The sequence below is a fragment of the Melanotaenia boesemani genome, chromosome 12 (assembly GCF_017639745.1).
Source record: "Melanotaenia boesemani isolate fMelBoe1 chromosome 12, fMelBoe1.pri, whole genome shotgun sequence".
Lineage (NCBI taxonomy): Eukaryota > Metazoa > Chordata > Actinopteri > Atheriniformes > Melanotaeniidae > Melanotaenia > Melanotaenia boesemani.
Window position 1 is genome coordinate 17,587,109 of NC_055693.1, and position 60,986 is coordinate 17,648,094.

At 38.2% G+C, this 60,986-nt stretch overlaps 6 protein-coding genes across 7 annotated transcripts; 4 read left to right on the forward strand and 2 right to left on the reverse strand.

Moving 5' to 3' along the window:
* Positions 1–8,814: 8,814 nt before the first annotated feature.
* LOC121650626 (zinc finger MYM-type protein 1-like) lies at positions 8,815–12,161 on the reverse strand. Its single transcript, XM_042002195.1, has 2 exons — positions 11,270–12,161; positions 8,815–9,621 (listed from the first exon to the last, which is right to left on the reverse strand). Exons 1-2 carry the CDS (start codon positions 11,303–11,305, stop codon positions 8,815–8,817), a joined length of 843 nt encoding a protein of 280 aa, XP_041858129.1. The 5' UTR covers positions 11,306–12,161.
* A 4,841-nt stretch (positions 12,162–17,002) lies between these two features.
* On the forward strand, positions 17,003–26,391 carry chn1 (chimerin 1). The gene is made up of 7 exons (XM_042002718.1): positions 17,003–17,688; positions 18,821–18,905; positions 21,575–21,748; positions 22,637–22,714; positions 23,391–23,528; positions 25,227–25,332; positions 25,569–26,391. The coding sequence occupies exons 1-7, from the start codon at positions 17,437–17,439 to the stop codon at positions 25,738–25,740; spliced, it is 1,005 nt and encodes a 334-aa protein (XP_041858652.1). The 5' UTR covers positions 17,003–17,436; the 3' UTR covers positions 25,741–26,391.
* A 3,762-nt stretch (positions 26,392–30,153) lies between these two features.
* LOC121650410 (acetylcholine receptor subunit alpha-like) lies at positions 30,154–38,590 on the forward strand. The gene is made up of 9 exons (XM_042001906.1): positions 30,154–30,321; positions 31,285–31,427; positions 31,507–31,551; positions 33,718–33,827; positions 34,240–34,435; positions 35,044–35,281; positions 37,436–37,659; positions 37,869–38,105; positions 38,212–38,590. The coding sequence occupies exons 1-9, from the start codon at positions 30,237–30,239 to the stop codon at positions 38,338–38,340; spliced, it is 1,407 nt and encodes a 468-aa protein (XP_041857840.1). The 5' UTR covers positions 30,154–30,236; the 3' UTR covers positions 38,341–38,590.
* A 2,376-nt stretch (positions 38,591–40,966) lies between these two features.
* Positions 40,967–51,023, forward strand: gpr155a (G protein-coupled receptor 155a). The gene is made up of 16 exons (XM_042001492.1): positions 40,967–41,178; positions 41,386–41,876; positions 42,197–42,596; positions 42,936–43,104; positions 43,225–43,380; positions 44,011–44,094; positions 44,204–44,324; positions 44,411–44,495; positions 44,794–44,884; positions 44,969–45,170; positions 45,773–45,862; positions 46,110–46,240; positions 46,607–46,702; positions 46,786–46,847; positions 46,971–47,108; positions 47,333–51,023. Exons 2-16 carry the CDS (start codon positions 41,432–41,434, stop codon positions 47,526–47,528), a joined length of 2,466 nt encoding a protein of 821 aa, XP_041857426.1. The 5' UTR covers positions 40,967–41,178; positions 41,386–41,431; the 3' UTR covers positions 47,529–51,023.
* Positions 50,815–53,778, reverse strand: scrn3 (secernin 3). Of its 2 annotated transcripts, none has more exons than XM_042001494.1 (8): positions 53,721–53,778; positions 53,388–53,559; positions 53,108–53,289; positions 52,750–52,949; positions 52,083–52,295; positions 51,832–51,994; positions 51,563–51,743; positions 50,815–51,452 (listed from the first exon to the last, which is right to left on the reverse strand). In XM_042001494.1, the coding sequence occupies exons 2-8, from the start codon at positions 53,541–53,543 to the stop codon at positions 51,291–51,293; spliced, it is 1,257 nt and encodes a 418-aa protein (XP_041857428.1). In that variant the 5' UTR covers positions 53,544–53,559; positions 53,721–53,778; the 3' UTR covers positions 50,815–51,290. The 2 variants fall into 2 exon arrangements, with proteins under 2 accessions (XP_041857428.1, XP_041857427.1); XM_042001493.1 differs by having other exon boundaries at positions 53,688–53,771.
* Positions 53,779–54,139: 361 nt separating this feature from the next.
* On the forward strand, positions 54,140–60,736 carry cir1 (corepressor interacting with RBPJ, CIR1). Its single transcript, XM_042002437.1, has 10 exons — positions 54,140–54,327; positions 55,121–55,215; positions 55,414–55,487; positions 55,621–55,634; positions 55,930–55,982; positions 56,072–56,120; positions 57,433–57,553; positions 58,793–58,899; positions 59,201–59,286; positions 59,616–60,736. The coding sequence occupies exons 1-10, from the start codon at positions 54,256–54,258 to the stop codon at positions 60,295–60,297; spliced, it is 1,353 nt and encodes a 450-aa protein (XP_041858371.1). The 5' UTR covers positions 54,140–54,255; the 3' UTR covers positions 60,298–60,736.
* The last annotated feature ends 250 nt before the right edge of the window (positions 60,737–60,986 follow it).

Sequence of the window (60,986 nt, forward strand, 5' to 3'; positions counted from 1 at the left end):
TTCACCAGCTCATCCGGGGGGATCCCGAGGCATTCCCAGGCCAGCCGAGAGATGTCCATCCAGCATGTCCTGGGTCTTTCCCGGGGTCTCCTTCTGGTGGGACGTGCCCAGAACACCTCACCAGGGAGGCGTCCAGGAGGCATCTTGACCAGATGCCCGAGCCACCTCATCTGGCTCCTCTCAATGCGGAGGAGCAGCAACTCTACTCTTAGCCCCTCCTGGATCACTGAGCTTCTCACCCTTTCTCTAAGGAGAGCCCAGCAACCCTGTGGAAAAAACTCATTTCAGCTGCTTGTATTTGCGTTCTTATTCTTTCAGTCACTACCCACAGCTTGTGACCATAGGTGAGAGTAGGAACGTAGATCGACCATCGAGAGCTTTGCCTTTTGCCTCAGCTCTCTCTTCACCACGACAGACCGATGCAGCGTCCACATCACTGCAGATGCTGCACCGATCAACCTGTCAATCTCCTGCTCCATCCTTCCCTCACTCGTGAACAAGACCCTGTGATACGTGAACTCCTCCACTTGGGGCAGGACCTCATTGCCAACCCAGAGAAAGCACTCTGCCCTTTTCTCATCCCAGTCGCTTCGCATTCGGCTGCAAATCGCTCCAGTGAGAGCTGAAGATCGCAGCCCAATGAAGCCAACAGAACCACATCATCTGCAAAGAGGAGAGACCCGATCCTGAGGCCATCGGACCGGATCCCCTCAATGCCCTGGCTGTGCCTACAAATTCTGTCCATAAAAGTTATGAACAGAATCGATGACAAAGGGCAGCTTTGGCGGAGTCCAACCCTCACCGGAAATGATTCTGATTTACTGCCGGCAATGTGGACCAAGCTCTGACACCGGTTAAAAAACAGGGACTGAACAGCACGTACTCCCGGAGTACCCTCCACAGGAGTCCCCTGGGGACATGGTTGAACGCCTTCTCCAAGTCCAAAAAGCACAAGTAGACTGGTTGAGAAAACTCCTATGCCTCCTCCAAGACCCTGAAGAGGGTGTAGAGCTGGTCCACGACCAGGACGAGAATCGCACTGCTCCTCTTCAATCCGAGGTTCGACTATCTGAAGGATCCTCCTCTCCAGCTCCCCTGAATAGACCTTACCATGGAGGCTGAGGAGTGTGATCCCCTGTAGTTGGAGCACACCCTCCGGTCCCCCTTTTTGAAGAGGGGAGGGCAGAGGGCTGAAGAGCCTCTGCAGCACTACAGCATCCAGAGCCCTAAGGAACTCTGGGCAGACCTCATCCACCCCTGGAGCCTTGCCACTGAGGAGCTTTTTAACCACCTCAGCGACCTCAGCCCCAGAGATGGGAGAGCCAACACCAGGCTACCCAGACTCTGCTTCCTCATCTGTAGACGTGTTGGTGGGATTGAGAAGTTCTTCGAAGTATTCCCTACCCAGCATGGTAGTTTTTAGTGAAGGCGATAACTGTGAGCCCATCCACATAGCACCAAATTGCAGTAAAACAGCAAGGTATTTTAGCAATCCATCCTTTTATCCCCTTGAAACAAGGGATTAGCCTCCATGAAACCATTCATGTCTGAAACCAGGTACCAAGGTGGATAGGTTTGAAACCTCTACCATCTGTGTTCCGTCAGGACAGCGTAACCGCACCACTAGAGGATATGACGTTAATGTGATGAACACGTGCCAAACACAACAATAATGGCGGTGGTGACCAGCTGTGTTGTGGTGCTGCTCCAGGCTTGTGTACAGCTTTAGTACCAAAATGTGCTGCACAGTATTGCGCTACTGTACCATCAACAGTGGGAGCAAGCGGATATGTCTTTATCTGCGTATGTGCTACGTCTTGTTCTAGCTCTGGAGTGTTACCCTTCAATCATCATAGTGCCCCCCACAGCCTTGTAGTATGTACTACAATGGTTTTGTGGGGATGGTGAAGCCTTTCTCCTAGTTTTTGCCACCATTTTCACACCTAAACCAGCTTCGGCGTCGTGTGGACATAGTCTGTGTAACTTCATTACAAATATTGGTTTGTGTATGTTGTGCACTGACCAAAATGTGTCCCAGTGTTACTGTTAAACAACAGTCATAAGAATTTACTGTACCAGTTACCACTGAACTCTTTTTATAAAACATATGTACTGTGATGAGATGCTGAAATTTCTATATATGTATCAATATCTTGGCAACATAAAACTGATTGTTGGGAAAAAGTAAACAAGTGAATTCTTAAAGTATTTAAGGAAATGCATTAAGTTTATAATGTTTTTTTTCAACAAATACAAATATTAATATTAGTACTATAATATTAATATAATATAATAAACATATTAAAACATCACTCAGTATTAACAAAACAGAAATCAAATCCTTAGTAGTGACAAACATCAGTCAGCTTCTAATGGCTGTAGTCCAATAAAAAGGTGCCGTTACCAGCTTTTCTGAAGTATACAAGAAACAAACAAAAAAAGAGAAAGAAATCAAATACATTACAAATATATTACATATAACATTGCATTTTGAACAAATACAGGGATTATCTCTGCCCACTAGTGGAGAGTCCAGAATTCTCTCCCACGATTTGACGTCAGTTTAGACCCTGTCTGGCAGCAGCCTGCACAATTTCTGCAGTTGTCCTCATCTTCATTCTTCTTCTGCTTTTTTCCCTCCCTCCCTGTTCCTTTTTCTTCTCTAGTTTGTTTCTTTCTCTAATGCTGCTTAGCACTGCCCTTGTTATTTACGGTGGTATTGCTTCATTTTCTGTGTCAAGTGACGGATGGGTAAGCTCTGTGAAAACGGACCAAATTATGTGAGTAACCAACGCAGGAGACAGACAAAACTGTCTATCCATCTGCATATCCGTCTTCTGCGTCGAGCATAAATGAGCCTTTAAATGGGGCACGCTGCTCTTTTAACACAGCGCTGTAAACATAAGTCATAACTCTCATCCAAACATTTGTCAACTTTGAAAAACAGCCATCGACTTTGTGCGCCGTTTCGACTAATCGATTAGTTGTGAACGTCCTTATTCCAGCCTGTCAGCAGCTGTCCCTGTTATCCTGATACTGCTGCTGTGTAAACATGCAGCTCTGGCAGACGTAAGCCTGACAGATATTGATCCAAACATGAGCTGATATTTTCATTCTTTTATTACATTTATGTCTCATTGCAAATAATCTCAATGCCTTCCTATATTGGGTCAAATCTAAAATTACACTTCTACACCATCTCTGGTCAAAGAAGCAATAAAGAGGAATTATGGTGATTTAAAAGTATAATCATTCTATCTACTTGATAAGCCAGCCTGTCCAGAGAAAGCCAGCATTGTGTGCTACAGCTGACAGTGCAGTCACATGATGGAGTGCCCACTGTAGCAGTGTTTTATTTGTCTTTATATAAGATATTTATTTTTAGCCTCTTGAATTTCTGCATTTCTCATTTGATCCAATTATAACCAGTTCAGAGCTTCCAGACTGAGTAACTAAGATTTGGATCAGTGTCAGATCAGATTGTGCCTGACATTAGAGGTCAGAGTGAGCTGGGAGACAAGGATCTGATGATCTAAATAAAAACTATTTTCCATATCACTGCCTCCAGGTTATTCAAATCAGGGTAAGGACAGCTGTTTTTGTGCCATGTTTTATGTAGCAAAACAAAGAGTTTGTACTGTGACACTATGTTTCCAAAAAGAGTCAAATGTCAGTATTTTAGTTTATTCAAAATTATATGCAAAACATTTGAATTCCATATCTAATTCAAAATAGCATATAATAGTCATCACTGTAATGGATTGAAAAACTGAAGAGACCAAATGCTCCAATTTTGAAAATGAAATATTTTTCTTTTCTTGATGCAGGATTTCAGTTGCTAAACATTTGTCAGATATTTAATTTCACAAAGTGCGTAATGTTTTCATTTGGTGACAGTTCAGGAGTGCATACAGTTTGGATTCTCTTGGATGAGGTTTGTGCTGGATGTAGTTTAGCATTGTCTTTCAGAATTAAATAATGGCATTGTCTGAGTGGCATCATATTTACTCCAAAACCTAAAGATTCTTCAGCATTTGGTGCCTTCACAGCTTGTGTACTTGGCATTTTTTCACAAAAATCTTATTCTTTGTTTGAGGGTGTAACAAAGCCAATGGGTTGGCCGAATACGTCTCATAGGGATGTTACCAAGTCCAGGAAGAAGAGGCTGAACTTATAATTAGCTTTTATAAGCAGCTTCTTCGATGTTGTTTTTTCTTCTTACATTTTTTCTTAAAGCTTTTTTTTATTTTCTGTGTCTTCTGTGGGGTTTTAACTTTGTATTTGGACCACAGTTACTTGTAATAATCTCTTGACTGCTGCAGCGCTTTTGGAATATAATTGGAGTTGTCGTGGGAAATGATGTAACAAGGGCAGCTGTTAGTTAATTATTTATTTATTTTCAACTGAAAGAACTTGTGTTCAAAGATCTGATGGTGCAGACTGGTCAAAGGTGTTGCCCTGGGGAGAAATAGGAAAATGCATCCCTCTAAAAACATACAACGTGCAGACAGCAGACAAGGCAGTGTGTTGACAATGAGCAGATTGTCCTTGCTCAGCACTGCAGGATGAGATTACGTAGAAACTATTTTGCATGGTTTAGGGCAATCTTTGGACATGAACAACCTTTATAGCAAATATCTTTCTTTTCAAGTGTGGGTTATGTTGTCCCACAGTAGAGGGGACACACAATAAGTATTGGGTAACACAGTGGAGGTAGTTCAGGGTGTGTGTGTGTTGGGGGCAACAAAGAGCAACTCTGTTAGAAAATCCTGGCAGTTTGCATTCATTACCACACTGCTTGTGTAATGTCCTCTTCAGGATGTTGTGTAACGTGAAGTTCCTTTTTCAGAGTTCAAATAAAGCAACACCACCACTGTTCAAAGACCCTTTCTCTCTCATTCACACTCTCTTTGGGAAGATGTAATGTTCTCTTTCTGTCTTTGATATGCTAACAAGAAGACAGCACACCACAGACAGCAGCTGTCCATCAGTTGCTCAGTTCTGAGTAATTTTGAATGATTTTTTTATTCATGGCTTGCTGATTTGGAAACTGCCTCAAGCCAAAATGCCTTGTTGTTGACAGAAATAAATTCATATACTTTCATTTCCATCAGCTGGCTTGTTTATGCAGCAATCAGCGTCATTCATTTTCTCATTGCCAGTTTCAGTGATACCACAACACTGCAGTAAAGAAAATATGCTTCCTTTATTCATAGTTCAGCTTTGCTACCACAGTTGATGCTATTTTTTCCTAATACAGGATTATTTCAGTTAATGACACATTGGGTTGTACAACTTTTCATAAAGTGTGAAAAAAGTATAAAACAATAATAAACACACTACAGTGGCATGCAGATCATTTCAAACCTATAAACCTTTTTTGCTTGTTTCTTAGTCTGGAGCACTGAGATGTGTGTTATGGCCATGCCAAGAAGCAAATACATCAGCAATGATCTTAGATAAGCGACTGCTGTAGCCCATCAATCTGAGAAGGGTTCATTTGCAAACATCTTTGTACATTGAGAACTATTTACAAGTGGTAAACATTCAAGTTACAGTATTAACCAATCCCAGAAGTGGATGTCCCAGCAAGTTCATTCTAATGTCACACGTGATGGTCAGAGAAGCTCAGAGACAAAACCAAACACATTATCAGCACAAAAAACCTCATACTAACTTCTAAGCTTGGTGATGGAGAGCTGATGGTTTAGACTTGCTGTTTTTTCTCGGCTGTGCAGCCGTATAAACTGGACACGTTGCAGTCATTAGGCCCTTTCACATATGAAGCCAAGATTGATGTATCTTTGATGAGCATCTGTGGTGTGGGGAGTCTAAATTAATCCATGGCTGGCAAGAGAGGTAGTATCAGACATAAAATGGATTTCTTTTTTTTTTCTTTGCATACATCAAACCAGTATTGTGAAACGTTTCACTCTAACCAATGGTGGTATTGTAACTCAGCTGATTCCATGACATTAACTTGATGTTTGTGATGGTACAGTGATATGGACTTGAATGTTTTCCAAAGTGGAGAGCCCTGCAAGAGCTAAAGAGGCTACATTTTGACTCAGAGCTAGCTCTTCTTCTCCTTTTCATTCACAGACAAGGTGAGTTGGGGGTGGGGGAAGAGGTGGAGGGAGGCGTGGCTCATGACACACTTTGTTTTGGTCTACAGGCAGTGCACAACAACAAAACGAACAATTTTGCTGTTTGTCCCTTTAAAAAAGATGTGCAATAAAAATTCTTTAAGTTAATGATGAAAACAGCTCTTTCAGTCCACATTTCCTGGCATCAAAATTAAAAACTGAGAAACAATGACAGGAAGTGTAATCATCACAAACCCTCTTGTTTTAACATGAAGCACTTACGCTGTGACTGAAAGTGCAATATGTTTTGAACATTGTGTTATAATCAGCACAATAATCAAATCCTTCGTACACAAGCACCTCTGAAATATCTATTAACGTTGTCGACTTTAGGGACTGGTCTTTTAAATTCATCTGCTTGGACAACCAGTGGCGGATGGAAGACATCTACTGGCTCAGAAATGTTCTCATGGGAACCCAACACACAAAACAGATGTTGTTCTTCTAAAGAAAGAAAAACCTGGTAAGATGCAATATGGAGCACACTCTACAGGTTTGTGCCCTCCAGGTGGAGCAGACAGTCAGCAGATTACTGATCAGAAAGTCCAGGCCTGATGCCAAATGTGAGTCTGGACCACCTGGCCCTAAACACCAGGAAAAAAACAAAGTGTCAGATGTTGACCCAGTAACAACAACACTCATCTCCATGTGAGCAAGATGTAAAGGAAATGCAAAGACTGTTGCCTAAAGTAAATATATGATTAGAACCAAATATATTATTTTCCTCTTGACACACTAAAACACTGTGATCAAATTCGTGTCTACACCACACTGAACTGTGGAAACATATCTGGATTTAGTATCAGTGAGAAGCTGAGATGTAGATTCAACAGATAGATACACACAGATGTGTTTTTGAGGTAAAGATTTATGTTGACCTGTCAAAAAGAAAGCCTTCCAGTCCAAACTCACCAAAACATATCCACAACCACTTCATGGATTCCAACCTCTTTTTTTTGTCTGTTTTTACAGCCCATCAGATGTTTCTTGAGAGATTTCTTGGTACTTTCCTGAAGGGATTTATGTAAATTGTCAATATAAAGAAGACAAGGGTGCATATTTGATATATATAAAGATTGCAATTTTCTTTGGATAATTCCTAAATATTTAATATGTATTATTTTAAATGAGTTTTCATTGACATTAAATGAATAATACATTACATTGTTGGAGAGTATATTTAACACAAATAACATCATAACCAGAGGACACTTAATAGGACAGAATATAGAAGACAAATTAACAAATAATAAATACTCAAGTTAAGACAAAGTTTGTTTACAAATCACATTTAAACACAGCCTCAGTTGCTCAGAGCTGTACAACATACAATTATCATTCAGTAAAACAGCAATATTAACTAAATAAATAATAAAGCATCATTAAAAAAACAAAAACATAAGTGAAAATAATCAAATAACAAAGTGAAAATTGAACAACAAAGACTGAAACAGCTTACTTAACAAGAACAAAACTTTAGTAGTATTTTAACACAAGGGTTTGAAATCCAGAAAAGCACAAAATGGATCATTAATTCATAGCCCATATAAGAGTTTTAAAGTATTAAAGCACCGAAGATCTATGACGATAGACGTGGTATTAGACATGATACAAGTTTGTTTTAGGAAGGGGATATTTAGTAAAAAGACTAAATATTTACAGATAAATATTCCAAACAGAGAATTTTTTTTCAGCTGATTTAAGTCAATAAACTTAAAACTATAACTAGTGCCAAATTAATATTGTTGCTGTAAGGAAAACAACTAGATATTTACAGAGCTGTGATATAAATGATTGTGTCTGCACCATTTTCTACGTCTAGATAAAATGTGAATATTTTGTGAACTAGGGATATACGGAATACTGAAGTGCTTGAATCTTGAAAGGAGATCCTTTTCAAGTGTTGAAGTACTCATTCAACCCTTGTGCAAGCAGAAAGTAACAGAATGCCTTTACTTATATACAGGGGCGGAGCCAGACCTGTAAAACACCCGGGGCTTAGACCAGAATGGCCGAAGGGGTTAGGGTAAAAAAAAACAGACTGAAAAAAGTACAGTTGCAGAGTACAATTTTAGATTTATTGCCAGCACAATCTACTCTAGAAAAAAAATATCACATTTGTATCACATAAATAATAATAATAATAATAACAATAAGAAGGAGAATGATAATCAATACAAAAGATGCTGAACATTTTTCAAAATGTATGTAACTTTTAACATTTACACAGTAAGTACTTCAATCCAGGATAAAACCACTGAACTGGCATTAAACAACAATGCAGAACTACAAAAAAAGCAAACAAACAAACAAAATAGGGCTGTATCAGGGCAAATTTTGCACTACACCAGGACTAAATCAAGATTCATCCATACTGCACCAGGACTAACTCAGGATTTATGCAGCACTACACTACATCAGGACTAAACCAGGATTTATCCATACTACACCATGACTAAACCAGTACAAAATTTCCTATAAAACAGAACAAAAACCAGGTCCAAAACCCAGACTGATACAGGATTAAACCAGATATAAACCAGAACCAAAACAGTTTAAAATCAGGACAATTGAGGACTAAACCAAGACAAAACCAGAATAAAAACAATACAATAGTAGCACTGAACATCATCATAGATCTTGACCTGCACTACACTGACAAAACCATTTACTTTGGCAATATAAGACTGTATCTTCGAGGCTTGAGTGTTGCGAACCTATCAATGACATTTTCAGGTTCAATGTTATTAAGGTATTCCTTTTCAATAGATAATATGGCCAAATCATTCAGCCTCTCTTGTCCCATGGTTCTCCTTAGCCATGTGTGGAGACGACGCAGGGCACTAAAAGAACGCTCACAGCTGCAGCTACTGACAGGAATGGTTAACGCAATTCTAAAGATGGCCTTCAGAGTTGGAAACATGTCCTCATCCAGCAAGTGGAAGGCTGTTGTAATGTTGTGAATGTCCTCTTTTTCCATTTTTCTTTTTATGAAGTTTTTTGCCACAAGGAGTTCTTCGGGCTTTATGGTCACATGGTAGTGGGCTGCAATGGGTTTTAAGGCATCTTCAGAGAGGAATGTTGGGGAAGATGGATTGCAGGCCTGAATCCCCTCCATTATTTTCTGTCCTGCCCCTGAAAATCTGTCTGCTAGTTCCTTCAACATTCGGTCAAGACAAGGAAAGAATATCTCACACCTAAACTCTGCTGAGCTTGTGAGACTTGGTGTTGCGCCACAGCTGGACTCCACCACAAAGCCATCGAGTCTCCTCTGCTTGTGCCGCGGTCCCTGAGGAATCTGGATGTTGCAGTCCCTGCAAACATCCATGGCCTTCTTGAATATTTCCTCAGCAGCAGCCTCTGTGCGCAGATTTGTGAGTGTATCAACTACTGACATCTTGTACTCCACAGCTTTGCCCATGTCTAGCCTTTCTCCCTGCAGGTAGCGGTGCAGGCCTTCAGTGACGCCAAGTACCTGTGAGAACATAATCAACATATACACAGTCTTGGGCTTTGACAGTTTGGACAAGATCCCTTTTGCAATAGGGGTATTTGTGGCCTCGAGAGTCGCTAAAACAGCAGAAATGTTGTTAAGAAGGGCTGTAACTGATTTTACTTGGCAGGCCCATCTTGTGTTAGAAAGCTGAACAAGCTCAGAAGGAACCAGTCCAAGGTCCTTTTGCAATTCTTTAAACCTTGTGTGGTTTACCAGAGAGGTGTTGAAAAATGTGTACACATTTTCCAAAAGTCCAAAGAAGTCAGAAGCAGCAGGGATAGCTTTACATGTATGGCAAAGGACAAGGTTAAGCTCATGTGCATAGCAGTGAATGTATACTGCTTCAGGGTGTCGCTGTCTAAAACGGGCCTGCACACCGCCCACCGCGCCACTCATGACAGATGCCCCGTCATAAGATTGAGCAACACAAAGTAAGTCATTGAGTGTGTAATACTGCAATAGCTCCTCAATTGTGTCTGTAATGCACTGTGCATCAAACCTTTCAAGTTTCCGTAAACCAAGAAAACACTCTTTGATATGGCCTTCACCTGACACAAAGCGTACACAAACAGCTAGCTGTTCTGTGTGCCCATCTCTAGCCTCATCAGCCATAACAGAATATATCTTTGCTTCCTTCATCTCTTTAACTATGTTTCCTGTTATTTCATGTGAAATACTAGTGATCATCTCATCTTGTGCAAAATGAGAAAGATAAGTGGTATGTGAGGGAGGTGTGTGATTTTGCAAAAAAGGATCAAATTTTTTTAGGAGCTTCATGCACTCAAGGAAGTTTCCCTGATTATGGCTGGACTCCTGCTCAACATGGCCACGGAATGGTATTCCTTGTTTGCCAAGGAAGCTTGTTACAGCTAAGATCCTGTGGAGGTACTGGCGTCTGTCTGAGATCTCTGCTGCATTTGCTGATCTAAGCTGCTCAAGCACATCACCTTGTTTTTTGGTGGTTTTGAAGCTATGCCAGCATATCATTGATGATGCATGGGTGGAACTTGTTTCGTGCTCCCTAAATGTATCCAAAGCCCTTTTCCAGTTAGAGAACCCTGAACGACTGAGGCCATCTTTTTTTATAGTGTTCTGCTTCCCAAAAAGACGACATGAAAAGCAGAAAGCCAAGTTCCTTGCTACAGAATACTCTAGCCATTTAAATTGTTGGAACCAATTGCTATTAAAAGCTCTCTGTTGGCCTCCAAACTGGCTGAGTGGATACTGTTGGAGTAGAGTTTGTCTTGGACCACTTTCTGCAGTTCCTAAGTCATTTCCTGCTATTCCACCTGCTGCTCCTTGCAGTAATTCCTGTTCTTCCCTTGTCTCATTTTGTACCCTTTCAGCTGTCCCTGGATAACTTCCTGTCATTCGACCTGCTGCTTCTTGCTGTAATGCTGCTGTGTTTTGGTGTTCTCTCTCTCCCCTGACTTCTCCTGACCTATCTAAATGATCAGAAAGAGAGTCATTAGATACGTATCTCTATATTGATCTCTCTAATTACTAGTTGGTATTAAACCATAAATCTAGAATTAGCGTAAAATTATAAATCTAAAAGGACACACTAGTCTAACGTGCTAATGAGATTTTGGCAAAGAACTGTCTCGACTAACATTGTCTTTCTCACCTGGATCTTGTTCCGTCTCTGTGCTGCTGTTCTCATTCTGCTCACTCTCTTTGTCTCCCTCTATGTTCCTCTCTCTTTGTGCTAGCAGTCAAACCAAACATCAAGAACATCAATATAAATCTACTGTTGTAATGAAATTTCACTTATTTCACCTACTACTACAAATATAACGAACTACACATAAAGCTTGATTAATATAATAACATTTACCTGTGTTTTTTCTTTGAAAGAAAACCCTGATGTCCATGGTTGGTTGTTTTCATATCAGTACAGAACTAAAACAGATTTAGATGGTACTTAATTTAGCCATGGCAGGTAGCAACTAAAAATATACAATCTATTTAGTAACACGACAATGATTTTATTAGTATATTAATTGTTTATTAACTCCAATTTCATAGACAACACACATGTAAGCTAGAAAACACAGCATCGTTGATGATTAGCCCCGGCAGAGCTAGCAAAGACTTATACAAGTAACGTAATACGTGTCAGGTAAGGTGAGCAGCGTGACATCAATCTCAACACAACTTTGTGATTCCTCATCATATTTGCGTAATACCCACCCGCTGTACTGTAGTAGTACTTTGGAAGTAGAGCGCTCCTCTATCCGACTCATTCAGCAGGTCACCGGTTTGTTTGTTTAAGCAGCGTCTCTGCCCTACGTGCGCGCGCCGTGCACAAACACTCAAGTGGCGCGCCCGGATTCGGATCATACCAAAATTAGGGGTTAGTTAGGGGTAAGGGGTAAGTTACAACTGTGCACTGTGTGCGTTGTGTCGAGTATGGTGTGTAGTTGGTTTTGTTTTATGCAGTTTGTAAGGCATCTAACTAAAAAAAAAATATCCGGGGCTTTTGAAAAAACTACCCGGGCTTAAGCCCCCAAAGCCACCCCCCCGCTCCGCCAATGCTTATATAACATGACTCAGGATATGATATGAAAACATAACACTGGCCATGAATAGTCCACACTGCTTTTAGGGTTTCTTTTATTTGTAAAGTATGTGTTCATCTCTGCATCATGTAATTTCTGTGTGATGAAAATTGAAAGGATTCCTGTTACTGATAAAAAGCTAAGTTAACTGCGCTGATCATAACACTCTGTCCTACAAGAAGCTGCAGCCTTTGTCTCTCCAGAGATGTGGAGGCGTGAGGTACAGTTACATAAGGATGAAAACACATATAGCTACGGCATCTATGAGCGTGTCCTGCTCTGCACTCAGTTATTTATCACAACACCCACACATACATACAATATACAGTATAAAGCAGTGCAGTCTGCGGATAGTTTGATTTTTACCTTTTACTTGTTAGTACTGCTGAATAATACGTAAAACGGTTACAACTTAATTAAAATGTGTCTTTTTTTTAAAGAAAAAAATGTTTTCAAAAACTTCAACTAAAATCCTTTGTTGATAGAAAAGAAAATTAACTTAAGCTTGACTTTTATCTGTTGAGGCATGGACTAACTCATCCTGTCCCATTTTCCTCTCTCTGTTGCCAAAATAACTCATGAACACTGAGCCATTCATCATGCTTTGAACACATATTTGCATTAGTTTTGGGGGAAATAGTTCTCAGCAGAGCCACACAACAGGATAAAGAACCATTCGGTCCTTTCATTTATTTTTGTCAATCCATCTTATACCCAGTCATTCTTTATAAAAGAGGATGATTCCTGGCTTTGTGGTGTCTGAACAGCTTCTCATGACCAGCTTGGTCTTCCACTGCCTTATAGGGAAACCACAAAAACTGACTGATTCAACACTTTGCATCATACTGCAAACATAAATTCATTGCATCAATCAGATTGGTTACAAGAACAATCCTTATAATAATTTATTTTTGGTGTATGCATTTCAACATGCAGCAGCAACATCTATAGTTTCATGCTGCTGAGACTGTAATCTCACACTGTATTGTGCAGATGCATTGTAAAGAGTCTGTCCTACGAATGTAGTGACCTTGCAGTGTGGATTGCAAAATGCGATAGCAGCCCACCATAAATCACTGTCAAAGCGCAGACTGCTCCAGCCGCATCCAGGTAATCTATTTGTTCTGCTCAAATATGGTGTCATTTGTTCCAGGTTTCCTGCAGGAGCAGCAAAAGAGGATTCTTTTGTGCAGGATCTTATGCATATGTGCTATTTTCTGTCTGGTGACAGTTTAACCAAGCAGACTCTTTCTGTACCTGAGACGTATATTGACAACATTTCTAATACTATGAGGAACAAAATCAACAAAGAAATATGTGATGTTCCAAAGACAGTTAATATTTCAATAAAAAATACAGCTTTTTTTTTATAACATTAATGAAAGCAAAAGGTACATTTCATGGTCAGTTATTTTGTAAAAATATTTTTAAGGTCTTGTTGGAGGGATTTTCATCCTCTTCAAAAGCAACCACTTCAGTCACATTCTCGGGTTTTTTAGTCTGCAGTGTTCTATTCACATATTTTAACATTATTTAAGTTGAAAAACAACCACACAATGGCAGACCCCTCAGTATGCACCTAATGAGGTAGTCTGTTGTAGAATTTTACGGTGTTGAGGATCATTATTCCATTGAAGCCATCCTATTTTCATCTACAAATTTTTAGTGGAATGCTTGCCTCCTGAATTCACTGGTATTTATTTAGATCTATTCTTCCCTCTACCAGTGAAATATTTCCCAACTCAAAGCATGATCAATACAGTTTTTTGCGAAAAGTTTTGTCCTACATTCTTATTTCTTTAAGCATGTGTTTTTACATTTCAGCAAAATGGGTGTAATTAGCAATATTTTAACTTTACCTGTCCATAGATTTTGTGTTTGCAAATGATTTCCTTTGATCACTTTTTCATGTACACGGTGCACTGCTAATCCAAAGTTTGCAAAATCTTCTTGATGATGTTTTACAGTCAGACATGGGTTTCATCGTATTGACAGTTCTCCCAGAATGTTTTTTTTTTTTTGTTTTAAATTTTAACTACATAATGAACTGAGGACACACTGGACTAAGCTTTCCCATTTTCTTAAAAATATCCTGTTTTGTGTGCATGAATTATTTAAATTTTTAGTTACAAAGAGCTGCTTAGAGGAAGAGTTGCTTTGGGGCAAGGTTTTAAAATTTATTTTATCAGATGTTTCCTTTAAAAAAATGAAATAAAAAAAAAAGCCATGACACTAACAAACATTATTGTCTGACACCTTGGTAATAGTTACCATGGACCTCATTCTGCATGTCTTGGGGTGCCTAATTTTTTGCATGACACCCCTTTCTTTCCTATTCTAAATTGTGCACATGAGAAAATACAGTGAAATGATCTTCTGCTTCTTATTGTCTGATGTTTCAATGTCTCCGCAAAGCACTTTGAATCACACTATTGTTGAATTGTGCTATAAAAATAAGCTTGCCTTGCGTTTTAGAGATCTTCTCATTTCACATTTCAAAGTGACAAAAATTTTAACTTGGAGGCCCAAACGTTTGATGCTGCTTTATACATGAAAGCATTTAAAAGGGTTAAAAAACACTTACATTTCAATTTAGTCCAAACTTACATAACAAGATTAAAGTTTTGATGTGTTTCTGTGAGAGCTTTTGGTGTGCAGACATCTCCACTTTGAAATTGTGTTTTTGTTTAATCTCTCAGACTTGTCATCAGGCTGTAGTTCATGTAACATTACACAACTGATCTACAGCTTTGCTCGAGGATGGGGTTTGTAGAGCAGCAGCCTTTTAAATCAGTTAAACGCCTTTTAGTGTGTTTGTCTTGTCATCTGCCTTGGCCATGAGTATTGATGGATTATTATGCCTGTTCCTTGTTTAACACAGAAGAAAGAGTTCTATGTGATGTCTGGCGTAGAAACTCTAGCCTTAAGAGTTCACATCTAGATCATGAGAGCGAATGCTTCTGTCCTCCTAATGGGTCTTTATGTCATTTGGGGTCAGTTATGCATTAGAAAAACATTTCCTTATGTAACAGCCCAGAATACGTAACCACAGCTTAATGGATTAGAAAAGATTGGGAGCGAAAGAGGAAATAAAGTTTAAAGAAAAAAAGTTTTGAGATTGTGTTGCATTTTTGGGTCAAACCAGAATTAAACTGTGAACTGGCAAGATTCTGTTTAAATCCTAAATTTAAAGGAGCTCAATGTTTGAATGAGATCGCATGTTAAGACCAAGCACAGATGGACTTTACAGAGATGAAAAAGATACCACATCCTATGCATCCATCCTCAAGGGTCCCATCTCTGGACATGTTTGGAAAACAAGCAAATCAATCAGTGTCAATTACAGCTGTGTTGAAAGTAAACCACATCCTGGGAAGGAGACAGTCGTCCTGCACTCAACAGCAGGCAACACAATTACACTGCAAAACCGCCTGAGATGGTTTCAGGTCTGAGAGGATGAACTGGCTCTTACTGTGTTTTATCTACATCACTTTCAGATACCCTCCTGTGCATAAGACTGCCACTGTGCATGAGAGAGTAGCTACACTGGAAGTACACTGTCCCATCTTTCATGTTTGAAGCCTGTCCCTGTCAGGCACCACAGTTTGTGATGCCATTCTACGTAAGCACAGTGATCTTCAAAGCATCCTTTTCTGCTCCTCTCTGCTGGTTTGGTTTTTTTCTGATTCCCTTTCAGTGAGGTGGGAGCAGCAAGAGCTTTAACAACCATTGATTGCTGAGCCTCCAGTCTGTACATTCACTTCCCCTTCTGCTGTAAAAGGTGAATACTGAGCCTGAATTAGAGTCTAGGACGTGGGAGAATAATCACATTTGCGTTGCAGTGTGAATAACACAAGCAGGCTGCATATCCTTTCTATCCTTTCACTGCCATCATGATGCTATATTTGATACTTCATTTGCATGCAGGCTTACATCAGTGTATACCTCAAGGAAATGAACATTCAGACAAAGACTGCAAAGAAAGAAAAGGATCCCAGCTGCCAGATCGCATCCCTGGTACAGACACATGCTGTTTAATTCTTTATTGTATATTTTATCATAATGTAAAGGGTTAGAATGAGCAGCACACAGTGAATACTGATGTGCCTCACCAAAATATTCAAGATTTGTAATGCTGTGGCATTAACGTTATACTGCACTGACACCTATGTGGGGGTGTTAACATTGTTATTGCTCATGCATACACCTCATGGTGCAGGAAACACACTATTAAAAGAGTGCAAGCAGAACACTGGTGTATAAAACGGGTTAATTTTTATTTTTATTTTATTTTATTTTATTTGTTTTATTCTTTATCAATTTCATAGTCTGGCTCATTTGAATCCAAAAGAGCAGAGCTGGTTGTATTTGTATAACTTCCTATGACGACATGCATTCATGAAAGTCCTGTTTAGTTTAGGTTTGATGTTTGTCTCTTTTGTGTTGTTTGTCTATTTGTGGCCCCAGTCGTGACCAGTTACTGTGGCAACGTGATTTTGAAAATAGCTCCCCTCTCTAACGGCCCACTGCTGTCGCAAGTTCTCCAGGCAGAAGCCCACTCTGGATGCATGACTCATTCATTGCTCATTACCATCCCACTCTCATTTTATCCAACCCAGGCTCCCCTGCTTGGATATCTGACGGCTATGTGGGGGCGGGGTGGGGGCTACTACAAAGCTGGTGTATCCATGCTGTGATTGGCTGGTGGGATCCATTTAATCTGCTGCCGTTACTACAGGGTCCACCCCCATACTCCTCCCCCTCCCTCTGCCCGCCCTGACAGCATCCACACACAGTGCGCTGTCTCTGTTCCAGGGAGAATATCAACTCTGCACAGGGAGGAGAGGATTAGCTCAACCACTCATCTCATCTGCAATTACGTTCCCAGAGAACCACATGAGCACCCAAGGCTGCACCTCTTTAGAATAAAACCTGGCATTCCTATCACAGAGTTGCCACTTGATCTACTGTCACTGCTGTGAGAAGATTAAGGAGCAATCTTTTTTTTTTCTCTCGCTCCTTTTAGAGTCTTTTAAATTATTTAAAGATTCTTTCATATAATTCAAATGTACAATCTTTATTCAGTGATGCTACAGTCTTTTTAATTGGGACAATGCAAGTAATTTTGTTTAACTTATACTTGCCCTGAACATCAAGGAGTTAAACTGTCATTTTTTGGGACGTTTCCATCTGGTTCTCATCCTCATCTCGTGTGGGAGACTGCAGGTCCACAATGCCATCCAGAGAGTCCTACGACGTTCAAAAGAAAGAGAAGCCCTTGGTGCAAAAGGCCAAGCGAGAGGCCAATCAGGAGGATATTTTGGCGGCAGCTCTGGGAATGAGGATGGGGCCACAGAAACCTTCAGCCACTTTTTGGCAACCACTTAAACTGTTAGCTTACTCACAGCTCACCTCATTGGTTCGCAGAGCCTCACTAAAGGAAAGCGACTGGACGCCCAAATCTGAGAAAGTCCACAACTTTAAGGTGAGACTGAATCAACTTTAAGAACACTTGTCAGCTGATGAATATCCAGAATTGTGGTTTTCTGTCATGATATGTGGCCGGAGGGCTGATTCTCTTACCCCCCTTGTGGGAGATAGAAGGGGAGGGGTGAGTGGTACTAAATGGGAGAGTGGGGATGAAAAACAAAGCTGTTTTCGTCTGTCCAGTGAGGGTTTATCAAAAGAAAATCTACTGGTTGGGCTGTGGACTACTGCTGTTAGTTAGAGCACCAGATGGGGAGATTACGCTGCTGGAGAGGGAAAACAGTGGAGGACTGTTTTTTTTTTAGTTTGCTTCCTACTTTGACTGATAAATGGGATCAAAGCAGGAAGAGAATTATTACTGTGCAGCCTTTCAATGTGCTGATGCTCACTGTTTTCTGCTGCTTTGTTCTCTTAATTTGCTGAATGTTGCATTTCAGCCTTTAAGACTGTAACCAAAGCAGTGTTTATAATTTGTGTGAAATCAAAGTTATGATGATATTTTAATTAGTTAATAGCAATAAATGTACAGCACATCAAAACTGTGTCACTAAATTAGCTCTTTGAGCTTCTGACTTGGAAAAAGTAGCAATTTGGCAGTTTAGCTAATTAAATTAAATAATATTTTATATAATAAAAATAAAATCTATTGATTCTGGGGATGTGAAAAAATTACTATAGATGTCATCTCTCTGGATAATTGGAAAATCAGAATAACACTTGTACAGTATTTTTCATGCCATAAATGAGCTGTTAGATCCAAAACAGTTTTCCTTTTGTATCTTTAATTAACTCAGTGCTAGAATGCTGGGAGAGTTGTGGTTTGCTCTCATTCAGTTCAGGGGGTTCCCTGATTGGCTGAGCTGTTGTCACCCGCTGGAGTGTGGGAGCATCCATTCCTCCATCGTTTCCACTGAAATTCTCACAACAAATCGCACCTTTTTTGTAGTGAAGTCTCACAACTGACTGAACTACGATAGCAGCGATCCACAGCCATACTGCTTCACTTTGTCATTCAACACGCCTGTACCTGCAGGTCTTCCACCAGGCCAAAGAAACAAGTGCAACTTTTTTCTCCTTCTTGTTTTATTACATTTCATAACTAATATCTGCCACTGTCTTCCTTGCTTTAGGTCCACACCTTTCGGGGGCCTCACTGGTGTGAACACTGTGCCAGATTCATGTGGGGACTGATGGCCCAGGGGGTTAAATGTGCAGGTATGACTTGTTCTCAGCATTAATACGCTCTTATATAAACTGCTTGAACACCTTACATCATTCCTTTGTTACCCCAGGGCTGTATAAAGTGAGCATTTCTCTATATGGGTTACTTGGCTTACACTGCATCTGGAGCTGGATTACTGAATTTTAATCTAAAACCTCAAGAGTAGTTGAGGATTATGGGCTGCACAACAGAATGAATAGAATGAAATGGGGGCTCTATAGCTGTGATGTCATAGATATGTTACATGATGGAAAAGCCTTACATTTGGCCCACTTTTATCTTCAGTGAGTTAGAGTAAAACATATAACAGAATGAGTTTCTGAGGGCTGTCTGTGCTACTTTTTCAAGCGAAATGTCTTCCTAAGAGATACTGTAACTCAGGGCTTCACATCCCGTCATCATTAAAGCAGTAACAAAGGCTTTCTGTTTTTCCACTCTGATGATTTGACGGATGAACATTTGTACCATTCTAAGCCTGAAAATACACAATGAGCCAAACACAGTTGATGCGTTTTAAAGCTCAGTTCTCGTCATTTTCATAGGCGCATTGTGTTATCGGCTCCCTAGTGTGTTCATCAATCACCCAATGTTTTTTATTCTGTTCTGGAGACAAAAATTACATATAAATACACTCAGGCCTGTTACTGTAAGGATGATGGTTACAGTGTATTTCCTGTTTTGCTTGTCAGTTATTCAATTTCACTTTACTTCTTGTAAGAATTCCTTTTCACACACCAGAATAGCACTATAATGCAATCTGATGTGTGTCTTTGATGTTTTATTGATGCAACAAAGTGTGTCATCTAAATCTGTGGGAGCTCAGATATCAATTATTAACATCTAACTTTTGAGAGCTGACAGCAAACCAGAAAAAAGGCACATGGTAAAAGCCAATTTTCATCAGCTGTATATACATGCCACCATTTCCTCAGACTGAACTCCAGCCAGTAAAATCTAGGGCAGCAAAGTCTCACACGATGCTCACATTTGCATACCAAAAAATGTTCTTCCACCCCCTTTTCTTTTTGTATGTGTGAACTGGTTTTGGCCGTGTGCCAGAGAGCCAGCCTCTGCTTGTGCTTGTTGTGGCACATTTCCTCATCAGAGTGCACCCCCCACACAGCCTCATCCCATCATGCCCACGAAGGAAAACAAAGCTGGCATGTCTCTTTAATGAGGAGCAGGGCTGGGAGTGTGGGGAAGGAGCTCTGTTTCCACACACATTAAAATTCAGCTGGCTTCAACCATGGAGATGGGTCACACACCTCAACCCCAATTTAACTAAAACATTTCATAGGAAATAATGAAAAATGCTAAAGCAAATTTTGTTTTCAATTCTGATCAGAAAGAAAACAGTTTCAGTTCCTAGACTTGAAATAATGTGCTGATCAGAGCCATCAGCCACCATAAAACATCCTCACAAAACAGAGCTACAGCATCCTCACCATAGCGATGGAGATGGGGCCGTTGGTGCAGTAAGCATCCACTCTCTTTTGGCCCCTGGTGTCCCTCGGGCTTCCCCATTCCACCTGGGACCCAGAGCCATCAATGTGCTCACACTGACGACGAGCTCTCAGCGGGCTTGTATCTGATGACATGCCTTTCACTATTACTGCCTGTCTCATGTCTTTAAGAGAATCATCTCTTAAGGTAATTACATTTCTGCATCAATGAATATAAATCCAGACTGCATAAATTTTTCCAGCAGGGGCCAATTTCAATTAAAATATAGGCGGATATCCTCAGGAAACATAGCTTTATACATATGTCATATATATATATATTTCTTTGCCATGTTTTGGAGTCAAAAACTGTATGGCAATCGTCAAACAAAACAGCTCTCAGAAATTGGAGACAGCTCATAAGATCTAGGAGCTTAAATGGCTGCCCCATTTTAGTCTGGGAAACTAGGTCTTCTGTAGCCCGCAGCGCCTCATTTGCTGCTTCCACAACCACTGAGTGTGAACTTGGATTTGGAAAAGAATAGGGCGCACAGCAGCGCTGACTGTCCCTCCTACGGGCACCAGCCTTTTCCCTGTTCCTGTAATTCCCTACATGCGTCTCTGTTAGAAAGCAGAGCTGCAGTCATTCTCTGCATCTGCTCTCAATGGACCCCTCATTTCCCAACAAGGTGAATCCTGCCCTGAAACAAGCTTTTCCACAAAACACAACGTGGGCATTTTATGCTGAGATAATGATTGATGTGCTAATGAAACATTTTCTTTCATGGTTACATCAGATTAAACATCAGACCGCATGCTCCTGTATGTCAGTGTCCTCAACTGGGCTCCTTTTTTTTTTCATACTTGACTTTTTGGTTGACTTTTCATTAATAAATAGCCATCCGGAATTGAATTTGGATCTATTTGACACTCAAAGTGACTGCAATTCTATGTGTAGCACAAAAGAATATCTCTCCAGGGTTATGTGACATGTCAGGGGCAGATATTGATCAGAGGGATTAACACTCCTCTAAAAGCCAAAGCACACATGAGGACAAGCAAACTTGTTGTTGAATGTGTGCAGTCCCTCTTAGTTGCTAGATAAAATGAAAAGCAAGAATTAATTTAGTTGCTGACTAATTATATTGTTCAAATATAAAACCTACATCATGGCTCCTTTACATCTTTGAACTAAACCTTCTGTGTGTGTCTCACTGTAGATTGCGGTTTGAATGTGCACAAAGAGTGCTCAGCTCTGGTAGCCAATGACTGCAAGCCAAACCTGAGACACATCCGTAAGGTGTACAGCTGTGACCTGACAACCTTGGTGAAAGCTTATAATACAGCCCGACCCATGGTGGTGGATATGTGCATACGAGAAATCGAATCCAGAGGTTAGTTCCTGTTCATTTTGTTTGTTTTACATGCATGGAAGAAAACAGGAATAATGGTTCCTGAAACAAATGCAGTGAATGTTTATTTCAATTCACTTTGAATCCAGAAATAAAAATTTCTTTTCACTGTTTGATGAGCTCCAGTCAGCTCCAGCATTCCCTTTTAGACGTTTTGGGAAAATGTAATGAATGGGGATGACAAACTAAGTGAAAATCTTATTTCATCACATTATTTTAGCAATGGGTAGTAAAAATATTAAGTTTAATGCTGAATGTACATATCGTTAAAATAACTCATTCAAAAGCTTGAAATGTTTTCACTTTAAAATTTCTTGCTGATATTTTCCAAAAGAAATTTTAAAGTGTTTCCACATCGGTCAATGGCTTATGACAATTCATTTGAATTTTATATTGAGGGTTTTGCAACATGTACAACTTTGGTTGGGGTGTTGAAAGTCTGATTCAATTATTGACTGAGCAACTACTTTTCTTTGGGAGGGGTGACTGAGAGAACCGGTGAGATTGTTGGTAATTGTAAATGTGTAATGAGGAATACATTACTCTGTTTCCTGCTGCCTTAGCTGATTGCATTTCAGTTAGATCATTCAGCTATGTAGGAAACTCGTGGCTCCCTCATTGTCTTCCCTCTAATGTACAGCTGTAGCTAAGTTTGATTTATGTCTTCATTATTTTGACCAGTGATGCAGAAAACCATTTGCATCAGCTCATGTTTTTCCATTGTGTGACACTGTGGACATTTTATGCTTAATATCTTATGTAAATTCAGTAGTATTTCCTGAATTACTTACATGCAGGTGAGTTTTTCTGAATTACTTTTGACTGTTTTTACATAGCTGAAAGTTGTTTATTTCATGTTTTCCCCTCAAGGACTGAAGTCAGAGGGCCTGTACAGAATATCTGGATTTAGTGATTCAGTGGAAGAAGTCAAGATGGGGTTTGACAAAGGTTTGTATTCTGTTTCATAGATTGCTGACACCAGAAGTCATTGCATGCTTGCACCGTATATCCACAGGAGACACAGAGGCCTTCAGATTAATCAAAAATTGACACATTTGTGGAGGATTAATGCCTTTCTGGGAAAGTAGATCCCGTACTGACATCTCCCCCTCATGGAGGATTTCACTTTGTGGACAGACAGGGGGGAACCTCAGGGGTTACAAACCATGGATGTACTCTCACTGCCTTAAATGTGGCTGTGTTGGGATTCAGTAGTCGACTTAGTGGGAATAAACCTGTCTTGGCCCAGTGCAGTCTGAATTTTAACTGTATGAAAAACCTTGCAGCAGTGGACTGAACTCTGAGCCAGATCCGCATAAGGGAGATCATCCATGACAGAGTGTCATTCCAGCTCACAGCGCTGTGATGTTAAGTCTGCCTGCACAAGTAGGCCACGGCCTCCTCTGAAAAGCATGCATAACCAAGGAAAAGTCAGAATTAAACAGGCCAGGGGGATGATAGCTGTTGCTTTGCAAAAATATAGAGCTAGAGTTCCACCTCCATAACGCAGTCTCTTCATTCTTCAGTTCACTCTGTGACGCAAACATACTGAAGTGTGATGTCTTTGGTGAAAAGTCTCACTCACTTCCTCTTGTCTCCCTTATTTTATCTCACATCTCTGCAGATGGCGAGAAGACAGACATCTCAGTAAATGCCTATGAAGACATCAATATCATCACCAGTGCACTGAAACTGTACCTCAGGGATTTGCCAGTTCCTGTCATCTCATACGATTCTTACCCAAGGTTCATTGATGCTGCAAGTACGTCATAAACATAAATCAATGGGAAAAAAAAAATGTGTTTACTGGCAGTCACTGATGACTGTTCTTTATGTGGTTATGACTCTAATTACAAACATTACAATTATTTCTCTCTGGCGATTAATAAAACATTTCCATTACCTACAGTTATTCATCCAGTTATATTTCTTTTTGATTCATCTTTACTTATCAGAAGAGGGTGGGAATAAAAACAAAACAGCCCAGTCCCATTAGAAAACCTTTAATATGTACATTCACTTCTCCAAACATGGTACTGTCTGAAAAAAGCATTTAAATTATAAAGAGGTTTTTTACTACCTGACGTAGGAAAACAAACCTTGACTGTATTGTTGTTGCTATGTAAGCTTAACTTTTTAAAAGCCTAACTCTAACCAGCTACAACTGACAATATTGGGTCAGATGAGACATGAATTGTGGTTCTCTTGGATGACAGTATATGTCCATCCGTCCATTTTCTATATTGATTGTTCCAATTCAGGGTCATGTCACCAGTCTATCACTGAGCCAACACGGAGACAAAAACATGAACCACTCACGCTTACACTCATTCCTAAGAAGAATTTAGAGTGACCAATTAATCTACCATGATTGTCTTTCTGCTGTGTGGGGAACTCTGTGAGAACAACACGTGGCACACATATTTAGTATATCTTACAATTTAAGAATATAATGCAAAACAACATTACAGTTTTAAACTTGGTAAGTGTAGTCACCTCATATCTAAAAATGACTAAAAGTGAAGTTCTGCATGGTGAAAAAACACATGTATGACACATTCTGGTATAAAAAACATACATGTGACTAAAAGTGTGTCAGTATCTCTTTCGGTATAATCATGTAAATGGGGAGCTGAATTTATGCCCCTTCAATAGGCTGCTCTGTTTGCTGCTTTGGTTATTTACACAGCATAACCCGAGCTGGGGAATTAAAATATGGAAACACAGCTGAATTCTACTAACAGTTCATCACAGGACCTGAATGTACACCTTATCCAAATGTTTTTCTAAATTTGGAAAATAGATAAATAAATGGACCAACCTCATCCATTTTCTCCCCTCTCAGAGACCACTGTCTTTGTGCACCACAGGAAGTAACTACATTGATTACAGACTGTGGTTTTTATTCTGTTTGTTGTTCTTTTCTTGTCTTTTTGTTGTACTTTTGGTTTCTTTGTCTATCTTTGCAGTTACTTCGCAGCTACAGTCATTATGGGCCTCTATGAAAATTTAGTTTATCTTTATGGTGCTGTTTTGTTTTTGTGGTTATTTTGTATCTTCCTGAAAACATCTTTCACGTTTGTTTTTCTTTCTAGTAATTTTGTATCATTTGGTCATTTTTTCATATGTCTTCACAATCATTTAATGCCTCATTTGTCTATTTTCATGTGTGTGATTATTTATTTATTTAGTTTTCTCTAGTTGTGTTGTATCTCGTTCCAGTTGTTTGCCATTTTTGTGGTCTTTTTGTGTTGATTTTGTTGTTGTTTTGTGTCCCTTTAGTCTTTCCTTAGTGTTTTTTTTTTTGTTTGTTTGTTTGTTTTGTGTTTTTATTTTTGACTTCCTAATAGTTTTGAATAAAAGCTCTGGTTTGGGTTCAGATTACATTTGGAGACCCAGAGCCGATGCCCTGAGGGCCCATTCAGTAATCTTTTCATGCTTCTTCCTTTATGTTTACCAGAGCTCACAGACCCAGAGAAGAAGCTGGAAGCTTTCCGTGAGGCACTGGCGCTTCTGCCACCATCACACAGGGAAACTCTCAAGTACCTCATGGCTCATTTAAAAAGGTGAGATCAGACAAAATTTTTAAGAACTAGGGGACAGTATGAAGTAAATTATCTTAAACTCTTTGCTGTATTTTCAGACATTAGTTTCTAGGAAGTGCTTCAGTTTAATGAAAATAAAAAGAAAAAGAAAACTAAAATATAATACCAATGCTTCACCAGAAAATAATTCCATGATGTATTAAATCTCTTTCATTGCAAGATTGTGTGTATTTTTCTGATGGTAACATACTGTGCAGAGTGACGCAGAATGAGACGTTCAACCTGATGACTGCAGAGAACCTCGGCATCGTCTTTGGACCCACTCTCATGCGTGCACCCAACCAAGACGCCATAACAGCACTGAATGACATCCGTTACCAGAGACAAGTGGTGGAGGTGCTCATTAAAAATGAAGACGTGCTCTTCTAAACCATCATCAGGGCTTTTGTAGACCAGTTCTCTAACAATTCTTTCATCTAAAGACTTAAACAACTGTTTGTATTACACTGGTTGATAATTTTTTAAAATGCCTTGTGTATAGACTAGTGCTGACCTAACATCTGTCCACCCACTGTACTGGGTGGAATGATGAACCTTACACCTGTACATATTTTATATCTCCCCATTTTTGTCGGGGCATTTCAGAAGCTGACAGACCAGCCTGCATGGTGCGAGGTCTTAGTTGCTATGTAGTGGTAACCCAGCATGTGTCAAGATTGTGTAGCATTGTGATTTTTGCTTTTGTTTATCTGAAGTAGACACTGTCCACATTCCCAGCTGCCTGCTGTGCAGTTATTTCTGTGAAACTTTGTATAGCTGATGTAAAAATAAGCTACTAATTTTTCTGGGGTAATTTTTACAATACTGTATTTTTTTATCCCGTCAAATGTTTGTAAATCAGCTGCAGTTCTTAGTTAAATGAGCTTGTCCTCATAATTCGTAAACACTGGTGTATTTTCCTGACATTTTTATTGTGTTATAAACAGCATCCTTTGTGAGATTAATTTTGTACTGTAATGTTTTTGTACACAACTTGTGCATGATCAGTTTAATTTATTAAACCCTTCTTTGAGACATCAAGCAATATACGTCTCGTTGCTGAAATAAAAATCAACAAATCTGTGGTAAAAGATGTATAATTTTTTTTTTTTTTTTTGGCCATTGTGGGGTAGCAGGGAAAAGCTCTATATGTAAACCTTTAGCTGACATTATGAGCTCAGTGAGAGATAGCTTCCTACAAAAATTGCCACAAATTTAGTGCCACCGATGGATTGTGCGCCCAATATTTACTGTCATAGCTACCGAATAAAGTTTTATTCTACCATTTTACTGCAAAGTGACCAGATTACACTGGGTCTGAATAATATAAGCTACAAAACTGTTGAAGACTGGAAAATTGTTTCCTCTAAAAGTACATTTTAAAATTTCTTCATGAAATACAACATGATGGAAACTGACATCAAAAGTTAGGCGCACTTCAAACTTTGACCTGCAGGTGCTACCATATTACTTGAAGTGCAGACAGGGGTCTCAGTGAAAAGAGTGAAGTGGCTCTTTTCTGTCAGTGAGCCACAATTCAAACCTTTTCAGCATTCAAGGGGGCTGCCAAAGACTACAAGGCAAAAAAAAGAGTAGCATGAGGACAAAAAGTAGCTAAGAAGTTTAGCTGCTCTTCAGTAAAAAAAAAATACAGGTTCATTTAGATTTTGCTGTAAATAAAACAAGTCTTATAATGACAAACAAAATGGTTTTTTATAAGATTTCTAATGAAAATATATATCTGTGTTATGTAATATAAGGACACCAGTGCTTTAAATGAAGGAAAACAAAAATGATGATTGTAATGCTGCTTAAGATAATACCTTGAAGACAGTATTGTACAGTGACAGTCCTTCAGTCCGAATATTGAGAGTGACAGCTTGTGCCTGAAAGCCACATGCCACATGATTTTAAAGAAAGCTCTCTAACGTATAGAGCCTCTGTGATTAAAACCAAACCTACATCACCTAAGGCAGTACCATTTTGCTCATCAGAGGTTGGTAATTACAATGTCACGTAGAATTAATGAATTTCAGGTTTAATTGCCCACAGGTTATGTCTTTTCAAGCAATTTCCAAAAACCAGTCATGCACATCACCGGGTTGCTTATTATGTGATCGCCGTTTACATTGTTGAAGCTCAGAGAACGAATATAAGCCTTTTCTTCAGTGCCTTTATATCACTGCTTATTTAATATGTTTTGTTACTATTGAATATTTGAGTCTTCGCATTGAATTATCTATTCACCGGCTTATATTGTCTGTGGCTTCATTTTGAGCCTTTCTCAGGATTTGTGAGCCTGAAATTCACCCAAAAAGCATTCAAGAAGCAATCACTGCTTGACATTTAATCACTTTGGTGTTGTGACCACATCGCATCAAGTTAATGTAAACCAAACTCAGACTTGTCTCTGTTGATTGTGTGGTAAAATTGGATTTTCATCCAACCGTTTAGCCTCCCCCTCCATTATCAGCCATTTTAAATATATCATACCTTAATCTACAATGGGCATTGACTGTGAAAGGAGGTAAACCACACCAATAAAACTATCGAGTTCTCTGTCTTGCAGTCAGATGCTGTGATAAGACCATGCAAGAGTGGTGTCTGGCAAATGTATTGTGCAATGGATGTGCATCATTCACAGCAATGAGAGTAAATTTGAAAGGCTGTGATCCATGAGATAACTGACCTTTCTCCCTGAACTGGATGGGAATGCTTCTTTCTCTACAGAAGCTGACATAAATACAGCCCTGGGTGATGAAATTTAAAACAATAGTCAGTTAAAAATAAGGAAACATTTGAAAATGGTAATGTTTATTCTTTTCAATTACAGGTGATATAATTTTATATGTATATATATATATATATATATATATATATATATATAACGAATAAAGGATTTCTGTTGAAACACTGTGTAATTTATTTTGCTCAAAGCACACTATAATCTGTTCTATAAAAGCTCTTTGATCTTCCTAATCTTCATCAAGGCATGACTGCCCAATATGGCCACTTTTTATCAACCCCCTGCAGATATTACATAGACGCTTTCATTCAGATTCAATGAGCATTTAATCACTTACAGAGCAGATGTAAACACATGGGTTCTACTCTTCATGAGAGTCGAATCACAGCGAGAGGTTTCAGCCTTATAATTAACACCAAGCAGAGCACCAAAACTGTCCATCCACAAAGAGCTTGATACAATAAAGGATGTTGCATGACAGATTTGGAGAAAGGCAAAAGTGGTGCTAATATGGTGTAAATTCAGGTGGCCTGAGTGATTGGACAGAAAGGCAGGAGGGGGAGGGTGGAGGCAAATCTCTCTTAATTCAAATGTTGCCAAAATGGTCATTTGTCACAAAGTGAGATGAATGAGGCTTGTGGTTGAGTGGCTGGCTGATTGAACGGATCAGGGATGTAAGGAAATTGAGTTGCTTGACCCATCACAGGCCCGATGGGGCGGGGCAGCTTAGCAAAGAGAACATATATGGCTGTAACACCTGGCGTCTAGGAAACATAAAGCTGTTTAGAGAACAGAATTTCTTTACTAATATTTACATACCTATATTTCAGAGAGATATTTACAATCTCGTTCATTGTATATAAGATTACTAATGAAACAGCGGGTAATAAAATGCTTTAGGTTCACTTTAGTTCATGCCCCCTCAAAAATGTATAAAGTAATATTGCCATGCAATGCTTTGTACGGATGAATTTTTATTCATCTTCTTTTTGGTGCTTTGCAAAAGGAAGCGGTATTTAAGTAAGAAAACAAAGTGGTAATAATATGAAATACAGCTGTTTATGTTAACCATACTTTAATATTTAAAAAGGCTTGTATGTAGTTTTTAGTTTTGTAAACCAATTATGAAATATAACCTGATAAATGTAGGATGAAGGTAAATTGTTGCAGATTTTAATGCACAAAGCAATGTCTTAAATGTTATAGATTCTAATTAAATTTCTCAATCATTGTTTTAATTTGAATAAATTTTAAAATACTTTTAAAGTTAAAGCAAATATGTAACAATGATATTTTGCAAAGAATCTGAAAAATATTGAATGTAAATAATAATAACAAGACACACTTTCCCTTTTTTACTTGTCTTAAGGAGCCACAGTTAAATATATGTGAGAGACTGTGGTGGTGTACACAGATATCTAAATAAATCTCGTGCAGTTTGTTTCACAAACATTCAGAAAAATACAAAAAAATTTTGAGCCAATGACAAATGTTTTCTAAAGCTTTGCATTGCATTTCCTGAGCAGAACTACTTCATAACTGTAAGTTCGCAGCCTGTTTCCACCCCCTTTTTTCTAAAGCCAATACATTGTGTTCAATTACCAGAAAACTGAGCATAAACATTTTTTTCTGTTCAAAAATATTTTTATCTAATTAGCCAAGTTCTACATAAGTCAGTGTGGTTCGTCACATGTCACAATAATTAAATGTTTTAAACATTTTCCCCACTGAACAATTTCTTTTTCAATATTATTATTCTGTGTGGAAGCATGTTTTTAATTTCTATATCACACATTCATGTATATAAAGATATTAAGGCTTTAATAACAGTTAAGAAAAAGTGAGTGCAGCAAACATGTGTTGTGCCTTTGCACCTCCAGGGTGTGTGTAGCCAAATTCAAAATGAGATATTTCAGTTCTGGATTACTCTGGCATGTTGATCTTATAACAGACGACAAGGATTGCAGCCTTCTCAAATGACAAGCATTGGCAGGCCATTACTTACATCCGCTGTCAGACAATAACAATGAGTCTGCCAGTGGAGAGCCCGGAGGTTGTACAGTAAGTCATTTGCCAGTGCTGAAAGAAAGTTTTAGGGGGGGTCAAACCCTTTTTAATTTTCAAGTTGTTGAAGGACAGCATGCTGAAGCTCAATCTTGGTTTTGGATGTCTGAGTTTATTGGCAAGAATGAAATCTTTCCTTTTTCTTCTGGTCATTCTATCAGGTAAGACCCTAAAGAAAGCATGTTGGATAATAGTTTAAATAAACCTTTACTTATATTTAGAATTAAAAGTCATTAGAAGTCAAACATGTGATTATATGTAAATGTAGTTACTGAACCTCTTCCTCGGTGGCTCGTGTCAGACAAGCTGGCCAATTCAAGCAGCATAAACAATGAGTAAATTTAAATTTTGTGCAAAGGGTCTCTTTGACAAATTGGCTGCTTTCTTTTCAGCCTTTCATCTGTCAGCATGAGGTCATCTGCATATTTATAGTTTGGAAATTCTTAGTTTACAGCATCTCCAGAATCATTCAAGCATTCAAGCAACATATTGCTGTAAAGTGACCTTCCTCTCAAGGTTGGCTGAGAGTGAAAGAGGATACTGTTCCAGCTTGTGGCAGATAAGTTGTGGAAATAGTATAAGAATATCTCTATTAGCAGTGCACACATCCCATGTTTAGTATTGCTAAATTTAGACTTGCAGAGAAGGTGCAAATACACTTAGTACGAACATAAATATTAAAGAACATACGTTTGAGCACATTTTCTTTGTGATATCTGCTATCTCTTCTGGGAAATCGTTCATGTTCTTGTGTTTAAAATCTTACATCAAGTGTGAAAAGTTTTCTCAAATAGAAATGTTTGCAGAGGGTTGGCAATATTCACTACATAAAAGTTGATCACAACTAGTTTACTGCATATTTAAACTCACCAGCATGTAACACTTCCATATTATACGATGCTTCACACGTCTATTTTCAAGTCATATTCAATGAACCCACCACAAGTATCAGATCGCCTTGAAGCAACACTGCTCTTTGACGCAACATCATTTTCCAAACACTTGAGAGGCAACTTGAAGAGTTACACTTAACAGTCATCTCACTGTCTAAATCACTGCAGAAGTAACTCATCTTTAAACACCTTTAAGCCTATGTTTTATACATTTTTTTTGGTTTGTTCCAGGTGCTGCCTGGGCATCTTCTGATGAAACCCGTCTGGTAAAAACTCTTTTCACTGGTTACAATAAGGTTGTCCGTCCTGTTAATCATTTCAAGGACCCAGTGGTTGTTACTGTGGGTCTTCAACTCATCCAGCTCATCAGTGTGGTGAGCTTTCCTGTCAAATTATATCACTCTGTCTATACTTAGACTCACTTTCATCAGCGTCCTATGTTTTACCCCACAGGACGAGGTCAATCAGATTGTCAGCAGCAACGTGCGCCTGAAACAGGTTAGATTTTTTTTTTTTACTCAAACCAAAGATACTTTAATATTTTGATTTAGTCACACTGTACATGTAGGAAAGAACAGCTAGAATAGCTAACAATTCACAATCTAGCAACAGAATAGAGAAAAATTATCTTAACAGTGTGAAAGCATTAAGTGCAGGAGTGTTTTTATAGAAGCTGCAAAGTACACCAATTTTTACATATATTTTAATGAAGACTTTAGCTAGGTAAAATATATAGACAAGCCTAAAAGAGACTTCTTTCATTTAATTAGTGATCAAAAAATTATTAGGAATTAGCCAAACCTTCTTCCATGGCACATCATCCACGAATGTGTTCTAATGAGAAATAGTATTTGGTAATGACACAATATTAATTTGAAACAATGCTCTTACTGATCTATTATTGTTTCTGGAAAGACTGACCTTCCCTACAGGGGTATTAAGAGGGGAGAGCTGAGGTGTGTTCTGGGTATCAATCCTCTGTTGATGTTAAAAGACCATACATACTCCAGACGGGGTACTTCAAAACTTAGGCATTTGGTGTTACAGGAGTATTATATTTTGACAAAAATTCTAAGTATGTTAAAAGAAGGCCCTTGTTGTTAAACAGTTGATCTACAAGTTGTTATAAAACCATTTTCTATAGTGATTTGTTAAAATGTCCTCTTTATTCCAAATGTAATATTTGTGTGGTAAAGAGTGTTTATAGATAAGTGACCAATATAAGAAGGCTTCGTGATGAAAAGCAGACAATTTCAATGGGATTTTACAAACATCATAATTACACATTACAAAAAAGTCTGTGCCACCAATTTATCACAAAATGTGGAGAGGTATGGTATTCCAAACCAAGTTGGGGTTTCTAAAAACGTTGTTTTAGCCAATTAATCTTAAATGTGTTATTCAAAGAATGAAAATTAAGAAAATCGAGTCCACCATTTTCAAAAAATTCATAAAAATATTATCACACTTGTTTATATTCAGGCACAGGCCGGACACCCTTTAAAACTTACCAATAACATCAAAAGCAACAGGAATTTGTTTTCTGTTTTCTGAGAAAAACAAACAAACAAACAAAAAACTCGTACTTCCTTGTTCTCACTCCCATGTGACAGTGCTAGCCAATCAAAAGCTAGCAGGGTTTAAAGGTAAATACAGGAGAAACACAGAGGCAGATTATGTAGATAAATTATTGGGATAGTTATCAAGGAATTATTCAGATGTGTTACTTATTTTCATTTATATTCTTACTCTATTAATCATATTAAATGTCTCTTATTTTTAAGCTCATATACTTACTAACAGTGTACTAGTGTGTTTAAGTAACAATGAGACTCTTCATATTGGGGATGTGAGAAGAACATGAGACAGGCTGACCAATGCTGTGTTGCCTATAAAAAAACATGTGACATTTTGTATTAGGGGAAATTTCTAGGTCGACCAGAGTTCAGAGTGCAAGGAAATTTGCACCTTCTTGTATGTGTGTATGGTCTTTCTTAATTGATAATTCAAAAGACTGTCACTCTTGTTTTAAAATGCAGATATGGATAATTAAACCTGTAAAGATTTAAAACAAACACAAATATGTAAATAGTCAACACTGTAATAATAAACATTGGTTTAGCTTAGCACATTTAGAAAATTTTATTCCAATGCATGAACAACCAATCTTAAACAATATTAACAAGTACTATATTGCAAAATAAAATAATAATAATAAAAAAACAACTTTACATCCTCTCCATTAAAGGCAATAGTCATATTAAGATTGTGTTTGTTTGTTTTTCTGTTTTTTTTTTGTTTGTTTGTTTTTCTTCTTCTTCTCCTCCTTCTTTTTGTTTTTGTGTGTGTGCATAAGGGCTTTTGTTTAATTCCTTCAAAGTTGAATCATTTCTGTCTGAATCAATCCAAAATTATTTTTTTCACAATATCTTTCCGTGTTTTTTTTTGTTTTGTTTTTTTTTCCAAAGGTTGGAAAGGGTTCTGTTCTGGCTATCTATGTCTGTTTTTTTTTTTTGTTTGTTTGTTTGTTTTTTTTAATTGTTTTGTTTGGTTTTTTTTTCCAAAGGTTGGAAAGGGTTTTGTTCTGGCTATCTATGTCTGTTTTTTTTTTTTTTTTGTTTGTTTTTTTTTAATTGTTTTGTTTGGTTTTTTTTTTTTCTCCAGCAATGGAAAGATGTGAACTTGCAGTGGAACCCAGAGGATTATGGTGGCATCAAAAAGATCAGAGTTCCCTCCACTGACATTTGGCGCCCAGATCTGGTTCTCTACAACAAGTATGTTATCTGACTGTATTTGATCTGTTCCCTCTCCCTTTTTCTCTTCTGCTTCTCAAAGCTTGTTTTTTCATTGCAATCAGCTTAAATGACCTGAAAATCCTAACCCCAGAAACAACCCACACACTTGCCAGTGATATACTGAAGCAAACTTTCCTATACAACGCTATGCAGTTTGTGAAAGCTCAGATTTCATCAGGCTAAATCTGGCCTGTCTGTTTTGCACCCCCAAAATACCACCACCACCTTATGCTGCATCTGACACATTGCTGTTTTCCCCCTGACCACCAGCTCTGCTGCAATAACAACTTGTAGCCACCCCAACCATCCTCAGGCCCTGATGTCCCTCTGCATGAACATTTTACTTATCATCACCCATGCTGACGTTGTCTGTGTTTGTTTGTGTCTGCAGTGCTGATGGTGACTTTGCCATTGTTCATGAGACAAAAGTGTTGCTGGAACACACTGGGATGATCACATGGAACCCCCCAGCAATCTTCAAGAGCTACTGTGAAATCATTGTGTTGCATTTCCCTTTTGACCTCCAGAATTGCAGCATGAAGTTGGGTACCTGGACTTATGATGGAAACTTGGTTGTTGTTAATCCTGTAAGCTTTAGTATTTCACACATAATCACTTCCTTACCAGTCAGAAAATGACACTGATACCACATTCATATCTGTAGATAAAAGGCTAAATCCATCTTAATATTCTGCAAATTATAGCATTCAAGGAAGATACATTTCTGTTGAGATGGCCAGAGGATTTAGCTAGTTACATGTCAGATAAATATCATTTCAAAGCTTTGTACTATAGTAGAGCTTTTTTTATATAACATTATAGTGTTTATAACTTTACCATTGTATAATGCATATAACGTGTTTTAATGCGAATTTCAGAGTTTTCTTGAATAAAACTTATAGATTAGAGTGGACCGCTAGGATTAGCTCACAATACTGGTCTTGTAAGGCTCTCTAATTCAAGAATTGCATGTTATTTAATCAACATTGAACAATGTTGTATGGCTCTCACAGAGTTGAGTATGTTTTTATTGTTTATGTACTGGAATGCAGGGATTAAATTGTTTGCAAATCGTTGCATTCTGCTTTTATTTCAGTTTTAAATATCTGAACTTTTCTGGACATTTGGTCATAAAGAAAGTTAAAAAAATAAATCGAAATGGAACAAACATGTTGTTTACTTTTTCTCCACGCAGGACAGTGACCGCCCTGATTTGAGCAACTTTATGGAAAGTGGAGAATGGGTCATGAAAGATTTTCGTGGCTGGAAACATTGGGTGTACTATGCCTGCTGCCCAGACACCCCCTACCTGGATATCACCTATCACTTCCTCATGCTGAGACTTCCACTGTACTTCATTGTCAACGTCATCATCCCATGCATGCTCTTCTCCTTCCTCACTGGCCTTGTCTTTTATCTTCCAACAGACTCTGGTATGTGTATTCAAAAACAACATACAACACACACACACACACAGACAAAAACATGATCCATTGACATATTATTTAGTAAATTTGTCACAACCAAAAAAGTTTTGTCATTATTGTAAGACATGAGCTGTAGTTCGGTTCTTTCCAGCTCTTGGTTGTGTGTGTATAATTATATTCCCAGGAGTTTCATTTGTTTCTGTATAATGTTAATAAAAAAGAGTACATGCAAGGCAACAGTTTAACCTCTTAAGAATCATACAATGCACTGTCTTCCAAGAGTATGAGAAAATCCCTTATTTTTGTTTTTTAAATAAGAAGCTTAAATTGGCAGTCCGTTAGCTTAGCACAGCATAACAATAATCAACAGAGGACTGCAACCAAGCTCTGGATGTCCAAAAAATCTATAAGGCCTTATCTGAAAAATGGCAGTGCCTTGCATTTTTGTTTCTGTGCAAAATTTAACCGTGTTGTCATTTTCAATTTTTGAGTTAAACTAAGCTGACTTGTAGTTTACATATTAACACATATTTTACGTACTGTTAATGTAAAATACACAATCACTTCTAAGGTATCCCACCAGGTAGTCCAGGCTTTAAACAGACTTATGTGTGTCAATCAGAGCAAACATGCAAAACACTACAGAACGAAAGTATTTAAAAGAGATCATATGCACTACATTTACTTTTTATGATTTGTTTAATAATCTCAGTTGATGTTTGTTTGTTTGGATCCTTATATGTAACAGTGCCAATCAGACTAAAGTATCCCTGCATCAGCCGCTGCAGAAACTTCACAGCTTATGTGCACATCTGGTTGTGTTCCCAGAGTGTAGGCCTGCCTCATTACCCAGTGTCCCTCTGTGCTGTCATGTCTGAAAACAGGCCTTTGCTTTAATGTATAATACATCACTTGATCCCTGTTTCTGATACGGCTGCTGACAGGATAGTGTGGAAGAGAAGCTGTTTGCCAAAAGATGCTCTCTCTGGAATAACTGCCTTTTCTGAGCAGCAGCAGCAACAACTACAACAAGACATGCCTTGCATTGTTTGAGTATGTAATGGTGTCAGATTCAGTTTGCTCGCTCTATTGTTGGCTTTATTTAAAAAAAATGACTTCCTTTCTGCAAATATTATTTTCAAATAGGCGTGAAGACAGCAATGAAATAGAGGTAGACTTCTGATTGGCTGTTGGGACTCAATAACCAGGTCGATAGAAACAGCCCTCCCTGGTGGCAGTGTAATCAGACTACATGCCTATGAGCTAACATCCAGTTACATGTGGCAGGTCTACATTTTCCAGTGTTTCTTTTAAAGGAAATGATATTTCACTGACAAATATGGTGTATTAGAAACATTTGTTATTTTTTATATTATTGACCATACTGCTTGCCCTCCTTATGGCATTTTCTTCTGCTTTCCTGTTCTGTTAATTGTCTCACAATATTCCCAATTGATTTCACCCTAAATCTGACATGTTATGGAAACCACAATTTCATAATGAAAAAAATACTTCATTTCATCTTTTTCTAAGTCCTCATGAATTGTGCCATTTAATTTCTCCTTAGCCATCCTGAGGTTAAGGAGACATTCATGAGGACTTAGAGAAAAGATGATCCTGCTGCAATGAAACTCCACCTACACTTAAACCAACCTGAGATGTGGGGCTGCAGTACTGAAACTATACTGTTTGAATAATATTCTACAAAATACACACTGGGTATTACGGTCAGTCAGTTTTTCATTATTGTTTTGGTGTTGCTGCATAATGTAAATCATATTGGTATACTTAAAAATAATATATTACTTTCTTATCAGGGCTGGTAATTTAAAAAGTAAATTAAAATCCATTAAAGTGAAAGATATTGTTACTGCTTGCTCACATTCACCTTCTTGCATACTTATTTTCATGAATCGCTTTCACGATTGTGACCAAAAATAATTGTGGAGCACAGTTATCTCCTTTCTTACAAAAGGGTGGTCCAGCGTTTCCAATGCAAAAGGAGATGATAAAGGAAGCACTGAAGCCCATTGCATGGCTGCTATTCAGATATTTCTAAGTCATTTCAGTCAGCCAGGAACCCATTAGGACAAGACCATTCAACTATACTCTATGAATTGTTTTGTGATTGCACAGAAAATGGTTTGTTGTGTTTTCCAGGTGAGAAGATGACTCTCAGCATCTCTGTCCTGCTGTCTTTGACTGTGTTCCTGCTGGTCATTGTGGAGCTGATTCCCTCTACCTCCAGTGCTGTACCACTCATTGGGAAGTACATGCTTTTCACCATGGTGTTTGTCATTGCATCCATCATCATCACTGTCATTGTCATCAACACCCACCACCGCTCTCCGAGTACTCATACGATGCCAGACTGGGTCCGTAAGGTAAGTAGAAAGAGGGAGTAAAGGGGAGCTTTTGTCTGAGGAGATCTATGAGTTCAAATAAATCTCTCCAAGGCTTTAGAGAGCCACCAATGATATTTTTTCTCTACCTTATGTTGCCATCTAGTGGTAGCAGAAAGACTCTGCCTGGATTCTTGTGTCCTTAATTAAGTGCTGTAATGTCTAACACTCCTTTATGTCTTTTCCGACAGGTTTTTATTGAAACGATTCCCAACATCATGTTCTTTTCTACAATGAAACGCCCAGGGAAAGAGAAGGAGAATAAACCTATCTATGGTGCTGATTTTGACATCTCAGAGATCTCTGGCAACCAGATCTCTTCTGTGCCCTACCAGTCACCCATCACCAAGAATCCTGATGTCCGCAGTGCCATTGAAGGAGTCAAATACATTGCTGAAACCATGAAATCAGACGAGGAATCAAACAATGTAATCCTTCCCATTAAACAAAGTGTTTCTAATATAGGCTACACTGGTTCTATCCTGCGCTTTTTTTGCAAATGTAACAACATATGTCTCTTCCTGTTTTTACCAGGCAGCTGAGGAGTGGAAGTTTGTGGCCATGGTGCTGGATCATATTCTGCTTTGTGTATTCATGGCTGTATGTCTCATAGGCACATTAGGTGTGTTTGCAGGCCGCCTCATTGAGCTGAGCTTGCTTTAAATGAGTGTTTTATGGTTTATTGGTTTAACTGCTCTGATTTTTGTCGGGACATATATGTGTTTATCTTTGAAGTCACTGTAAGGCTCTGCAGTATTTACACTCTGTGGCTGTTAATCTGTCTTTTTGTTTGTTTGGAGTTTAAAGTTTGGTCATATTTAAGAATATGTTGTGTGCTGTAGCCTCCCTTTCCAGTGTATTTTGACACACTTGTGATTTTGTTGGGATGGGCATATGCTATGTTTGACATATAATCCACAACTTAATAAACAGTTTTTACCAATAACAAGGTGACTGATTTGACTGAAGTGTCATCTTAAATAAAAAATTACTTATGGTATTTTTATTAACATGCTGCATGATTTTGGCAAACTGACCACTCATGCAGCACATCATAAGCATCTGACAGTACGTGTAAAAATTGTATGGGCTATAATGTATGTATGTCATATTTTGGCAAAAACTCATTCCTGATCTATAAGAACGCAGGGCAATAATCAGTTTTCTGAAGCATTTTAATCTTTCGGTAATACTTTTCCTCATGGAGGTGTTGTGTTTCCAATAGCACAATTTACATTGTACGCAGAGTTCTGTCAACCATCTATTGGCATTCAAATACACATGCAGGTTCTTTGCTTTCCCATGTTCAGCTGTGGTACGTTTGCCTTTCTACTGACCAGGGAAACAGGTTCAGCTATTAATGTTGCAGCAGAATGTTATTCCTCACTCATTAAGACTAGTTGCGCTGACAATTGTGTCATGTTTATGCATTTATGCTTAATCCATTTACTGCAATATATTCATTTCCCTTACAGATAAATGCACCAACATCACCCATCCCATAGACTTTGTTTTGAAATGAATTTGATTTAATACAGCTAATAATATAAAGCAGATCTGTTTTAGCTTTAAGCTGATCTATATATCATATTTTCCTACTTTTTTGTATTTTACATCCACTTGTGTAGCATATTTGTGCTTTAAAACCCCACTACTGAACTGTGGTAGATTTTCTCCCTTAACAATGATTAGTTTAGCATCTGTCTTGCATCCTGTCTCTTCTCTGAACTCTCTCCAGCAAGAACAAGTTGTCAGATGTTGACTCTTACCTTACCTTATCTCTGCTCTGTCCCGTTCTCTTTTTCTTGTCATCACTTCCTCCAATAATGTCCTCCTGGGTTTCTTTGCTCAATCAGCACCAGTTCAAAATGGTCAGTGTGCTTCTTAGTGTGTAAGACTTTCTGATAAGGCTACATGCTGCTGGAACGTCATGCAGCAGAATGACCAAAAAAAAAAAAAAAAAAAAAAAGATAGATTTCTCAGCTTCAGGACACTGCTGGACAACAATGACTCCAAGAATGTACATAAAAAATGTCACTGTTCCACCTAAACAAGTCAGAAGCTAAAAGTCAGAAAATGATGTAGTGCTACTTTAGCTTTTCAAGCTTAAAGAAACACACTTGTCACATCTACATTTCAAGACACACAAATTAATAGAATTTTTCTTTATCTTTTAATTTTAGATAAATGTGAGAGATTTCTTTTTACAATACAAACAAAATGTTTGACCTTCATACTGTGTATACTTTATGGATAGCTTATTCAGAGGCTGAAAAATAAAAATTTTTAATGGTCAGTTTTTAGCTTTCCGGGAAAACTTGAGAATTTAGAAAACTTCTAAAAACAAAGTCACAGTGAGTTAAACTTTGCTTGGATAATTTAACTGTTTTTTTTTCCGTTTATCAGTAAGTGTCACATAATTTAACCTAATTTTCCCTAGCTGCAAATGTGAGAGTGAATGAATGCCTGTGATAAGAAGAACAGAAAGATTCCTTGATCACTTTCTGAAATTTTGTTGGTATGCCATGTAGAGTGTGACTGCCCATGCTATCGTGATACTAGTTGGTTATATGTGCCTCACAGCATGATAGAAACTCCACCATGTTTTATTGCTCAGGGACAGTTCTTATCCTCAGGCTTCCTTTTGTAACTATAAACAAACTAAAACGCTGCATACCTAAACAGCTTATATGTTTATTTCGGTTCCCTATCTGTAGAACATTATTTTTTTTCCTTTTTTTCAGTTATGTGCCTGTCTCTCAGAAGTGGCATATATATACATTTAACATTTCTGATGCTTTCACTGTCTTGTATGATGGTGTCCCTGAAGTGCAATAAGCCCTTTCATGAAATAAAGTTATTATGTATGGACTAAGCACAGATGAGTAATATATTTTTATTTTATCAAAGAAAAACGTTTTAATTGAACGCACAAGAATAACTGTGTGAGTGAAAGATGTTTTTAACAATTAGCTTTTATGTGATAACTTTGAACATTTAATCAAATTTTTTTTATGTTTATATTTATGAGTCCACCGAGCCACCAAAAAAAGAGCTTTTTTAAAATATGGGATTAAGTAACAATATCACATAGATCTAGGTTGTATGAAAGAAAACAAAATATGAACAAATAAATAAATAAATTGTATGGAGGTATCCATTGTAATCATGTTTATCAACAGACTGCACAGCTCGGTAGGTGGTTGGTCCAGACTAAGCCCCGCCCCTCCTCATGTGATTGGTGAAGATGTATTGACAAATCAGAGTTAATGAAAAGCGTTGGGAGGGACGTTAAGCAATGTGGCCGTTAAAGCTGCCGTATTGCGCTATTTTAATGTTTTTATAGATAGGTTTGTGGAGCAAACCAGAAAGTTTGGTCTTGTATGTAACCTTACGTTGTAGCCATGTGCCTCCTGCTACCGTTAGGTGGCTGACTGAATCTTACCAGCTGTTTCCAACGAACTTTGACCGAGACATGGGACTTCAAGATAGGACAACAACGTATGTTTTACGTTAAATACCCTTATGCGAGTCACATAAGCTATATATGTTACACTGCTTGTTTATTGTGTGGTAACAACTTTACAACTTCTTTAAAACATGTAATTTTAATTACGGGGTGGTGTTATGTAACCAACGTAATCAGAGCTTTGTATCAATTAGATGTGATCATATATTAAGTGTGCTTCGTTGTCTTCCGCCTTTAAGTATCTGGCAGGGACGGACCCAACATTAGCATAACAACAACCCAGTCATGAGTGGAAAAATCAGCATGATGGAGGCACCGGGCAGCTACAACTTTTCATACAAAGAGGAGAACTCAGACCCCTCTGATCTCTCCACCACCATGACTATAGATAGGCTCTTCCCGGCTCTCCTGGAGTGCTTTGGGATCATTTTGTGCGGTTACATCGCCGGGAGGACAAACATCATCACCTCCAGTCAAGCCAAAGGATTGGGAAATTTTGTTTCTAAGTTCGCTCTCCCAGCCCTGCTTTTTAAGAACATGGTGCTACTGGACTTTGCTAATGTCATCTGGCCATTTCTCTGGAGCATCCTCATCGCGAAAGTGTCTGTGTTTTGTATTGTTTGCATCCTAACTCTGATAGTTGCCAGTCCTGACAGTCGCTACAGTAAGGCTGGGCTCTTCTCGATATTTGCCACCCAAAGCAATGATTTTGCTTTGGGATATCCAATAGGTAAGTGTAAAACTTCTTATCCTACCACCCACCAGATAAAGATCAAATTATGTCTAAATGAATGTTTTTATTAAGGCTTCAGTTAAAGAAATCTATGTACACATAACTGAAAACTCAGAAATATGTAAGCTTCAGATGGTGGGATCGTTGTTAATGTGGCACAGTTCAGCTTACATAAACTTGTATCATGTTGAATCTTTACTGCAGTTAGCAGTTACCCATTTTTGTCTCTGTATCAACATTTATTATTTAATTTAGAGCAAAGAAATTCCTCTTTATGACTTTTTCTTTGAGCCATGTTTTTTCATCTTCCTCTTTAGTTGAAGCACTCTACCTGACCACATACCCAGAGTACCTCCAGTATATCTACCTGGTTGCACCTGTGTCTCTGATGCTCCTAAATCCCATTGGATTTGCACTCTGTGAGATCCAGAAATGGAAGAATGAGGGAAATCCACAACAGAGTAAACTACTTCTTGTAGGACTTGTAGTCTGGCAGGTCCTAAAGAACCCCATTGTTTTCATGGTTGTCATTGGTATCATCGCCCACTTTGTCCTACACCAGACAATTCCTGCTTTCATGGCTGAGTTTGTGGATGGCTTAGCCAACTCTTTTGGCGGAGCAGCCCTGTTCTACCTGGGTCTGTCCATGGTGGGTCAGTTGAGGAAATTGACAAGATCCACAGTTGTGACACTGATATTACTCATTACTGCAAAACTGTAAGTGGAATTATCAAAGCTTGTACAGTATCTGCTGTTTTTGTATATGAATTTATTTTATGGTATAAAATACATTTTTTATGTTATTAAAAGGCTTACTTTTGGAGGGTCAGCAAAGTGGAGCTTTATAGTGCTCCCAACATGCTCTTGTTGTGCTCATGGTTAGATGACTCAAGTCTTTTTCAGACCACAAGACATTACCAAATGAATGTCTCATTCACAGGTCTCCAGGCTACATAGTATAATAATAATAACTAGTAAATGTACATATTTTAATTTGCTCTGTATTTCACATCATAGTGTGAGCAACCTTTCGAATGATGTTGCTTTTTCTTTTAGGCTGCTGATGCCCCTTATTTGTAAGGACATGGTTGATCTGCTGGACAACAGCAACAGAAGTGCTCTGAACCACTCCAGCCTTTCTGATTACGCCTTTCTTTATGGCGTGTTTCCCACTGCGCCGAGTGTGGCCATCTACGCAGTTTATTATAACGCAGAACTAGAAGTTGTGAGTTGTTCAAAATTACTTGTCCATGTTTTATCTGCCATTTAGCTTCTGAAGTACCTGTTATGTTTGTTTTTCTTTAAATCTTTCTGTACATATCATTTTTGTCATAAATCCAAACAGATAACCTCTGGGATGGTCATCAGCACTTTTCTCTCAGCTCCAATAATGTACGTTTCGGCCTGGTTACTCACAATCCCCTGGATGGATCCCCAGCTTTTAAGGAAGTCGCTGCAGAATGTCAGTTTTGATATCAGCATAGTGAGCTTGGTTGCTCTGGTGAGTCACAACTTAAAACTCCTTTGTTGCGTTTGCAGCTTTTGTGTTGGCTGATTTTCATAGCTGACATTTTTTCAACCAGTTCTTCTGTTTACTTTTAGTTTCTGGATATGGAAAATGAGATTAAAGTGATGTCTGAATTGTAAATCACCTCCCTTCTTATAAATGACAGCAGTTTGAGCTGCTGTTATTCAAGTCAGACTATTTCATGGCTGCACCCAATTCACTACTGATATAACATCTCCTGTCCTAGACAGGGACAGAAAGATTGAAAAAGCAGGATTGCTTATTAGATATTTAACCCACTAAAACAGGCTAACTTTAAGAATTTTTCAGACAGTGTGTGGCCTCACAGATGCTTCACTCTATCAGACCTACTTCCTCATTTTCACTTTCTTTATTTCTTTTAAGGAAGTTAAAATATACCCTTCACAGTGGTGAAATGGGTCATGCGTGTTTGCTTTTGCTTTAAATAACTTGTGTCATTATGCTGAATGATTTTAAAACCAACTTGCTGTAACAACAGCAACAGTGTTCAGCGTGCATCTTTATAATACGTACAAAAATCTTTGTTTGTAGACATACATCATTTAAAACACAGACATCATTTAGAATATTTTTCTCTGACAGATTTGGACAATTGCCGTCATGTTTTTAAGTAAGAAATTCAAGAGGCTACCTCACATGTTTACTGTCAACCTTTTCTTGGCTCAGGTAAAACTTTTACTCAAGATTTTAATTTCACATTGAATAAAACTAAATAAATATACATTTATATTTTTGTAGATGCGTATATTTGATTTTTTATGGTCCTTTTTTCTAGCTGTTAACTTGCATTGGGATGATTTTGTGGAACTTTGTGGTGATGTCAGACAACTTCATCCTGAAGGTCCTGACCTTCACATTATTAAGTGCCTCCCTCTACAGTACCTACATATGGCCAGGTATGCAGACACCCAAACCGCACTGAGCTGTTCATTTACTGTGTTGAGTTCTGGAATGTAAAATTTGATTCCTTTTGTTGTTTAAGGGTTAATAGCGCTCTCAGTTGTGCTCTTGAAAAGATATGATGATCTAAAAGGATCGTCAGGCTTGTTGGTCATTGCAGGCTGGGGGTGAGTCAATTTTAGTTAACGCAGACATTAAAAACCAAGCTGGTTTGCTTGATCCTCTAAAAGACAAAGTGACTGTCCCATAAGTAGATGACAAACAGTTTGGCTTAGACTTCTATGCATGAACTATACCATCAAAATGTAACCCAACAGCTTTGTACTTATTGTGGCTCTTCCATTGTTACTAAAAAAACTTCTTTCAAGTTTGTTGCGCAATTAAGCAGAAGATTTCTAAGAACTGTCTTGTTTAACTGGTTAATATTGTATCCGTCTTACTATGAATGAATTTGTTTTGGAACAGGATTCCTTCTTTTGTTACGGCTGTTCTGCTTGTGTCTGGGCGAAACACGGCTGACACAAATGATGTGTCTTTCTTCTATGGCAAAGCACAGGTAACAAAACAAATGGTTCATTTTCCTGTTTTCTCTCATTCAGTTACAGTGGACATTTACATAAAAGTGTGCATTGTCCATTAGTTAATCTGCACCACAGTTGTCGTCAGCATCAGCATACTCCTGGGGGGAGGCTCGCTTGTGTGTCTCAGTAGAGGAAGCTGGGCCCAAAATAATCAAAACCCAGAGGAAAATTCATCCTGTAATGCTGCAGAGGATCATATGACTGTAGCTGAACCAGAAGTGCAGACTTGTGCTGAGCCAACCTGCACAGCAGGAATAAGAGGTACTTTTTATTGTCGGCATTTAACATGGAATTTTTCATTATTCATTAGTCAGCATTTGTTCCTGTTACTTTCAAAAACAAAAGAGAGATTGTGAAATATTCTCAGCTGATTAAGAGAGTAATCAAAGAATCACATGAGCATAATAGAGATGTTGATTTAATAACTTATAAACAAGGGGCCTGTGACTCACTGTATCCATGCAATGACCTTTTTCCTAAATAACTCAGTTTCATGTGTGTAAAAAGTCTCTGTGGTTACAAAATCATGAAGTGAAACCCCTAAAAAAAATGAACAAAAACTTGTGGGTCATTATCTGGAGGAACACGGCGAGCTGGATCTTGCACAACTTTAGTTTTTTTTTTCTTTTCTTTTTTTCTTTTTAAGAGATGCACAGACATACTTATAAATGCAGGGCGAGATGCATTGTAGTACATAACAAATAAAACAAATAAACCCCTTTTCTCATATTTCATAACCTTTTGGCTTTATTCTCATGTCAGCCAATAAGAAAATACATTAATTCAATTCATAATGTATTTACTGTCTTCACTTTGTGTGATATAGAAGGAAGCATAACTTTCACTGTTTCTTACTTTATCAGAGGGCCTCATATGTGACTGCGCTCCACCCCAGCCCATGCCTGATATGATCATCAGCACTAATATGAACAACACACCAATTACGCTCATGGGTAATGCGTTGATCAGCAATTGACATGCAATTTTTTTTTTTTCCTTCTTCGTTTTTGAGAATTTAAATAGCTTTGAACCCCACAGAATAAACCGCTTACTTTAATCACACAAATACATACTTTACTTTATCATCTTTTATTCTCATGTTTGTGGAATGAGAATTGACATTTAAAGCATTAAACTGCATGCTCTGGGGTAGTTTGTACAATTCCTTATGTTTGGTTTCTGTTCTGCTGCCCCCTTCAGGTCAGTGTGAGAATGGATGCCAGTCAACAGACTGCCTCCTCATTCACATGGAGGAGCTCCAACAGGTTGCAGATAGACAAGTAGTCCGTCATGTGCTCATGTGTCTGCTCCTGACTGTCTGCCTGCTGGCTGTGAGTAAACCACTACCTTTCAGTTCTGCAGTGACAGCAAGTCCGCCTTCATCTGCCAGCATTGTTATATTTAGTGCATCATCAACCACTTTAGATACAAATGGCCGGACGGGGTTATTTCCAGCTCCTGTCAGGGGAAAACTTCAAGAAAACCTGTTCAGAAATCCCATTAAAAAATTCTCACACATGAATTATTACTTGTATAATTGAATGGGGTTACATGTACATAAATATGATGACATTTTAGCGTATATAACATTTTTATTATGAATCAAAATTAGTATTTTATGGCAGCACATTTAGTTCAACTCAAGTTCATTGACAACATTTCAAACATAAAGTCTCTCTTAAATTCTAAAATAACAGAACTTATCCAGCTGCTTCTGGTTGCTCTATAACCACGATTCTGGGAGGCTCTACTTGGAGCTGCAGTTCTTTTGTGCTGTAGCCAACTTTGGACAGGTTAGTGTAACAAATATTTTGGGTTTAAATCATATTTATTCTCACATAGCGCCAGTCACAACAGTTGTCTTTTCTGTTCACAGGGACTTATTTCCTTTGCACTTTTTGGGCTGGACAAGCATTTGATTTTATTGCCGTTTAAGAGGTAAAACACATTTATGTTATTAAAATACCATAATTTTAAAGTATGCTCAAATGTTTTCAAATACTCAGGTCCACTGTGTGTAATATTATAATGTGTCCAGTAATGTGTCTGTGTGGCTTTTAGGTTGTTTAGTTGGTGCTTTAGAAAGAAACAAGAAGAGCAGCTGGTGTCGGATTTACCCGATGACATCAGGATGACTTGCACCCAGTTCAACAAGTACCACAAGCAGCAGTGTTTTCATGACATTGTTAAAAAGAGAAGGTGAGAGCACACAACCTGACTTTGGTCTGAGGTTGATGAGAAAATATCTTGAGTAAACATGCTTCCTGGTCGTGAGCAGGACGCATCCACAACCCACAAATTCCTTTTAAATATATATTATACTATATATAACACTGATTCCTGCTTATTCCTTGTGGTGTGTTTAGGGTCTGTTGTTTTTTCTGCTTCTCTTCAAAGCAGCTGAACCCTTTGTTGACTTTCAGGTGTGGAAAAGAGACTGTGGTGGACTGTTTTCTTGGCTGTGAACTTGTGGAGTGGCTTCATCAGGTGGGCTTGGCACAGGACCGTAGTGAGGCAGTACTTTATGGGGCACGGCTACTGCAGGGAGGTGTTCTCCAGCACATCAAGCACGAATACAGCTTTGAAGACAGTCAGCTTTATTACTACTTCATTAAATAAAATAGAATAGTTAAAGGTGAAATTTCTTGCAGTATAAATGTACAGTGCGTTTCATTTCAAATAGAAAATTCTGCTCTGTGAACTCTGTACAGTGCAGCTCTAGACAAAGCATGCCATGTGACCTCACCCTTATGTGTTGGCAAATAACAGCAGACCAAGTTATGCAAGTTCATGCTTCTCATGAACTAGTTCAAATTCATGAAGTTTTAAATTAATAGTTCATGTTTATAGTTCACCACTTCAGTTTTGAACTAGTTCAAAGTTCAGTTGTTTTAAGTTTGAACTGATAATGAAAGATTGAAACGTAACTTGCAACTAACCAACTAACTTCTTGCTGGGAAATCACACTCTTGAAGGCTGCAGGCAGTGCGAGCTGGGTGGTTCGGAGCTGTTGGCATGGGGTCTTGCGCTTGATGAGGATTTGCAGATGTCCTCTCAAACTGGAGAGATGCTTCAACTCCACATGTCTCTCTTTAAATCAGTCAAAGAGGCTGATGTTCTAAACTTGTTTTGTAAGTGCAGGCAAACATAACTTGCATAGAAACGTTAGACTTTTACTGTGGGAAACACGTAAAAGTTATCATAAACACGCAAAGCATATGATGCGCACTCTGTCTGCAGCTTCTCTCCTTTCACCTTCACTTGCCCTTTCAGAGCAGGACTGCATCTACCATGCCAAGTGTCTGGGCTTCAGTGTGCAATGCATGGTGGGTAACGTAGTCTGAAATGGGTTTAGTGCTGGAAAATGTAGGCAGAGGCTGTTGCGGGACCTCACATAACCTGATCGAATTCATGTTAACGTTCTTCATTCACAAATATGTTGCATTCAGTTCAGCGTTCACAGAAAAATGAACGTATTCAATGAACGTGTTCATTTGAACTCGTTCGCACACAACTCTGCAGCGGACTGTGAAATTAAGTGTGACACTGTACATTGTGTGGAGCTGGTCTTAAAGTGAATTAATTAATTATGTTTTGGGTTGTTTTTTTAAACCATCTCAGGCTTTAAAGGAACCCAGACTAATAAGAGGCACAAACCTTCATTACGTTCTACTATTTAAAAACAATGTTAAAAATACAGGAAATATTTTTCAAATCTCCAAAAATCTTTTAAGTTTATCTCAGTTTCAACTGTGAAGCCCACTAATATTTTACTTGTGCAATAGATTCTGAGTTATGTGTCATCTGGCAACGCTCTGCAGGTTTCAGTAACATTACAACTTTTACTGGCCAGCTGTAAAAATATCAAATTTACATCACATGGTGCTGCTTTTGGCTGTGGTCTCTTGTCAAATGGCAACAAGGAAAGTAAAACAAGTTTCCCAAATTTCCTAGAGCAAATACAGTTTCTTAAGACTTGCATCTGTGGTCTCACCACATCTTCCCTGTTCCTGCACTTGCTCCTGTCAATAGAGCCACAGGTAAGGAACTTATGGGTGTTGCTTACTGTAACAGTAGTTACAACAAAATGTGCTCATTAAATGTCCTTTTCCATTTTGAAATGCAACTAATTGACAAGTGAGATATGCTTTCACATGAGTGAAATAAAAAATGCTGGTCTTGGCAATTTAATGCAACCATAACATTATGATTGTGGTCTTTAAGGTGTGTAGTACATACAAGAGCTACCAAAGTATTCTATCCCTGTTGGCAGTACCCTCATCCACAAAGACCAACTGATTCCCACAGAAATTGCGTCATTAATAACTTTATGCTTTTGTCAGCCATTTAAAGTTTAAAAACCATAACAAAGTTCAAACACAACAAAACTAAACCACAGTTGTGTCACAAGTGGTTCAGGTTCATACTGATGCCAAACTGAAGTCGTATTTATCTCCCTGTAGAGCCCAGGGACCAGACATGTTCCGGCCAGTTGACATCGTTAATAATGCATTGTAGCATAAACAATAGTGGACTATGGGTTGAAGCTTTTTCTCTAATATTACAAAAACAGTTTAATTTCTTTAAATGTCACATTTATTTTGCAGAGGTCAGTGTTGCCCTCAAGGTCATGGCAGTGGTATTAGTCTGGGTTCCTTTTGATATTTAACATTTCTGAAATGTGAATTTGCAGCTGTCTTGTTTTACCTGTTACAACATGCCAATAACCTATGACCATGCATGTAAAGAAAGTCTCTGTTAAACCATATTTCTTTTATAAAAAAAAAAACACGTATTTACAGGTGAAACTGGAAGTAAGCAGTTATCTCTTATTGATTGCAAGAAACTGAATTTAGAACTACTCACTGGTACAGTGGATAAAAAAGGATTAAACTAGGAATTTAAAGGGAATGACTTTAAATTAAGATTTTTTGCTATATTTTAATTAAGTAAACATATGTGCATTAGTACTGGTATACAGTTTTATGCTGATTTTATGAGTGATAGAAGCACAGAAAGGTGTTCTCACTGGTCATTTTCTGCTGAATGTTTTATTGCCTATACTGAGACACCTCTGCACACATAATCACTCTTCTTAGTTACAAAGACTAAAAGAAATATGGCATTAGATTTTATTTTGTCTTAGTATTTATGTTTGTTACCAATTGGCTTATTGCTAATGTAGCATGAGGGAAAGGTATTGTTGCTTAACTAACTTGCAGTTTTAAATGACTATGGCATCATTAAAGAAAGGGATTCTGATTATTCATCAGGATTATGTAGCACACAAACAAACAAACTGGGCAATTTTTTAAACAGCTCTTTTAATGATCACAAAAGCAAACTGTCATTTAATAAATTAAAAACAACTCATCATTATTTCATAATATGGTCATGCAATACCGTACAGGGGGCCTGTACTAAGAAGCAGGGTTTGCACCTTAACAAGATGATTTTAGGTTTACCTAAGGGTTTTCAGAGTGGTAATCCACCAAAAACCAAACCTGCAGAATGTTTGTTCATAAAAAATAAACAGGGAAAATAAGCATAAGTCTTGAATCACTGGAATATTTATTTTGGTTTTGTTAATGTTTTTTCTGCATCTTATTACCTGGACATTACGTAAACTGAACCTGAACATGAAGTAGTAGTACTATGCTGTGCTTTACACAGCAACCATGTTGTCTTCAGCCTGTCTTATATGACTAAGTTTTATATATTTTTTGTTTATAATTTGTTAATTACTACTATACATTTGTGCTGCATAAAACAAACACAAAGCTCTAGATCAGTGTTTATAATGTTCCAAACTGCTACCAACATCAGACCTGCTAACCACACTCCTGTCAGTCCATATAACCAAAAGCTAATGCTGCAACTGTGACGTGTTTTTGCTGTTTTTTTCCCTTTTTGGAAAAGATTATATTGAAAATTGAGATTAATTCATTTTTGTTGTTCTTTTAAAACCAAAAGTTTAATTTTTGGTAAGTGAGATTGTTGAAAGTCTTTGGTTTTGTAATGGAATTATTGTAATGCAGTGTGTGTCACACTGTCAAAACCTGCATGTTATGTAACATTCATGTTTGAAAATAAAATTGCTTCTCAACCTTTAAATCACATTTCATGATTAATTTGTTCTTAAAACATTTCTGGTCAACAGTAAATGAAAAGATTTAAACATGAAATAATATGAAAGTGGGATCCGGGGACCGTTATGCTGGACTGCTGTATTTTGTAAATCAGTTATCTTCAGCTTTGCTCACATTTACTTGTTTATCATACAAGAATGTTTATGCTGTACCTAGTAAAAGATTAGCTGTAACGAAAGCCTGCTGCTGACGCACTGCAGGTATGTAGTGTGCTTCCATGAAGTCACAGGCCTCAGCTTTTGTTGTATGTGGACATCTCCTTCTGGACAGAGCTTGAAAACAGGTTCACCAAATCATCGGGCTCCTCGATGCCTTGCGTAAGAATCTTTTCCATCTCATGTATCAACTCCCTCTCTAGCTGCCTCATCATTTCTGTGATCTTCTGTCCCTTGTCCTACGAAGAAAAGAAAAGTTACACCTGAGTTTTGAATACACACTTAGCAGACATTACGAAGCTAAGTGGCTAGCTGAGGTAAACAGCAGGCCTGGAATATGTGTTTAAACCTTGTAGGATTCGATGATGGCAGCTGCCAGCTCATGTTTCACAAACAACTGATGTTTGCGGTCAGGTTTGCTCTGGAAGCGAGGTTTAGTTTTTACTGGATCATCTGGACCAAAACTGGGGGAAGTCGTCTCCTTTAGCAGGTGAGCGTTTTTCACAAAGACGAATGGTTTGAAAACTGACCTGTTAAATGAAAAGAGAGGCTCAGTAAATCATCTGTTTTTATTGTCCAATTCATTTAAAAAAATTTTTATGTGCTGAAGGGTAACACCTTTCAGGGTCTGGAGTCGCTGTGAAATAGTGAACCCCTGGCAGAGCAGGGTCTGTGGGTATCACAGACACCATACTTCCTGTTGTCATGAACATGCCCTCCATGTTGATGCCACTTTCTTTATCCCTCAGGATATCCATCATTGCCTCAGCAGTCATGCAACCTTCACAAAACAAGACAAATACACTGTAGAAGAAGAAACTTTTTTCCTGCTGCTCCATTTTTCTATAGTAGCATGTGAGTTAACTAACCGCCGCTCTTCTCCAACAACTTCTTCCCCTCACAGTATCGGCTCCCAGCAGACTCTATTCTGGCTGTAGTCAAAAAGGAGTAGACTGTAGCAAAGTTGAACTCCGTGTTAACGTCCCACCAGCCCTTGCTTTGTGCATATTCCCTCATTTCTGGGTGTTCCTTGTCTATCTTGGTTGTTATGCCATACTGGTTTGAGATGTTGCGAAATCCCCCTAAAAAGAGAGCATAAAATTACATCATTAGAAAGCAGGCCAAACAGTTTAACAATGTTTTGTTAGAAAATTAAATGAAAACCCAGTGCCTGTGTGATCCAATTATTATTTTACTACCACTAAAGATTATTGACGCTGTTGCTGATTGCAGCACAAAAAATAAAAGAAATCAAAAAAGGTTGTGTAAGTATACCACAGCATGAGAGAAACAGTATTTTGGAGAATAGTAACAATATTAGCATTTATTGATTTATTTATTTGGCTTTTGTGTAGCTGTGTAAGGCTTTTTAAGCCTTTTGTGCCTTTAAATTTTCTAAATCTAACTGCTGGTAAACCTTTAAGTAAATATTTAAAAAGTTTACACCACCTATATATTTTTTTTTTCTTTTTCTTTTGTTGGCTGTCTTTTTAACTCATTAACTTTGTTAGAAATCTGTTATTCTCCTCTGATTACCTTCCACTCTCTCTGCTGCCCAGTACTTTCCTGATGTTTCCAGCAACCATGCCTCTTTCCTGTCTGAGATGAGGAAGCTGTTGTGGTAGGTGAAACCACAATCATCTTCCATACATGATCCTCCCTGACCATATTTCTCCAACAACTCAGTGATAACATCCACAGCTTTCTCAGCCGTATCAGCTCTCTCAAGTCCAAGCCTGAAAAATTGCAGGATGACAGATTTATGTTTTGTCTATTTGCCTAAGAAACTGAAATCTAAGTTTCTGATCCAATTTCATTTCCTTTATAGTCTAGGATATGCATGGTTAACCACCTAACAAGACCTTTGGATGACATTTTATTTTATAGGGCTTACCTGACAAGATCCATGCCAAGCAGAGCCTCTTCAGAGTTAGCGTTCTCTCTGCCCCACACTGCTTCATTTCCAATACACACTTGATGCTCATTTGCACCCATCTCAGCTCCCCACATCCAGGCTGGTTTGCTCAGCACAACTGCATATGTGTGGGCAACCTGTTCAATCTCTACGTATGTGCACTTTCCATAAAAAATGACAGGACACAGGCAAAAATCTGTCAATAGTTATTAACTGGGATCAGCAAAGATGGCGAATAGGGACAAGCTGTGTCACCTACCTCAACCTTCTCATCGGGATCACAATCTTTTGCAGGGAAAAACACAACCTCTTGGACTTCATCACAGGGTCTGTCAGAGTTTTTCCCAAAGATGACGCGTTGTCCCTGAGTGGAAGGAGGCAGGGCCACGAAAGTATCACAGGAAGAAGGGTGCATTTCAATCACGGGCTCTCTGGGTGACGAAATCGTATATTGGCAAATTAAGTCAGTGCTTAGATGTAAAGAACACATTTTCCTTAACGAAACAAGACACAAACATCTCTATTTTCTTACAGCAAAGGTTACATGTGTGCTGTATACCTGAAGGTCGTGTGTTCTTGTACTTCACACTACTTTAGCAGTCGTGTCAGTATTTCTGCTTGGCTCCACAAAATTTCGTCGGTTCCAGTCACGTCACTGAAACGGAAACCGCACAGTCACGTGACTAAAACGAAGTCAGTTTTACATTCGTAGGATAAACATTTACCCAACATTGTGGAGACATTAGAAATTATATATTTTCCCCCAAAAAATAACCTAACACAATTTACATTTTTTTCGGAATTGCTTAAATATACTAATAAAATTGATAAAATATGGTCTCAATAATCCGAAAACTTGATATTTTAGGATTGATTGTTCAAAATCCCAAACTCCAATTCACAGGTGTTTCTCTTTTGCTTGTCTGCACCAGAAGCTAACTTTTATTCTCATCCACTCACACGAACAAGCAAAACTATATTATGACGTGTCAGGCAGGGAGGCGGACGCAGGCTGAGTATCACCAATGTAAAGCCATCTTCACTGGACGGTTTTGTTTACATGCGATGAAAGCTAAGCTGTTAGCTTGAACTAACATTGTACCACTGAATAATATTGATCGTCAACCATGGGGAAGTCGTTTGCTAACTTTATGTGTAAGAAGGATTTTCATCCTGCTTCGAAGTCAAATATTAAAAAGGTAAGTGCTAGTTTACAGTAAACGTTATTATTTTGTTAGGCTAGAGGCCGTCTGTTTAGCCTGCTAGCTTATTAGCTAAATAGCTATCTATGCAATGGCGTCTTCTGGCTTTCTACCAAGTGTTCACATAATAAACGCTAACATTTCATTTGTATTAGACAGAATAAATGTTAGTGGTGCGATGTATCACTGTCTTTATTAATCCAACGTTTACGAAAAAAAAAAAAAAAACTAGGCTTGTTGTGTGTGGATGCGATGGAAGTTTAATTTTGATAAAGTTCGCGTTGCTGTGATGGTCAGGCCTAAAATTCGGCACCAGGAACAGCTGACTAAACCTTCCCCTCACACGTCTGAGTTAAGCAAACGTTGATGAGCCATGCCTGTAGTTTAACTGCATTGTAACTGTACGCTTTACACGAAAACATAAAAAAATGAGTAAAATTGCCGTGTTGTATCGTTAAGTACAAATGCATTGGTTTGCTTTTATTTTTAGCTGTAATCTTATTTAAAGCGACAGTTGTTTTTAGATATTGTGATGCTGTATCGAGTCAAGACTATATGATGATGTGATTTTATGTACATTCTCCTATAACTTATAAACTAACTAACCAACCTTTAATGAGGGGAATAAAGTTGTTCTGACATAAAGTTTTAAGGGTATGCATTCATTTATATTGGCATATAGGGCTGCAAAGGAGTTGGAATCATAACTTCCATGTAATCCTTATTTTGGTCTCTCAGACCCAATGAAGAATATGTGTGCTCTAACTATCTCTGTCCCTCTATGTTTTAGGTATGGATAGCCGAACAGAAACTAACTTTCGAGAAGAAGAAGCAAGAAGATCTTATGCAGGCATATCTAAAAGAGCAGGATACTTACAACAACAGGTCAGATAAAAATTATAATTGGTCTTAAAGTGCCATAAAATAATTTAGTAAGATTTTTTATTTTAACTTAATATGTTTTTGTTTTAACATATGTAATATTTTGTAATTTTTTAATTGGTAAAAAGTCCAGATGACATTTTTCCTATATCACATGTACTAAATCAGCATAAAGTATTCAGTGTGTTATCTCATCTTTAGGGTTTTGATGGGAGATGACCGTGTTAAAAATGGCCTCAATTTCATGTATGAGGCTCCACCTGGAGCATCCAAAGGTAAATTACCTCTGACACAAAGCAACTGTTACTGGCACTAAATAATATTTACTTGAATGTTTCTTAAGAAAACTATTTTTAACGTTTCTTCTTTTTTTTCCCACCCTTCCTATAACTTCCTTCTGAATTGAAGAGGAGAAGAAAGAGGTAGAGAAAATTAAATTATACTACTTAAATTAAAAATCAAATTAAGTAGTCAGATTCCCAGTGTGGTTGATGAGCTTTCACAGAGCCCTGAATCTTAAGTTTGGGTTGGGGTTAGTTTGTTGTGAGCTCTTGATACAGACATGACAGTGTAATTAAATAGTAAAAGCAGAGCCCCTGCATTTGAACACAAGGTTTTCATTCTGTTCTGCCAAGATTCTCATTAATTTAGAACATAAAAGTTAAACATTAAGATTATGGTACTATTATTTATAATGAAAATGTTTCTGCTACGTAGGAGGGAGAAGAAGATTACAAATTTGAGTGGCAGAAGGGAGCTCCTCGAGAGAAGTAAGTGGTGGATTCTAACATTTTATTTTCAGACTATTAATACATTAATTTGTCCATGCGTTTATTCATTTACTGTCTGTATCCTGTAGGTATGCAAAGGATGATATGAATATTAGAGATCAACCATTTGGAATCCAGGTATGTTTTGATTCATATTTATTTTAAGCAGATACACTACTCAAGGTATTCCCAACCTGTGGCCCAATACATAAAACTGGATTTAATAGAGCTGTGTGTTTGTACCTGTCATGACTCAGTCATTATTATTTTGTGCTCTTGCCTAATTTTCAGTTCCATCTTCAGTGAGAGAAGACACTCCCTTTGCTAAAATTAGACATGTAATATTACCTAAAAGAAGAAGAGATAATCGTAGAAGAGACGCAAAGGAAGTGTTTGCTGGTTTCTGTCCGGAAAGTATAAATTTAAGAAAAAACTGTAGTGGATGCTGACAATTTTGTAAATCAGTTTTACAGGGATTTGATGATTTTAATGCTTTATGGTAGATTACAGATGTGGCACTGTAGCAACCATTACTTACGAGATTGGACATGCAATCAGGCAGGTAATTTTATTGACTGGCGCCAGCGTTCTGCTTGAAGAGTTGAACATTTTTCAACTCTTCACTGCAGGCTATGCTATCAAAACATAGTCTGAAATGCATATGAGGTAATCCCGCCAACGTTTTGACGAAAGGACAGATCATCCATCTATCCATTACCCATCCCTCCATTGTCTATACACGCTTCATCCAGTTTAGGGTTTTGGGTGAGCTGGATAGTTCGTCAGTCCATCACAGGGCCAACACAGAAAACTCACAGTGTAAAGAAATGTTAATGCTGTAAAATGACAATAGAAGGGAATAATTTAAAGAATAAAACTTTAGATGTATGAATATCTACAAAATTTCACATTTATGTAAGTGTACATTAAACGCACCGTATGCACAGCTCCCACATTAACAGAAAGGATTCACAAGAGGGCCAAAAGTAAACAATCAGTTATACTCTGTGCAGTTTGAAAAGTTTCCACAACACCGTGTCAGGCTTGGCCTTCTCCAAGTAACGACGACTGCTTCACATGTGTGAATGATGTATGAGATACGCATATCCTTTCTTTATAAATACTCATTTGTGTGTTGGGTAAAAGGTGTATTTGTGATTTTTGGATAATGATTTGTTTTTAAGGGTCACAAGCCAAAAGTGTGTTAAACACTGTACTAACAAATATTTTTTATAAGTAGTTATCCAAATAGGCACATATACAAATCCGCTTAAGTTTTTTTAAACAGCTAAAGGAGTTAATATATTGTGTGTGTGTGTGTGTGTGTGTGTGTGTGTGTGTGTGTGTGTGTGTGTGTGTGTGTGTGTGTGTGTGTGTGTGTGTTAGATTCTAATGCTTGTTTTTCTGCTATTTAGAAAAGTCTAATTTTTATCATTATTGACTTCTGAAGGTGCGCAACGTGAGATGCATCAAATGTCACAAATGGGGCCATGTGAATACAGATAGAGAGTGTCCCCTATATGGACTGTCTGGTATCAACGCCAGCTCTGTCGCCACCGAGGAAGCAGCAGGTAGAACTAACATCATCTTAAACACTCACCTGCAGTTTCTTTGCGTTTTTTTTATGAAGCGTTATCTGTGCAACGCAGTGCCACTGCCATCTTTCAAACCCAATATATTATTTATCTGTTGTTACTTAAGCTGAATAAAATGTGGATGTACAAGGTTTTCTATTTGCTGAAATGACTTTCCTGAAGACATGTTTCTGTTAAAGCATCACTAATCTGAAACCAACAGAGAAAATTAGACAAGAGATAAGATGTACGCATAAAAAAAAAACAACTGATCAGATTTTATTGCAAGAGAATTTAGAGAAAAAAAATCAAAACAAAACAGGATGATCAACAGATGCAGGTAGTCTTGTTTTCTTCCTGTCTGGTTGTAATAACTGATTAGCTCTCTTGTTCTATGAAAGCTTCCTTTACTTGTTTCTGTCATTAAAGCTGCTGATGTACTTGAAAATCATGAGATCATGATTATTTCTCCCTCTGCTTTATTTAAGCTGTAAATCAAGAGACTGAACACAAAACATTTATTTTTGTGTTGTGCATCACAGCTAACAGTATATAACACAACATGATAGCAGCAGTGTGTTCATCACTATTAAGTTATTTTTCAGGGATTGAAGCACAAGATATAACATTGTTCTCATCCCTGTCTCACAAATGAAGCATTAGTTAGTGGCCTCAATCCCATGTCAACAAATTCATAGCCATCCATGCAAAGGGGACGACTGTGATCCAATTTTATGAAAGTGGTGGTACAACCCACGGCTGTATGGGGAGCCAAAGAGAAAAATATATTTTGAAAAATAAAAAAATATATACTGTGCTTTTAAAGGTGGTTAAAATATGTTGGTGCCAGTGGGTTCACATACTACATTGTCCCTCTGAGGCTTCAGCTACAGCTCCCAGCCCTGTGCTGATTCTGGCTTCTGCAATCAACGAGTTGAGTAGAAAAGTAATAATGTTTACCCTGGGAGAGTCCAGTCAGTGGGGTTGATGGTGGAGTGCTGTAATGGTTCCCCTCCTGTGTCGGGAGAAAAAATATAATTATTGTGTATTCTGATTCCCCTAACTGCTGCTTTGGCAGAGAATGATATTGTATGATTTGCTCAGCCGGAAGTGGAGTGAGTTGATTTGATGTCCCATTCTGTTAACAAAGCCGCCTCTGAAATTCCCACTGCGGAGATAGTGGATGGTATGGGCTCGACATCAATGGGAGTCTGAGGCTGTGATTTGTGTCAACAGGTCCGTCGATGCACCCCTCTGAGTTAATGGCGGAGATGCGAAACAGTGGGTTTGCCCTGAAAAAATGTGTCCTTGATAGGAATTCTACTGTTTGTGATCCATCACAGGTAATTGTCTGAAACACACTGCCATCTTTTTACACATAGGTCAGTATACAAAAACATACAAACGGTAGTGCACCCTTGAGAGAAATGGAATAATAAAATATAACTGTGGCCTTTAGACAACATGAAGAACATTTTTCCATAAAGTAGGTGATTATTTGCAGAACTTGAGTCAAGTGAAAGATCTGATTAAAAATATTTTTTCTTTTTTTTAAAGTTGATGTAATCTCCGCAGAGTCGTGTTTTAGTGCTCATTGTTGTTCTGATTGCAGAGCAAAGCTCAATGTTGTTTATATTTTTACAGGATTTTGTTGCCAGTGATGAGGAGGATGATCCTGAGGTGGAATTTCTGAAGTCATTAACAACCAAACAAAAACAGAAGCTCCTCAGGTAAAACAAATCTGACAGATGTTAATGTGTAACAGCTACAACCAAAACCCCTGTAATGGAGCGAACATTATATTCATTTTATCTTGATTAAAATAAGCCATACTCTATTATTTATAAATGCCAAGTTTACTCTAACTTATTTACTAAGAAGATGGTTCTCCAATAATCATGTTGGATTCTTATTAATCCGATTTTAGGTTTTCTCACAATTTTCATTTTCAAGACTTGATGGAAACTTATCTATAATTCATCTAAATTTATCCTGCTAGTTTTTAATCTGCTGTCTTGTCACATAATGTGGGTTTAATACTTATTATCCTTGTTTACAGAAAACTTGATCGGCTGGAAAAGCAGAAGGCCAAGAAAAAGAAGAGCAAAAAACAGAAGAAGAAAAGCAAAAGAAAGCACAAGAAAAAGCACGAGAGCAGCGACAGCTCCAGCGACTCCTCCAATAGCGGGAGTGATAGTGACTCAGATTCAGACAGTCGTAGCAAGTCTAAGAGCACGAGAAACAAGAAAGAAGAGTCCTGTCGGGATAACAGCTCTGAGAGCAAGAGACGAGTCAAGAGTCAAAGAAAGGCCCCCTCTCACAGGAACAGGTCACCGAGTCCTCGCGACGGACAGAAGTGGCCTAAAGAGGAGACTGGAGATTACACACAAAGAAGGACAGAGAGGGGAAGGACCAGGAGTCCACGTCGCAGCCCGGAGAACAAGATCAAGCTGGAGGAAGGTCGAGAGAGAAAGAGGCACAACAGCAGGGACAGGCAGAGGCCTTGCAGCTCGTACACTGGCCTGGACAGAAGTAGGAGCCGTGAGAGAGGCAGGGAGGACCGAGGTAAAGTCAGGCGTCACAGTGGAGACGAGGAGAGGAACAGAAGAAGCTCAGAAGGAAGGAAAGAAAAAACAGCTGATGGGAGGAGCAGAAGCAGAGAGAGGAGAGAAGAAAGGGAGAGAAGGAGAAGAAGCAGGAGCAAGAGTAGGGAGAAGAAAGAGAAGCAGCGACAGAATTAAATAAGACAAATTCTTTTCATGTTATTTCCCCTCATAATGGAAGAAGTAAAAATGATGTGCATGTTTTTATTCCTTTGAAATATTGTGGGATTAAATGTAAAGAAAAATGTGTGTTGTTCTCTTTTTCCTCCAGTAGAGGGAAGCAGTGGACAGAAAATATCTAGCTGAGCTCCGTTCTTCCTGATGTTTTGTTTTATATGAAAGGCCCCAAATTAATTACCATTGGAAGCAATTTGCTGCTGAACCGCTGATGGGAAAATGTTGGACTCATTTTCATTCACTTGCTTGCAAGAAAGAAAATTTCTGTTGATACAGTTTTTACCTTCTGTTGGGATTTTTCCCCCTTTTTTGCTTTTTAAAATAGTCACTGTAAAATGTTCTTGGCTGTTGATTCCTGAAAAACAAGAATTTTTATTTTATCATTAAAATTGTAATCATATATTTAATGTCTTGTTTCTTTGGAATATACCCCCCCCCCCCCCCCCCAAAAAAAAACAAACAAATGGACTTAATAGACCGATGAGCTCTCATTTATAGACCTGAAAACAGCTAAATGTCCTTGTGCACAATATATATTATTATTATTATTATCATTATTATATTTATTTTTAAAAAAGCTGTTTGTTTCAGAAGTGAAGCGATGTATACGCTCTGGAATACGCTGCACTATGTTTGTACACAAAATGAAA

Coding starts and splice junctions, on each gene's coding strand:
- LOC121650626 (XM_042002195.1), bottom strand. CDS start 11,305: ATGAGAACAGCAGCACAGAGACGGAACAAGATCCAG. Junction 9,622..11,269: donor AGAGACGGAACAAGATCCAG/GTGAGAAAGACA, acceptor ATGTTCTCACAG/GTACTTGGCGTCACTGAAGG.
- chn1 (XM_042002718.1), top strand. CDS start 17,437: ATGCCATCCAGAGAGTCCTACGACGTTCAAAAGAAAGAGAAGCCCTTG. Junction 17,689..18,820: donor AGAAAGTCCACAACTTTAAG/GTGAGACTGAAT, acceptor TCCTTGCTTTAG/GTCCACACCTTTCGGGGGCC. Junction 22,715..23,390: donor CAAGATGGGGTTTGACAAAG/GTTTGTATTCTG, acceptor ACATCTCTGCAG/ATGGCGAGAAGACAGACATC.
- LOC121650410 (XM_042001906.1), top strand. CDS start 30,237: ATGCTGAAGCTCAATCTTGGTTTTGGATGTCTGAGTTTATTGGCAAGA. Junction 30,322..31,284: donor TCTTCTGGTCATTCTATCAG/GTAAGACCCTAA, acceptor GGTTTGTTCCAG/GTGCTGCCTGGGCATCTTCT. Junction 31,428..31,506: donor TCATCCAGCTCATCAGTGTG/GTGAGCTTTCCT, acceptor TTTACCCCACAG/GACGAGGTCAATCAGATTGT.
- gpr155a (XM_042001492.1), top strand. CDS start 41,432: ATGAGTGGAAAAATCAGCATGATGGAGGCACCGGGCAGCTACAACTTT. Junction 41,877..42,196: donor TGCTTTGGGATATCCAATAG/GTAAGTGTAAAA, acceptor CTTCCTCTTTAG/TTGAAGCACTCTACCTGACC. Junction 44,496..44,793: donor TTGGTCATTGCAGGCTGGGG/GTGAGTCAATTT, acceptor GTTTTGGAACAG/GATTCCTTCTTTTGTTACGG.
- scrn3 (XM_042001494.1), bottom strand. CDS start 53,543: ATGCACCCTTCTTCCTGTGATACTTTCGTGGCCCTGCCTCCTTCCACT. Junction 53,290..53,387: donor ATCCCGATGAGAAGGTTGAG/GTAGGTGACACA, acceptor TTTTATGGAAAG/TGCACATACGTAGAGATTGA. Junction 52,296..52,749: donor GGCAGCAGAGAGAGTGGAAG/GTAATCAGAGGA, acceptor CTCTCTTTTTAG/GGGGATTTCGCAACATCTCA.
- cir1 (XM_042002437.1), top strand. CDS start 54,256: ATGGGGAAGTCGTTTGCTAACTTTATGTGTAAGAAGGATTTTCATCCT. Junction 55,983..56,071: donor AAGGGAGCTCCTCGAGAGAA/GTAAGTGGTGGA, acceptor TGTATCCTGTAG/GTATGCAAAGGATGATATGA. Junction 56,121..57,432: donor ATCAACCATTTGGAATCCAG/GTATGTTTTGAT, acceptor TGACTTCTGAAG/GTGCGCAACGTGAGATGCAT.